This window comes from Punica granatum, chromosome 5 (assembly GCF_007655135.1).
Source record: "Punica granatum isolate Tunisia-2019 chromosome 5, ASM765513v2, whole genome shotgun sequence".
In the NCBI taxonomy this organism is placed as follows: domain Eukaryota; kingdom Viridiplantae; phylum Streptophyta; class Magnoliopsida; order Myrtales; family Lythraceae; genus Punica; species Punica granatum.
The window spans coordinates 13,445,843-13,517,931 of NC_045131.1; the positions used below are offsets into that span (position 1 = coordinate 13,445,843).

The following is a 72,089-nucleotide window of genomic DNA, read 5'->3' on the forward strand; positions in this document are numbered from 1 at the left end:
TTTCAGTTGTGCTTAGTTTGTGGGAGGGTTAACTAGGTTTTGTTTTGCTGGCTAGTTTAATCTTGTCCCAAGATGCGGTTGCCTGTTGGGGTAGTGGTACAGGGACAGTATTTGAAGATTGAATGTGCTAAACTTAGATGCGACACGAAAGTACCATGCAGCTGATTTAGCTGAATATGCTTTTTGGGAAACGATCTCAAGTTGAGGCATTTATCTATTTCGGTGCTGGTGAGTTAATGAGAGGATCTTGCTTTAGATTAATGTGTAAGACATTTGACAGATAAGTAAGGAGATTCATGAGTTAATTATTGTTATTAGATTTGTTTTCTCGAAACTTGAGCTGCATATGTAAATACTCAAGTCATTGAGGATTGTTTCGTCATATTTAGGAATCTGTTAGCATAACAATGGGTGGGATTCCTTATTTATGGCGTGCGTCTACTCTCCTATTGCTACTAGGAGTCTGGGAGGCCCTTAGAGAACCTATGCTCTAGACTTCTAGTAAAATCTGAAAACTGCGAGTGATGTGGTTAAGATATGCTTCATGTGTTGTTGATGCTAATATTGTTGACGGAGTAAGTGAAAAATTTCTGCCCAGTTGATCTATGTTCCGTCGAGTTTTATGATGTTTCTAGTGGTATGTCCAACCAATCCAGGCTTAGCTGCTAACTGGAATAATGTCAAGATGGGCAAAGGGGGAAGGGAATGAAGAATCCCGTGATGTTATGTTGTCATTTTTTGCTGCGAACTCTTCCTCTGGTTGTGAACATTAAAGTTTCGTTACAGCGAATTGCATTTAATAGAGTCTGATTTCTTGGCTGTCATATCTTGCAGACATCATCCAAGAGCTAATTAGCAGGGGACAGCAGCTTGATGCAGTGCATTTTACATATGAAGTGGGACTTGTGGACAAGTTCCCCCCTGTGCCCCTGCTGAAAGCTTTTCTGAAGGACGCAAAGAAGGCAGCAGCTTCTATCTTGGAGGATCCAAATAATGCTGGCAGAGCTGCGGTAATGTTTTTCCCTTCAATTGTATGCCTTGCATTCAGTCTTTTGGTTCTATTATTATGTATAATACACACGGGGGGTTGCTCTGTTTTTCGCTGTTCTCTAATTTCAGCCTTATGCTTAGAAACAATTTCCAGATATTATCCTGAAAATAAGTCCAGGAGAGAATTTCTTGGGAAACCACTCTACTGCATGTCTGTTATCCTTGTTTTCCAGCAGAACTCGTTACAATATTCTATGTGCAAAGTTATTTGAGTTTAAGGGGAAGAGATGTTACTCGGAACTCAGAAGCAGGTTAACATGCTGACTGTTGATCATTATGATTTCTGCTGAAATAGACCCTTGCTGCACGCAAAGAGCAGTCGGCTCTCAAAGCTGTGATCAAGTGCATTGAGGAGTACAAGCTTGAGGCCCAGTTCCCTCCTGAGAACCTGAAGAAACGTCTCGAGCAGCTCGAGAAGGTCAAGACTGAGAAGAAGAGGCAGCCCATTTCTGTCCCAGCGAACAAGAGAACGCGGGCAAACAATGGTGGGCCTATGCCGCCGGCTAAAGCAGGTCGTATCACGAATGCATATGTGTCATCTTTCCCCGCCCCTCCTGCCTTCGTCAGGTCACCTTCCCACGGTCAGTACCACGCTGGAGTTTCCCCCTATCATTCCCCGCCTACCAGCATTTATGGAAGTGTGAGCCCACCACCACCAAGCCCATATGTTTACTCACCGGAAGGAGCTCCTCCTGGACTCGCCGGATCCTACCCTGCCCCTCCTCCGATGAGCTATCCTCCTCCTCCCTATGCCGGATACGGGGGCCCAGCTTATCAGCCGGCTTACTACCGATAGAAGAAGTTGACAAACCTGGGACAAGAAGATGGTAACCACTGATTATCATAATCATGACTCCGTAATCTTTCCGCTTGTTTTAATTAATTCTCACTTCTCGCTTTGTCTGTAATCACTAACCGTCTTAATGGTAGCGATGATGTGTGTTAAGTTTCGGCTCTTGCATGGCTTCCGCAAGAAACTTGTATTTTCCAGATGTTCATGATCCATGTGTAGTAGTAGTATGTGGAAAGGAGAAAAAAGAAAAAGAAAAAAAAAAGATAGGATAATTATAATGCTCGGTCCGCGTTTTAAGTTCCATAACAGACTTGAAGAAATCCTTGAAGGGACTGTTTAGCGCTAAAGCCTCTTCTCTTACTGTGCTACTCATGCCTTTGATTGCTTTTCATTTGTCGCCCTATTCTTTGAATCGATCAGTTAACCTTAACCCGCGTTCTGTTGGAATGTGTGAGTCCTGGCAGACAGCTCTGATAGTAGTATGGGAAACTGTTCGGCCTGTAGTAGACGGAGGTGTTCGTGCTGTTCTCGTTAGGATCTTCGTTCGGTGATTTGATTATGACCTCTTTTTAGTTTCTTGATAGCTTGATAATTTCCATTATCTCGTGTGTGCCCCTTGTGGTTTTCTGACGACTCCTTCACGATGTGGAAGAGACAGCAAAGATGATTGATCTTAGCTGGGGATCAGGTAAGATCTCCAGCGTGTTGTAGCCCTGGCGCCCAGGTGTCTAAATTAATTAGTTCTTGGTATATCTGTTCCGTGCAGTTGGCCTCGGATGCCGACCTCGGTGGTTGAGTTGGTTGCTGAAGTTGTTTATAAGCATATTCATTTGGAATGATTAACTGCGAGGCACAGCAAAGTTAGGTTGACTTGATATTAGGTTGTTTGGCTGTCTGCGTCTGGTAGTAGGTAGTTAAACGTTTGGATATATGAATGAATTTCTATAGCACAATTGCTTGCCGTCGCTGGCATAAAATGATCAAGTGATCGCGGCTGGTGGTGGTTACCTGACAGAGGTATCAATGGTTTCGTCATTAGCTATAGTATAACCCTGGAAGATGCTCGAGGAAGAAAGCTGGTTATTAAGAACATTAAATGAGCAAGGTACTCACTCGTTGACAAGCACAGGTCAATCTCCGGTACTGTCCATCTTTAGTCAGGCCTAAGCGATGGATTATGGTGGGAGAGCTGGGCTACGGAAGACCGATGGACAGGTATTCTTGACGGATTGGAAACACAAAGGGAAACGAGTTGGTGCTTCATCATATCATTTCATCCCTTCGGGTAATGTCGGAGTTGGGAAGTTGGACGAGACAAAGCTGGTGGCTTCCCAGATTTTGGCCTGCCATTCCAGGTTCTAGGCTGCAACGGTTCTTATGCGTATAACACGACGTCAATTCTGTCATTAATTGTATGGTAACAGTTGATGTGTACATAACGGTGCCACATGACGCAAGGTGATTGGCCAAGTGGAATGCATGATTTAATTGATAAAAATTACTTAGAAAATTTTTAAAAAATAAATAATAATCGAAGAAGGTAAGAGAGGGGAGTGGGCTCGTGGTGGTGGTCAACATTGAGCTTGCATCGCCGGCAAGGGGATGCAAAGTCGGCCCCCCCCCCCCCCCCCCCCCCCCCCTCCTCCTGGGTTCAACGGTAAGAGGTCCTGGTGGCAGCCATCACGTTATTAATTGGGGTGGCGTCAACTGTAGAGGATGTTGCCGACCCTAATTGAGAGTGTACCATCAGGGCTCCAACTGCGGTCACCCCCTCCTCTTAGATTTGTAGTTCAATTTTTTTTTTCTTTTTAAAATTTAGAGTGGCAGGGGCCTCATCAACGGCCACCACTGATCCTGTGGGGTCGTCGGCGACCACTGATGCCACTGCTAACTTTGATGGGAGGATTGGTGACAACTGGCCTGCTTCCCCTCTTCCTCCTCCGATATAATTTTATTCTCTTTTTTTAATTTTAATTTTTTTAATTTTCAAGATATTTGTTTATTTATAAAATCATACGCAGTCCACTTGGCCAATCATCATGTACCACATGTAACCGTGAAGGTCACTGTCAGCCGTCAAAATTGTCGTTAGATACATTAGTTTGTACTTTTTTTTTTGCAATTTCTGAAAAGTCCTATTAAAATTAAAAAATTAGTGAAATGTTGTGGTTTTTTAGGTCATCAACCAAAATATAAGAGAAATTCTAGCATGGGACATTATCCATGGTGGGACACATACTTTTTTCATCCTTTAAGTATTAAAACTTACATTTTAATCTATAGTTTTTTTTAATCTCATTACAATATCATGGGGTCACATTCCAAAACAATCAAATATGTTAGATTGATAATATCTCACAACTAGAGGTTGACATGTGTCACAATTAATACCCGCTCATTAATCGCTCCTACTCGTACCACAACAAAGCCGACCAGACTCTATTGAAACAAACAGGTTTTTCAAAAAAATCAGTTTAATATAAGGCGGTTCATATTAAATCGGTATGATTCGTACACTCGGTTTAAAAATTTAGTTATTCTTCTAAACCACCATCGTCGGCCATGACTTCCATCATTGTCAAAGAAAAGAAAGATGGACTTAGGTTTTCATTGGATAATTACAATCGAATGAAACAATACATAATCAAGTGAATCAAACGAATGAATTTGGTCACCTTATGATTAAATTTCATGAACGGTTTATTTCCCGCCATGCTCCTACATGCTAACGATGACCATTTGTCATTTGTCTTGTCGTGCAATTGGGTGAAAATCGGAATTGGACGAACACAACATAGCGGGACAAGAATTTATTAAATGGAAACAAAGATTGTGAAAAGGAAACGAGATTGTTGCAATAAGGGTTGACATAATTTAAAGATGATGAATGCTGTCGTCAATGGCGGCTTCCAGTGTACGAACAACTGCCCTTTTTTTTTAGTTGTCCACAAAAGAAATCCAAAGAAAATATCTTCCCTATTTTAACTTCCTCAAAATATGGAATGTTAGTTTTTATGGGATCACTATTACTAAAATTATGAAATTAAAAAGGTAAAATAAATGAAGGAAGAAAAAGTAAAAAAAATCTAAAAAGCACGATTCTTGTAACCAACATTTTAGAATTACTCGATGTTATCTCTTTAGTTAAATTTGCCTCAGAGGATTATAGAATTGGCTAAGAGCAATATATAAATATACGAATTTATTAGTTTTGCGTTAGGGTCTTCTTCTATGAAGCTTTTGTTTTCTCTCCTAAAGAAATTTATAATCCGAATTGCTATTTATAATACAAATGAGCTTTGACAGACATTACAATTGGCTTGAGCCAATAAAAATAAAATAATAAAAGATAGTTATATTTCAAATATTTATTTTTATCATATAGTCGTCATCATTGTTGCATTCATCAACATCTAAGACTATAAATAGTAATAGAATATGAAAGCTGCCATTGGCAAGTCATTCAATCAACCAAAATCAGTATTGCTCGAAGTCTTTAACAATTACTCACTATTATCCCTTTAGTTAGACTTGTTTAAGCGAATTATGAAATTGGTCTAGGCCAATATATAAATATATGAACTTACTAGTTTTTTATCATGGTCCTTTTCACCAGTGCTTTTGTTTTTTTCTCGAAAAGATATTTATATTCCTAAGACTATTTATAACACATATGAGATTTGGCAGAGATTATAATTAGCTTGAGCCAATATAAACAAAAAATGTAAAAGTCAGTTTTATTCCGAATATTATTTCTATAAATGGTTGTCATTTTTATTGCATTCATCAACAATTGAGACTATAAACAAAAATAGAATATGAATGTCAGCCTTGGCAAGACATTCAATTAAATAATTAGCTTGAAAAAAATAATACAAAACAATTTTAGAAAGAAAAATTAACTCAATTAACTAATAAAATATCCTTGGAAAGTATAAAGTCACCAAAAAAATGTGGCAAAATATCCCTTAATATCAGGGAATAAAATAAGGAGATTATTGTTGCCAAAAAGAAACACTGATCGGAGAACGGGAAAAAAAAAGAAAAAAATGGGCCGGCCTTAGGTGAACTCTCCGAGAATGCTACGGGAAGTCTTGAGCCATGGCGTGGTTTGACGAAGTAAAGCAAAACATGTCGATAGGATTGGCCATTGTAATCCAAACCAGCTTCCCGCAACAATGGTGAGACATCTAGTAGGGGGCTCTTTTCGCACTAAATGTATCGCGAAATTGATGAGGGAGTTGAAATTTCAATTCCGGTGAACAAAATTTTCAATTAAATACAAAGAAATGAGAATCCGATTGTTTGTGGTAGAATTTGATAATCGAAAAGGCAAAAAACTTTGTATTAATTGTTAGATGATGGTCGAACATGGTGACCAGAATTGAAAATGATATAATAAAAGGATGAAAAACTTGAAAAAAATATGGTTAAGAAAACGATAGAATGAATCAATGGAAAACTGAACAAACCGAATTAATACATAAACCAATTTGGTTTTAGTACAATTAATTAGGGTCAGGTTACGCCCATACCCGATTACATGTTGCCCCGCGTGTGGACATGTGTGACGATTTGATTGGGCCACATGCCGGATGAGTGAGGGACTAGTGCAAACTATTGTGGGCAAAAATCGCTAAATGAATAGTTGAAAGACTATAATTTGAGGGGCAAAATATGTAAATTATGAATGGTCAAAATTTTATGTTGGAATATCTAATGAATAGGATTAATGTATCACCAAAAGATATTATTTAGTGTCCCGCTCCAAAAGCACTCCAAAAATAAAACACATATACACACATAGGTAATTGACAGACATTACAATTGGCTTGAGCCAATAAAAATAAAATAATAAAAGATAGTTATATTTCAAATATTTATTTTTATCATATAGTCGTCATCATTGTTGCATTCATCAACATCTAAGACTATAAATAGTAATAGAATATGAAAGCTGCCATTGGCAAGTCATTCAATCAACCAAAATCAGTATTGCTCGAAGTCTTTAACAATTACTCACTATTATCCCTTTAGTTAGACTTGTTTAAGCGAATTATAAAATTGGTCTAGGCCAATATATAAATATATGAACTTACTAGTTTTTTTATCATGGTCCTCTTCACCAGTGCTTTTGTTTTTCTCTCAAAAAGATATTTATATTCCTAAGATTGTTTATAGCACATATGAGATTTGGCAGAGATTATAATTAGCTTGAACCAGTATAAACAAAAAATGTAAAAGTCAGTTTTATTCCAAATATTATTTCTATAAATGGTAGTCATTTTTATTGCATTCATCAACAATTGAGACTATAAACAAAAATAGAATATGAATGTCAGCCTTGGCAAGACATTCAATTAAATAATTAGCTTGAACTAATAATACAAAACAATTTTAGAAAGAAAAATTAACTCAATTAACTAACAAAATATCCTTGGAAAGTATAAAGTCACCAAAAAAATGTGGCAAAATATCCCTTAATATCAGGGAATAAAATAAGGAGATTATTGTTGCCAAAAAGAAACACTGATCGGAGAACGGGAAAAAAATAAAAAAAGAAAAATATGGACCTTAGGCGAACTCTCCGAGAATGCTACGAGAAGTCTTGAGCCATGGCGTGGTTTGACGAAGTAAAGCAAAACATGTCGATAGGATTGGCCATTGTAATCTAAACCAGCTTCCCGCAACAATGGTGAGACATCTAGTAGGGGGCTCTTTTCGAACTAAATGTATCGCGAAATTGATGAGGGAGTTGAAATTTCAATTCCGGTGAACAAAATTTTCAATTAAATACAAAGAAATGAGAACCCGATTGTTTGCGGTAGAATTTGATGATCGAAAAGGAAAAAAAAATTGTATTAATTGTTAGATGATGGTCGAACATGGTGACCAGAATTGAAAATGATACAATAAAAGGATGAAAAACTTGAAAAAAATATGGTTAAGAAAACGATAGAATGAATCAATGGAAAATTGAACAAACCGAATTAATAAATAATACCAATTTGGTTTTAGTACAATTAATTAGGGTCAGGTTACGCCCATACCCGATTACATGTTGCCCCGAGTGTGGACACGTGTGACGATTTGATTGGGCCACGTGCCGGATGAGTGAGGGACTAGTGCAAATTATTGTGGGCAAAAATCGCTAAATGAATAGTTGAAAGACTATAATTTGAGGGGCAAAATATGTAAATTATGAATGGTCAAAATTTTATGTTGGAATATCTAATGAATAGGATTAATGTCTCACCAAAAGATATTATTTAGTGTCCCGCTCTAAAAGCACTCCAAAAATAAAACACATATACACACATAGGTAATTGATAAAATGTTAACGTGCAATATTCGATATTAATTAATGTTTTATAATAAAACGAGAAGGATCCTTACTTTTCTTGTTTCTTTGAAATGCTATACATTAAATGTTATAGAATTACGCAATCTCCCAATTTTAAACCACAGATAACCAATCATGGCGAAACAACAACAAAAAAAAAAAGGAAGCCAACCAATTAAAAATAAACTAACGAGGACCCCGGCCACCTTTTAACTAATTGTAAATAGCTAACACATATGACATGAATAAATACAAATAAAAAAATGTATGTATCGACTAGATATACCACTACAAATTGTAAGCGAGATTACAAATAAATGCTTACTCTATTTCTTATAAAAATACTATATATATATATATATATATGTAAAACTTACAGAGAGATCAAGTAATAGTAAAAGTGAAGGGAAAATTAAAGCAAAAGGAAGATATGTATAACATTAAATTTTTATAATCGATTTATAAAATATTTAGGGTATTGAAGCTCATCGTGGAGCCGAAACATGGAGTCAACCTCCTCCTAACGAAAATATGACTCCGTATGACTACAACATAGCACACTATGTATTCATCACCATTTTCTCTTTCTTTCTTTTCTTTTTAGTTTTCGGTAAAAGGAGTTTTTATGCTGCTTGTAATTCATTATCATCTATCTATATCTTATATTTATATTAATTGAAATATGCAAAAATCAGGAAATGCTTATAACTAAGGTGTTGTTTCTTTAAAACCCTCAACTAGTGATTAATCACATCTTTAACTGCACAGAGAATTTAATTTATAATGGGAATATCCGTATATTTGACATTTTAATTTCGATTAAATGAATTTTTACTATACTTGATTTGTATCTTCTTCGATGAATTTTAGATATATGTCCACATGCCCTACGCACAAATGATTATTCCGAAATCAGCATGTTTCTTATAATTTGGACTGGTTATATTACCATCGTCACTCACTATTACCTTAACTTTCTCAGTATAGAGCTCAGGGGCCACGTTTTTCCGTTGGTGGGCCCAATGAGGACCGTTTGAATTCACTATGCTTCGGCCTAATAGTGGATCCATTAGCTGAATCTGAGACGAGGGCTTCCCAAATTCCTGGGATGTGCACAGGGTCATCTCATTCACGATGTCCATGTCGGACACGTGGAGCAACTGCATGTTCCCCAACGAGAACATAAACACCGGTCCTATACATACATGCACATGCGAATAAAGAAAGTTAATAAAAAAAAGTTAACTAATTAGAATTTTAGAAGAATAAAAAAAGGACAGTTGAATTGACAATAGGGAGACGAGGGGGAGGGAGAAGGCGGAGGGAGAGAGAGAGGTGGGGGAATGAGCGGTTATATTATTGACGGTACAATCAAACCCTTAATTTTAGGGGGGGAAAAATCAATTTAATTCGATGGTGATTAAAAAATAAAACATGAATTATAAGGGTAAACATGAAAAGTAAAAGTTAGACGGAAGAATTATTCACTTTTTATAAGAGTATAATAGTATAAGATATAAAGCCAAAAATTCCTATTTTGGTATCATTTTTTTTTTGTTTTTCATGCATATTCTCTCTAGTTAATTACAACAACTATATTTTGAACAAATTAGTAATTTTAGCAAGTAACTCTTCACTTCACCCACTCATTTTTCTCTCCACCACCAACTCTGTCTCTATCTTTTTAACTTGTCCCCCTTCTTTTCTTTCCCCTAGATAAGGATATATTATTGAAATACCCAATTAATCAAGCCTGATGCGAAGGCTAGAACGATTTGCGCTGCATAGTGGGACCCATCACCACCTTATTTTATTTTTGATGAGTATTTTTTTTTAAATGGTGGACAATAGTAATGACAACATTATCATTTCCTATTATGCAATGTTTCAGCTCTCGTGTTCAATTGTGAATGGTTCAAATATAGAAACATGATTTGTAATTTTTTAATATAATTTTTCTTTATAGTTTATTGTGACATTCTCATGTAAAGTACTTAATTTAAATCTTTTGACAATTTTTTGATAAATAATAGATGACTTTTTATTTAATCATTTGTTTATTATCCGAGATCGTTATATATATTTGATTCAAATATAGAAACATGATTATGTAATGTTTTAATATAATGTGTTCTAATAGTATATTATAACATTCTCGTTTAAAATACATAATCTAAATTTCTTCACAATTTTTTTAAATGGTGGACATTAGTAATATTTGCTTTTAGTACATTGATAGCATTTATTACAGACATTTATTACTTAGTATAGTTTATTTTACTATATATATAATAAACGATATAGTTAATTATTAGCCATTAGATGAGAAGAAATGGGTGAATATGTAATTTCACTCACATTTTTAACCACCAACTTCTACAATTCTCTCTCTCCCTCCCTCTCTCATATCTTTTCTTAAACGTTTACTCTCTCTCTCTCTTCAACTTTTTGGTGTTAATCATAATATCTGAAAGCCTAATTAGGCCCCGACTAAGGCTCGGCTAGCCTACTAAGAGGTAAAACTCTTACAACATGAATTTCTACATTCACAATGATTTGAACCCGCGACCTTGCTTAAGCAAAACAACGTTGAACCGCTTGAACCAATCCATATTAATTCTCTCTCTCCGATTTCTCTATTTTTTAAATGAATATAGAAATAAACCTTCATAATATATAATTTGTGGTATTTATTGCATTTTCTCGTAAATTAATATCTTTAAAATATAACTCATAATACAAAAAATAATTTAAACAATATCGCACTTAACATGGTACACTTCTAAATCAAAATTACGTTCTATCCCACACCTAGCTCGGGTAAACACACTAGTTGTATATTTAGATAGATGTGTTAAATTGTTAGCTAATTTGTTGAATATGTCATCATTTGTCATGATAGATATATATTTTCCTATTTGCATATAAAAAAAAATCTTAATTATCATTTTGTGGTGGCATCAAACCTTTTTTGAATATAAATATTAATGCATCATAGTGCTATTTAGGTAAAAATTAGGCCATTCTGCCTAACTTACTTTCGATCAATAAAAACACGATGAATGCAAATAGCCCACAATTTGACGTAGATAGGTTGCTTTGTTTAAATTGTATATGTACTATTAAATGAGTACTTGCAAACTAAAAAGAAATAAATAATAATAACATTTTATTTTAAAAAAGTTTCAGAGAATATTAATTTTTATATTTGTATCTTATCTCTAATTAATGAATCAATTTTTTCATGAATATTAAGGATATAAAAGGAAAAAGAACGCAATGACCTTGTGGTTAAAAGGAGTGACATCCTTGGGGAAATCTCAAGTTTAAATTTCCCTAGAAATCATGCAAGAAAATAATCGTTAATGAGCCACCTAGACGTATGGCCTATATAACTAGATTGACTTGCCTCATGGGCTCACATGGTTTTCACATTTACCATGAGAATTAATTGGGCGAAGTCAGTAACCTGTTATAAAAAGAAAAAAAAAGATATAAAAGGAAAGAGAATTAGTTGTGAATATTAAAGGGAATCTAAAATATGGCTAATGACATGACATTTGAAAATTGCATAGAAATGCACGACACAATGACTTTGTTGCTCGTTTAGCAAAAGTTGGGTTTTACTTTTGTAAATGTTCACAAAAACTAGGATGAATCCCATGACCAGAAAAAGTGCTAAGTATATTTTATGAGCTTCTCATAGAAAACTAGATGTTCTTGTATGTGTGGTATTTCCAATCTTGATATTAGGAATCTTGGTTTAAGCACTAGCCATCATTGATTTCATTGAGGTTTTGAGATATATACACTAATTGGATATTTAAATCGAAAGATACCTTCTTGTGTGCATGAGAATGTCATATCAATCAAAGTAATAATCTTGGTGGGGGAATGTTGTGAAATTACCATTGTAGATTGTGATTTGTGAGAGGACGGCGTAATTTAGAATTTGCACGGTAAAGTCAAAATGCTCGGAGTTGGAACTCCCAGGTTTTTGGGCATTGCAATGCGGAGCGTACTGCCCAAAGTTAGTATCATCGGAGTTGCAACTTTGGTTTCGGACGTTGCACACTGAGCGTACTGCCCATTTTTAGTATACTCGGAGTTGCAACTTCAGTTTTTGGACGTTGCAACACTCGACGGTTATTTTTTGGTAAAGTTGCGACAGTGTGTGGATTGACATAACTCATCCGAAAGAGCATGAATCCTCCATAAAAAACAAAGCCAAGACGAGTTAAGGAATTAACTAACAAAACATCAAATTCCTCTTCTCACTTTCTCTCTGTTTCTCTCCCTCGGTAATATCTTAGAGAAGTCTCAAGGACAGATTTCTATTCTTGTCGCACGAATCTCAGTGGTCGTGTTGTATTCTAGAAGTGATATTACAATTAAAGTCCTAGCGACAAACTCGTCGGAGTGGGGGCGATAATCACCTTAAGAAAAGTGATCTTAACGCATCTAATCACACGTTCCAATTCTACTCTCCGGCACTCTTTTATGACACTGAAGGCGGTAACCCTGAACCTGATTTGACGAGGTTGACAATATGAGAATCCGGGAACCATTCAACAAACGGGACAGGGCATCGAAGGAGTTCGAGGTGTATCCAACTTTGAATTCTATAGGAAGAAGTCTCAAAAGCACAGAGAAGACCTCAAGGAAGTCAGGGAGATGGTTGAAGCTCGCGTTCCAAACATCAGAAGCTTTACAATGTGAAGAAGAACTTGGCAGCAAAGAAGGCCGTCCTCTGTTTATGTTCAATGAATCCATCTATTTGGGTAGTCCGAAGGACGAGGAGAAGAAGAAGAAGAAAGAAGCTGCAATTCCATCCTTCGATGAGCTCACTGGCCCTTACCACGAGCAGCTCGGCTTGGACATTTTCATTTCAAAGGCTTCATGGTTACGAGCGAGATTGTGGTGGTGGCAAATTCAATCTCTGCGGACATGAAGCTCAATCTCACTTCGACAAGGAGTGCCGGGCTTGTGAGGCCATTAAGGAAGTACTGGCTCAGAGGGCTTTGGCCGATGATATTAGATTTTGAGGAGAGGGGACGAAAACAATCGTCGTAGTTGCTCATTACTAAATTGTGACAATTTCTGTGCGGAATTGTGTCATTCGTAATATGAATCTGCCCTACATGGCATTTTTCGGTTCATTACCATCGGCTTCGAGCTACGTTATTTCATTACCTTTCTCGTGCTCACTGCTCGTGCAGACAACAATTAGATAAAAGAAGCATATGTTGCAACAGATTTCGCTTAGGCAATCCAACGTTTCTGAACATGGCCTGGCACTATTGCATTTCCAGCACATTCCAAACAACAAAACCGAAAGAACGAAATAAAATCGACATTACGAATCGGCCCATCAGCACACAAGACTTCAATAACATCCTTTGCATATCCCGTATTAATCTCGAACCTCTCGAACCAAAAATTAATATGCTAGTTCTCTCAAAGTCTAAGCATCATCAGAACAAGGATATGATATGATATGAATCTACTACTTCGGTGACACGGCCCCGACTGACGTGACAAATTAGTCATTAGCAGTTGCGAGCTGCAAATAGAGGAGCTCCTCCTCGGGGATGGTCTTGATGACGCAGTCGGACCTCGGGTAGGCCACGCAAAGCAGAGCGTAGCCCCTCTCCACGACGTCGTCACTGAGCATGCCCTCGCTCTGATCCACCAACCCGCTAGCGAGCCGGGCCGGGCACGTCATGCACACCCCGAGCTTGCAGTCATGGGGCACGTCCAGCCCGCTATCAATGGCCTTCGACAGGATTGTCTCGTCGGGCTCCACCTCCAGCTCTGTGGTCCGTCCCTCATGCTCCACCACAACTTTATAGGCTCTCACTGCCACCGTGAGCGGCCGGAAGCGGCCAAGCTGGAGGTGGACCGAGGAGGAGGAGGGGGGCCTGGCGGCGGTCGGTTGGTGTTTGGTGAGAGTGAAGGGAGGGAAGTGGAGAGTGGCCATGGTGGATAGGTTGGAGTTGGCTAGGAGTGTGGACCGTGGGAGTTCTTTCGGACTGTCTTGGGAATTTGTGGTCTTCCTTTTTTCCCGACAAAGATAAGGTTTTAATTTTCTTATAGTGAATTTAACTTTTGGAGAAATTTGTAATGTAATTCTATTTCCTGCATATATCACAACACGAGCGAGCGAGGGAAGGGAATTGAGGTAGTGACACAAGACACTAACACGGAATTACGGAAGTCTCAAATTCGATTATATTCCGTCAAATTTTCATGTCCATTTATTATTTTAAATTATTTTTATGCTAACTATATACCTCTTTTATGATAAAAAAAAGAAAAATAAAATAGATACTAAGGTGGATTAGTTCAAGCGATTGACGTTTGTTCTGTTTAAATAAGATCTTGAGTTCGAGTCATTGTGAATGCAGAAAATTTACACTGTAAGAACTTTACTCTTTTATAGGTTGACTCGATTCGATTGGATTGTTGGGGGCCAAGTTTCATGTCCTTTTATTAGTTTAAATTATTTTTATGCTAATTATATACCTCCTTTATGATTAAAAAAATGAAAATAAAATAAATATCAACGTAAATTAGTTCAAGTGATTGACGTTTATTTCGCTTAAGTGAAGTCGGATTCGAGTCTTTATAAATGCAGAAAATTAATGTTGGGAGAGCTTTACTCATTTGTAAGCTGACTTGGCTTGACTGAATTGTTGGGGTCCAATTGAATTTCTAGATACGAGGGTTCACGCCTAAAAATATGAGCACCAAGTTCGCAAAGTCTTTGTACAAAATAGTTTAAGGGCGTATTTGGTTTCAAAAAGATTTTCAACTCTACTAAACTCAACTCCACTTATCTTCACAACATAATCATTACTTTTTCCATTTTTTTAAATTTTTTTAACCATTCAATTTAATTTTTAATATTAAATTATCTCAACTATTCATTACTTTTTTCACAATTTAACAACACAATCATTACTTAATCATTACTTTCTCTTAACTATTCATTATTTTTTCATACTTTTTCTCATAATTCAACACTACAATCATTACAAACCAATTAAAACAAAAATCCAACTCAACTCTAAAATCAAACATATTCTTATTTTTTTAAGATATTTTCCATAATATTCTTCCTACAATAATCTTATACTTTCTATCATTGGTTTTCAAGGTCCCTGAAACTTTATTACTTTTTACTTTATTTTAAGTCCTTTTCTGAGTTTTTTATTTTCCAATTCCGTTTGTGAAATTGATAAAATGTAAAATTGAAAAAGCAAAAAAGACGGAAAATTTTATAATGCAATCATCAAAAGTGGTTGCACCATGTAACCAAATAGTTTACCAAAAATTTAAGTAAAATTTTTGTAGTTTACTACAAATTTAAGTAAAATTCTTTAGAAGTCGTGCACTTTGCATGGAAATATGAGTTTTTTTTTCGATAATAAAGGAGACACATAGATTTAGTACAAGTAAATGAAATAAAGCTAAATAAAAGGATACGTAAGTCCAACTGATAAGGATCAAACCCATGATCTTTTGTTTTGGATAGCGTTTTATGCCACTGCGTCAAAATCCCTTACTCAAAATATGTGTAATTTACTTACCTTAACAGTAACTTACTAAAACCTTAAGTAATTTTGCTCTCAATTAATTTACTTAAAGTATATATAATTTACTCAAAATATACGTAATTTATTTAATACTGAGATATTTTATAACAAATTAGATTAATTTACTTTATTGTATGGTGTCTACCATTTTGAAGTGATTGCACCATAAACCTTCCAAAAAAAAACATGATATAACATAAAGAGGAAGGGGTGATAGGGTGATGGGGCCCTAGGGGTGGACATGGTTGGCTTCCATTCGAAAAATTGTGTTAAAATTAGAAAAAAAAATATAATGATAAGAGGAATTTTATTCCGTTCAAATTATAAATTTTAACAGTAATCACTTTATGAGGAAAAAATAACCAAGTTTAAATTATATGGTTGATTCCTATCATTGCCATCTAGAGCGATAGGGTCGATGTTGGGGTGGGACCCCCAGGGGCTTAAGAAAAAGAAATCAAAATATCTAACTGAATCGCTAAGCCGATTTTTAAATTTTTTTGGCCACGTTGAGCCGAATTGGACCAAACAAAAAAGAACTTAACCTTTCAAATATTCAACGTAGTTTTTTTTTTCCGATATTACAAAGAGGCCTAAGCCTGAGAGCAGTGCAAAATGAGAAGAACTAACAAGGACAAATGCGGGGTATGGAGACCGAACCGAGGCAGGCCTAGGCCCCCACCACCCTCTCTCTTTGTAAATAATCCATTTTACAAATTTCAGAAGGAGACTTAAAATAAAATAGTGAAAAGTTTTGGGACTTCAAAAACAAATGAAATATAACATAGGTGTAGTATGAGAAATAGTTTGTGACGAAGATAATTATGTGAAAATAGTATAAAAACTAAGACTATTTTGGGACAAAAACTCAAGTCTACAAGTGGTATTAGCTCATGAAATCCTGAACCCTTCAGGACATGTTGGATTAACGCAGGGTCCATGACCCAAGCCTGTGAGCGGTTCATGAGCGGTCCAGTTTGTAGACTGAAGAACTTTCCGAATGTACCTTATCGACGAGAGCCGTTGGGTCGTCGCCATCGAAGTCAAGGGGTGAGATCTCCGATTCTATGATTTTGATGGATCCCCTCAGTAATGAGCCGAAAAAAGCCAAAGTTGCTTGCATTCTCTACTATCGTGTCTCGGAGTTTTGATTTGCATTTTATTTTTAAATCTTCCTTTTCCTTTCCTTTACCAAGTAGCTCTTAATATCACATTTTGTAGACTGTATATCGACTGGACACAAAATCGACCGACCATTCGAAATGTTGTAAGCTTTGATAAACAGTCACCATATCGTGACAATAAGATATTTTGAAAATTGACGGAACTTCAATACGTATGTGATCTTTTTTTAAAAAGAAACTATTCAATTTTGAATAATCGCTGGAGATATCAAAATGCACAGTCAGTTGGCGGCACCTTAGGAATTAAAATTTTGGTGGAACTCTGAATCCCATAGAAAGTGGTGATGCAATTTTGCTCCGTTTAGATTCAAAGCGAGATTTTAAAATCTTATTTTAACTTAATTTTATTCAAATAAAACAAAATAACTCATACAAAATCAAAGGATGAGTCTCATACATAATCATTTATACCACTCCTTTTTAAAATTAAAATCTAATTTTAAAATGTTACTTATAAACCAAGCGCAGTAATATATGGGAGCTGCAGCAATTTCAGTAAAATATGCTAAATTACATTTTTAACGCACAAGTTTCAGCCCTTTACAGGGGAAAGTGAGGGTAAAGTGGGAAATTTATGGGATCACATGAAAGGGAGAGAGGCTGAGGGAACAACACCAGTGGAGAGCTAAGACCATGTTTGGTAGTGGGGAATGAACAATATAAAGGATTGAAATTCATTTTTTTAGTATTTAAATATGTTTTACGAAGTTAGCTATATTTGTAAACTAATTTATTATGATTTGTAAATATATAATAGAAAAAATAACATCTTCAACTATGCCCGGCCTTATATGTTTTTTCTTTTGTTTAACTTATAATTCAAGATATGAGCCTCTAGTTATTTATCACCTTAGAAAATATTATAATATTAAATATGAACATGGATTTAGAAAGAAAAATAAAAGGTTGAACTCTAAACAAATTATTTCTCCATTAAAAATAAAAGAAAAGAATTTTTTAGATGACCTTTATTCAAACGGTTTAACATGCGCGTCAATTTGCACTAAAGCAAATAAAGATAACACGTATTCTTAATATTGTGAAGGTGATCAAATTTATCATACTCACTCATTTAAGAATTTTGTTGTACACTCTTAACTTATTAAAAAGTACATTTTATGGGCTTGCATTTAAACATGCAGTTTTGAAAGGATCTATCATGGGGAAATATCTCCCAATAAGTTATCAATTAGCATCTTCACAAATTAATATGGAATAAGTTTTGAACTTTGTGTAATCGCATACTATTTTTTTTTTCGGTATGAACCATGATATCTAAAAAGTTCAATAGAGTCTCGACTAATTCAATCGAGCTGGATCAACCCACTAAGGGATAAAACTCATCGAGCGTGGATTTTCTATATTCATAAGGACTCGAACCCGAAACTTTATTTAAGCAGAATAAGTATCAAACCGTTTAAACCAACTCACATAGGTAACCACATATTATTTTGAAAATAATGTGATGAACATAACGAATTTACGATTTTGAAGAAAACGAAAGGCAAAATCTAAACTTAGAGATCATAACTAATTCTCTTTAATCCTAACGTACACCCCAAAATTTTCAAATATGTTATCTTTGTTGGAAGCAATTGTTGGGGCAAAATATTGTAAAAATGGATAAATAAATAAAATAAATGGATAATCCAATGAGTAAACACGGGAAAAGGGGGAAAGAAGTAAAAGAAAACGCGAGCGCGCGAGTACAAAGTAAATTCCAGACGCGCGCGTGTACTAATCTCTCCTCTCTCAAAAATTCCGCCAAACAGGTCGTTCCCTCCCTCCTTCCTTCCTCTTCCGGTGCTGACGTTGAGGAGACGATTCCCTCTTCCTCTCCATAGCCAAAACTCCTATCTCTCCCTCTCTCTCCCTCTCTCTCTCTCTCTCTCTCTGTGCAGCAGAAGGTGACAGCTGTGCTCTCAGTAGCATGGCGGCAACAATTTCGCCTCACCGTCTCGTTTGGTTCTCGAAGGCATGGAGATATTCTCTTGACGGTGCCGCATACTGACGAGCACTCCATCCCCGCTTTTCCTGTCTTCCAGACACTGCCGGTGCCGTCGACGAAACGCCGAGGTCCGAAGCTCAATCTGCTCCTCCATTTTGCAGGTTTCTTGTGCTTCTGATTCTTCCGTCCTGTTGTTTTCCTAAATTTTGGTGTTGTGTTGTGGTGGCTTTGCGGCTTCGTCCTATAGCTCTGGTTTTGATTACGAGGGAGTATAGGAAGGATCCGATTCTTTTCGGTTAGGAAATGTAGGTGACGGTGAATATGTGATTGCATGGACGTCCGGCGGAACAATCTTGTTTTCTGAAGCATTAATGCCTCTCGGTTTCATATTTCGCTGTGTTTGGCTGTTGCCATTTTGGAGATGTTCTGCTTAAATGGAGCGTCAATGGTGGCTTGATACAGTACGACTGCAGAAGCTTTTTGGTCATGGTTCGGTCTAGAGCAAGAAAACAATCGCCTTGTGGGTGCTTTTCGGGCATTGAGCCTTGACTTGGTGTTCTGTATCTGTACAGGGGAACCTGTTACAATCTGATGATGGTTTCTGAAAAAATTTATGATGGCACTTACGTATTCATGTCTTTGCTGTTAACTGCTGGTGATAATCTCAAAGCATCGAGGTTATGGGACACGGGGAAATGGTACTCTTTTTTCCGTCTTTAATCCCGTTATCTGTTTTGCTCCGGTTAATTCTCCTGATTTTGCTTGTTCTTTGTTTATAGGATGGGAGTGCATCTGGTGAAGGTGACATTGATTGGAATACCGAAGATGAGCTCGAAGTTGAAAACTATCCTGTGTCTTCCTGCGCTGGAGAGTTAATTTGTAAAGGGGTTTGTTGTTGCTTACCTATTTCAGCATGGATTTATGTTTTAAGTTTGGAGCCTCATGATAGAATTTGGAGGGCATTTATGAACCTACCTCATTTTTTTTCCCATTCGTTAGGCAAGACGTTCTTCCAACACAAAATCATTTGATCATTTCGTTGGGATGGGATTCTCTGAAAAGTTGGCTGCAAAGGCTATAAAAAAAATGGTAAGCCCTTGATGTAGCTGTTTCTTGTAAATTTATCATTTTTGTTAGCAATTTTAATCGCTCATAAGTGCTTATACAGGAGAAGGAAATTCTGATCTGATACTGGAATCCCTTCTAACATACACGGTGAGTTAAAAGATCTTTATATCAATAGACCCTGCTGGAATATCTAAGATCTGTCTTGTGTAATGTGTGGTAGTGCCTTTTCTTTTGTTTTGGCTAATCAATTCCTCATCTACTCCAGGCTCTTGAAGACACTCCTGAAGAGCAACAGACTGAGACTGTCGTTCCTAATATCAGTTCTTCGGACTATGAGGATAACTTTTTAGATGACTTCTCTGATATTGACAGTGACTTTGATAACGAGGTTAGTTTCTTGTTTTGATTCAGTACTCTTGACTGAGATAGACTGTTTTTTCTGTGAAATTCCAAATGTGAACCAAGATTTTGTCGCTAGAATCCCACCAAATCCAAATCAATGTTGTGTACATATTCACTTTAAGTGAGTGAATTTTCTCCCAAGGAAAATCCTGAATTAAATTCCAATTTCAATTTTATCTATCTATGTGAAGCTCTTGGGAAGGGAAGATGGATTCCAATTTCAATTTTATTATAGCTTTCTGTCACTTTTTCTGCATTATGATGAATCTGTCTTGCAGGAAATTGTTAATCCCATGCCCGAGGAGGACAAGAAAATGATGTTATTGGCGGAGATGGGTTACACGCTAGATGAAGCTTCAGTTGCCTTGGAAAGATGTGGTATGTACTCTCCTTAATGTTGTTTTTCATGCTTATCTCCTAAAATTAATAAAAGTATATCTGTCTAGGTAGTTCTAATGCCTTGGAGAATCTTGAAGATTGATTTTGCTTATTGCCAAGTCCATACCATCTTGATATAGCATTCACTGTAACTAGTGTGTTTTCACAATTAAAAAAAAAAAAGCGCTGATATTGCACAAACCCACCATAGACTGAGTTAGATAGCAGTTCTTCTAAGCGCATCTAAGGAGTTCAGTTTGGTCTGTCAATGTGTACATTCCATTGAATGCAGGAGTAAGACACTATATATTGTTTGTGCTGTCTGTACTACGAATCAGATAGTTTGCTTCGGGGATTTCAATTGATGAGTTGCTTCTTTTAAAGCTATTTCTGTATGAGCAGGAGAATACGACATTCTCCTGTGCTGCTACTTTTCAAAGATTTGTTTTTTAACCAATTTAATTGATGCACTAAAGACTGAACACAGCATATTGTCTACTTTTTCTTCATATTGCAATGCATATTTCTTTCAAAACTAGAATATTTTCATTGAAATTAATTGAGCTTGCTTGAAAATGTGACTATCTGGAGATTTGACCTTGCTTTTCCTTCTCCTTCAGTACCTTTGAATCTGATAAATCTCATAAATTTAACCTGCCATTTTAATTTGCATTACTGTCAAAGGATTCAGAAAGGGTATCTAGTCATTGGTTGTAGGGGAGCTTTAGACTAATCTAGGGGTCTTTGTGAAATATGAGCAATATTAGGTGACTACTAGGTAATAGATTATTACAGATTCCCTTGGATTTAGTCGTAAAAGAAGCTTATTTATACAGGTGCAGCTGCCTCAGTGGCAGATTTGTCAGATTTCATCTGTGCTGCCCAAATGTCAAAGGCAGCTGATGCACTTTTACCTGTGGAGAAGGTAAATTCATTTCATTTTTTACTTTTATTTTCACGATGACGACAGTAAAATTTTTTGGAAATTCCTCACGGCTTCTCATCCCTGTCTTATATTTGCAATTGTTCCCACTTTTTTTTTTTTCAGCCACGAGCCAAGCTCTTAGTAGAGGATTTTGGGAAGAGAAAGAAGAGGAAAACTGCTGGCTATGACTCATGGAGGCAGAGGATGAAGGACAAGAAACCTCTGAGCGAAGATGAGACAATTCACCATCACCTCCCAAATCTGATGGTGGGCTATGGGGTACCTACCGAAACATGCTGACAAAATCCGCAGAAATATTCCAGAAGCAGCCATTGGACCTCCATATTTTTATTATGAGAACGCGGCCTGTGCCTCAAAAGGAGTGTGGGATACCATTTCATGGTTCTTATATGATGTAGAACCGGAGTTTGTGGATTCCATGAACTTTTGTGCTGCTGCTAGGAAGAGGGGTTACGTTCACAATCTTCCCATTAACGATCGCTACCCCCTTCTCCCGCTTCAACCACTCACCATCAGTGAAGCCTTGCTGCTAACAAGGAAATGGTGGCCTTCATGGGACACCAGAACCAAGTTGAGTTGTTTGCAGACAGTCATTGCAAGTGCAAAGCTGACTGAGAGGATTCGGAAGGCTCTTAAAGATGAAGGCAAGCCTCCCTTGCATGTCCAGATGTATGTTCTCAAACAATGCATGCAATGGAACTTGGTCTGGGTTGGGAAGAACAAGCTTGCTCCCCTGGAACCTGATGAGGTGGAGATGCTCCTCGGTTTCCCCAAAAACCACACCAGGGGTGATGGGATCAGCAGAACGGATAGATACAAATTGCTGGGAAACTCGTTCCAGGTGTGTCTTCTTTCTTTGTATTGATTTTTTGCCTCGTTCATGTTGTATTCATATTAGATCAATCTGAAGTTGTCACTTGCTCGACTCCTGCTTGATAAACTTAAAGATTAAATGCACAAACGTTTGTTAAACTTTTGTTTAGAAGAAGAAAGAAAGGAGGATTTAGGTAGGAAGAAAGTTAGGGTGTAAGATACGGATAGAGTTTTGGACACTGATTTTGAGTAGAAAACCGTTTCACTTAAGTCAACTGAGAAGGGTTGGTCTATTTTGATGAAGTGATTTGTGGGTTGCTTGGGTTTGAGGAGGTGACATGGTTTACTTGTGTGGGACTTGCTGTACTCTTATATTTCCCCTTGTGTCTATCCATTCAAAGTTCATACTCGTTCTTATGGCCTCTTTATTTTTGTCAAAATGGTCATCCGTGTTTGATCTGTTTTTTTTCTTGGGGAAATCCCTTTCAGGTGGATACTGTGGCCTACCACCTATCCGTTCTCAAAGAGCTCTTTCCGGATAGAGTAACCTCCTGTCCCTTTTCTCTGGAATTGGAGGTGCTGTGGTTGCACTGCACAAGCTAGGAATCCCCCTTAAGAATGTTGTCTCGGTCGAGATTTCTGAGGTCAATCGAAGCATAGTGAGGAGCTGGTGGGAGCAGACGAATCAAAAGGGGAACCTCATTGACTTAGCAGACATTCAGCAGCTGACAGGTGACAGGCTAGAGCAGCTCATAAATGCAGTCAGGGGATTCGATCTTCTTCTCGGTGGGAGCCCCTGCAACAACCTCGCTGGCAGCAACCGTCACCACAGGGACGGGCTTGAGGGTAAGGAGTCCTCCCTCTTTTATGACTAATTCAGAATTCTTTATCTGGTCAAGCGTATAATGTTAAAAAAAGGCCGTTGAACTCGAAAGGCTGACCCATCGGACTCCTGTGATTCTCTCTATTTCGATGACTGACAATTTTCAATTGTGAACATGACTCGGTGTAGGTTCCTTATGAGGGGGGTGTCTTAAAATGTACATACATGGTATCAATTCCCCTCCAATCCTATGATTCTGGTATATTTCTCCTCTCTAAATATTCTTCGTGATAGCTGCTTAAATTTCCTGCCTTTAATATATATGGTTAAACATGGAGAAATAATTACGAAATATGAAATCGAAAAGGTTGATAACTAATAGCATTTAAACTGTAACTTCTGATGAAATTCTGATAGTAATTTATTCTGAAAGAACGAAAATCGAAAAAAATGGCGAGGAGCAGACACAGAGTGGGCAGAACAAAACATAGAATGAGGTTCTAAATTTATCAGGAAACATATAATTTGATTATAGTTTTGTCAGTCCGCTTATGAAAGGGTTAGATAGTTATTTGCGGCTTGAAATAGCTTCCCACGTTATAATATTCATGAATTGTAACATAAGATATACGGTTATCTTTGCCTATGACGATAATGGACCGATAAATATTGAACTCTTACAAAGATAGATTTGATAGATAGAAAAGTGTAATGTTAATTAAAACTTAATGGGAATTTTGATTTGTTGTGGAAAAATGAGATCAGTAAAATTACTATTATATTATATATATGGGCTAGTTCTATTTTTTTTTTAATTACAGAAGAGACTTATGGGTCTATATAAATAAATAAAAAGAAAAACTAAATAAAAGGATATAAATAATTTCAGGACAAGAATAGGCTGTATTTGCATCCTCACCTTTAATTATCTACCACACTCCCTCTATAGGACGGCAATAATTTACTACGATAGATTCCTTAAACCACTCTTTAATTTCTGATATCTTCCTTTCTCAATCATTACTGAAATTCTCATTTTAAAAAATTTTCTCACTTTACTCTTTTGTTTTTTGGATACTCTCTATGTATCGGCTTACCCAAAATATTACTCAGAACAAATTTTCATATAATGAATGATAAAAAAACCATATATTTATATCTACTAAAGTAATTTCTATACTCGATTTTTTTAAAAAAAAAAAACCGAAGGAAGAAAATATGTAGCTCTTATTAAACATGTCTCTTTCCTTGGTCAATTATTCCAAGGGAAATGACTTTCAACGATATAGGATCATTTAAATTTTCTCCTTTCCAAATAAGTTGTTAGAAGACTATATATTAGATGCTATTTTATTTTTATCAATTAATTTGGTTGTTTTCTTCAAGGGATTGATATATAATACTAATTTTTCATATAATATCGCTAATTTAATGTGCATGTATTATTAGAAATTAAAATTCATGAATATTATTTGAATTGATATTTTCACAAATTAAAAGATTATCTAATTAAATTTTAAAAAATGAAAAGCATGGGTTTATGACTGTCTGAAAACTTAAAATGTAAAATTTTAAGTGCTAAAGAAAATAAGTACATGCACTTAAGTTGTTGATTTGTATTACCACAAAGCTTTTCTGGTTCCAACATTGGCCTCTATATTATCTTATATGTTTCTTTTAGCACTGAATGAAAATTGAAAAAAAGAAGCACAGGTTGAGTCAAACCTTGAGTGAGTGGGAGGAAGGGCGGCGACCTCGTTTGAGTAGTGGTGGCCGGTTGCAATAGGTACTTTACGCGACCTCGTCTAACTAATGGACAAACAGCCTTATTAGAAGCAAATAAGAAAGTCTTTTTGTGGAAAACGAATAGTTATTACGGTATCTGATTATGGGAAAAGGGGAGATGTTCGTTTTTTTTTCGGTGGGATATCGGGGCACATGCCCAAGAAAAAGAAGAGATGTTCATAATCGTTATTTCCAATTCTTTGGATCAATTATACAAGGGGTCAGAAAAATGCTTTTAACATAAGGAGTACCACCAAGCTAGCAGATTTTAACGGTCATACATGCAGTTCCATGGTCTAAAAAATCAGGCACTACAAGATCAGCAGTAACTGCAGCAGAAAGACACTCGAAAACTGTCAATTTAGCTAATCAATATAGACGATCAGGAAAAAAAAAAGATCGGCGGAAGGAATCACCTGAAAGAAATGAAAAAAAAAAGGAGATTTTTTATTTAGAATTTTTGGTTATTAATCTTTTCTCTCTTCGAATAATTCGAAATATAAAATTTTCAATTTCCCGGTTCCTTTCAAGAATAAGATCTAAGAAGACGATCTTTAAAATCATAGCTGATGCGAAGCAAATCGCATAAGACTTGATGGAGCGTTGGGATCGTCAGAAGACCAAGACAAGACAACAGCAATGATGCAGCAACACCATCAACCGGTGCAATAGCAACAAAGTGGTTAGCGTGCTTGGTGCCTTTGCACCGAATCTTCAGTGCTATATAGCACCGAGGTCAGCCCCAAAACCGCAGCGACGGTGCTTAGGCGTGGAATTTCCGCTCCGTGGCACCGCTTATGCTTTCTCTTGAAGCCGAGTCTAAAATTTCCTTTTATTTTCAAGATTTCTTTGTTACCTTCTTCCTAAATGGTCTAATATTGTGTTTCCTATATTTGTTGGTTTCCTTATTATTGTTGGAGGCTATAAACATTAAGTTTGCTCTTGGGGAATTCATTATGAAGAACTTCATCAATGGAGTTGCTATTGAGCAAAGAATTATCGATGCATAATTCTTGTTTAACGTTTTATCTCGCTGCGTCAGTAGCTGTAGTCCAAAGTTGTAAGAAGACCGGACTTGCTATAGACATGGGGCTAAGGATATGCGATTAGAAGTAGTGGCATCATTATAAAGTTATATGTCGCTGGTGACGCTCATAAATGTGTCCCCTAAAACTTTAAGACCAAGAAGGTGCGAACTAAGGTGGCGTCATTTTTATTATGTCGGAGGTGATGGTATTCTTTATCGTCACTGTAACCAGGTTCTGTGGATGACGATATATTGTCACGTCTCAAATGGTAAGATCCATGGAGACCCCATTAAATAAGCATCTCCATAACCTTTTGCGCTGGATCTATGCAAACGTATGGTCACCACGTCTTCATGTTAGGGTAGGTATAGATCTTTTTATTTTATTTTTTTTTCCTTCTAAAGATCATATTTGGGTTCCGCCTGCGCCACTGCCCATGCAGCTGACCTGCTCGAGGTCGGAGAAATCGAGAGCGTGGGGCAGGCTGCCCTAGTGGTTTGCTTTCTGGTGGCTTGTCGAGGAACGGGCCAGGCTGGCGGAGGGCGGGAGGGGAAGGGGAAGGAGGACTGCGAGCTTAGTAGGGTCCCGCTGGGGCAGGGGTAGGGTGAGATCTGGGTACGGCCGTGGACAGTCGCCCTTAGAGGCTTCGAAGGTGCCGGGTGGCAGCTGGCTCGATCTCGTGGCTCAATTTCTAGAAGAATTGGATCAAAATCGTTCCATTCCCTGTATGTACTGTCGTGTAAATATTCTTATGCTGCTGAATCTGTGCCAGTGTCTTACTTATTGTGCGTTTTGATATCATTAGGGTAGCTACAACCATAAATATGCAACCGAATAACGTGAACGAAATTGATAAACAAAAGGTATTGCCATAATACTTTTGACTAGCTATAGATTATAGATTTGAGATTTGGATAAGTGATAGTTCTCAACTGTACTTTATCCAGCCGGGAAGCAAATGTTGGACACTTTTACACAATTAATCCTAACTAGATGATTGGCCCGTGCATAGCAACATTACTATTATAACAAACGATATTACATAAAAGTTACTGGTAGGTTTCCTTCCCCGGCAACGGCGCCAAACTTTATTTGACGGTTTTTAAACCCCACAAGTGCATGGACCATGACAAGTAGTATCGTTCCCACCAAGACTTGATCTAAAACTCTATTGGTGATCGAAATTCACAATATAATTGAAGTCAAGCAAATCAAAGATTGATTGATTAAAATAAAATAAAATAAAACAAATCAAGATCAATTTATGATCAATTGGTGAGACGGCTTAAAATTACAATTTCCCCCAACACATAGCTAACTCGAGCTACTCCCTCTATCCGTAATTCGTTTAAAATTCTATCTACTAACCTAGGTGCTTAACTATCCTTAAAATTCTTCCGAATCACTCAATAAAAGACTTACATTAACCGATCCCCTATATTTCTATCAATCGTGGACTTGAATCTATCCACGAAACGATCTATCAAAGCCGATCTTAGGCTAGTCTACCCCTAATTAATATCTAGAATTCACCTCCTGACTTCATCTAGACTATTGAGATCAATACAATTAGCGATAAGGCAATTGCGAGTATTAAGCACGGAAATAAACTAAATAGATTAGAATCATAAACTCGTAAGATCAAAAGAAAATAAACGAATTAACAACATGTGGGTTCAATTGCAATCCTAGCATATGAAATTAGCCCACAAGGAAAGAAGAAAACATGCAAGAATTCAACATAGACACTGAAATTAAAGAGAAATTCACAAGAGTCTAAGATAATATCACACAATCGTGCCACAAGAATCCTAGAATCCAAATACTTCTTCCCCTTGAATGCGCCTCTGTTCCTTGTGTCGTCCACACTTTCTTGGTCTGACGTTCAACTTTTATATCTTTAGCCTAAGGAAAATCTCCAGCCAATTAATTTCCTTCTTCAAATCTTGCAATATCTCCAAGAAAATTCAAGTATATCATCCATGATTTTCCTTCCCAAAGCAAAATTTTCTCCTCATTCTTTTTCCCCTTTTCAACCTTAAGATAAGGAAATTATCCCCTTATGCAGCATATCTTGGTGATGATGTCAACAAACATCTCCCAAGATTTTCCTTCGACTTCAATTTTCGAGTATAATTGGCTAGTCTCTTGTCTCTGGTGAAGTTGCAGAATCATCTTCTGTGCTCTGACATTATCTGATTCGTCATTGTTGCCTTTATGTCCGTGGTGTTGCGACATCCTTCACAATGCTATGGCATCAATTGATCCAAACCGAGCCATGATCTACGGAAAGAAAACAAATAAATATCAAAATCTAACTAAAAACAACTAAAATGTTATAAAATCCTGGAATATAACTAAAACATGAAAAATCAACCTCAAAAGGACTAAAATTTAAATTAAATTCGACCAACTAAATATAATTTATGGCAAAAAGACATGCTAAATAACTCTAAATCCTAGAGTTATCACCCGTGCGTAGCAACATTACTGTTATAACAAACAACATTATTAAAAAGTTATATCTTTGTCCGAAATGTGAGTGAATAAAAATATTAGATCGTCTTACTGTTAAAGTGTGACCTCGTTGTTAATATAATATCGATAATATCATCCGTCACGTGAAACAGCAGAAAATCATAACCAATATTGACTCGACTAATATTTTACTTGAAGTCTCGAATAGGAAGAATATGAAAATGAATGTAACAAGCTTTTATACATTTTCACAATGCTTTTTCATATTCTAATAAATGGAAAATAATGCAAAAGGTTTATTAAACTAATAGTAGGTTAAAGAAATAGACTGTTGAAATTCTGTGATGAAGAGACATCATAACTTTTCACATTTATTGTATTTTCATTGGTTATCAATCCAATAGTCACTCAACTAGAATGTAGGCATCGTGAAGCCTTCATATGCATTCACTAGACTATATAATTGTATATAGACAGATGTTTACATAATGTTATAACTTATACTTCGGCAACTTTGAAGTGCAAAGGGATCTACATAAAGTCATAGAGCCGTGCTATTTCCTGCTAATTTGGCCTGCCCAAAAAGACACAATGGCATGGGTGTAATTATCGGAAAAAAGTAGGGACAATCATCCCACAGAGAGATTTGCATCTGCTGAATTCGCAGGAAATTGACTTTCCCAAAGTTATATATGGGACTTCCCAAGTACTTAGAGCATATGTAATTAATGGATTCCAATCATACTGCGAAGCCTCGGGGCGGTCATGGCAAGAAGGCCGATAGCGATGGCAGCCCCGAGGACGGCTCCAGAGAGGTGGCCGAATGGCAGGAAATACATGAGCGTCGGGAGGGTGGCTGATGAGTTGCCACGAACATCATTGTCGCGATACGTGCCCATGCATGCATTCGTCGATCTTCTATATGTTTCTCCAAATGATACGTACATAAAGAGCTGACTATAAAAAAAGGCGCAAGGACATAAACAGAAATAAAAAAGAAAATATTCCATTAATTAACCTTCTAAATTACATAAGAATCTTCCTTTAAAAGAAAAGGAAAATTACAAAATAAAGGGAGCATAGAAAAGAGATACACCATCTTACGCCACCATGATAACTCGATAGAATCGAGTTATTACATTTTGGGCTGAAAATCGATGTTAGGTCATTGAATTAGTTGAGTTTTAGGAGTTTTTAGGTCGTTTTTAGTTTATTTTTGTTTTTTAGGTTATCTAGGATTGTTATCTCTCTTCTAAGTAATTATTCGAATATTCCTATGAATTTCGTGCTATTGAATCGAGTTCTATTTCAGGATAGATGTTTACGGATTTTGGAATGCTCGAGAGTTCGATATCAAAGCATGGATGTTGTCAATGGAGCATGGGGATCACTTAGACAGGATGTGGCCCATTAATCAAGAGCTATAGCATGTATCTCGACTTGGTGCCCGAGTTACTTCTAGAAGCTTCCAAACATGCGAACGAAAGGAAAATCGGAATATAGTGGTGGAATATTTTGGAGAATCAAATTTAGAGGAAAAGATTATATTCGAAATTTCTTTATACTTGATTTTAGGAATTTAAAATATGAAACAATATTTATTTCCTAAGTTAAAGATGCATTTCGGATTTGGGGAACAAAGGCCTCTTGATGCTATATATATATATACTCTGTGGGCGTGAAGAGGAATGCACCATAGGGAAGAAGAAGTTGACTTGGATACCTATGTTTATATATGCAGGAGGAAATCCTAATTATCTATGTATGAGATAACCATGTAATATCAAGTCTAAGAATTATATGCACTAATACGGTCCAAATAATATTCATTGACAATAGTAAAGTACTACGTAAATATTCTCTGCGCGTCACAATTCGATATCAGATATCGAATAGTATGAGACTCACTACTCCAACTTCATTAATATTTCTATACTAATCATGGATACAGACAAAGATGACCGTTCATCGGGAATGATAGTGTCCAGTTAAGATTCCTACGACCGCGAACGGTTTAAAGAAACTTGTACTAGAATATTCTGTTACTCATATTCTCAACTATTTGAGAATTAAACATCTGTCAAATATCTTATGAACTTATTGCATTAAACATAAATGATTTGTGAATAATAGAATAAATATCATTACTTTAAATATGAATTATTCAATTATATATATTGACTCTAAGGCATATAACTAACAAATTATATATTAAGTAGCAGTAATAGGAGTCATTCCAGTATGAGGTATGACGAACCCCAAGGCATCTTTAAACAGAGAAAGTCTTTAAACAGAGAAAGTCATCCTAAAACCTTACATACTCTATTTATTTAAATAGGAGAAATGCTATATCATGCGAATTAATCCTCCGAATACATGCGAAAGTAGAGACAGTGACAAATTTGTAAATTACATTACAGTATGAGGTATGACGAACCCCAAGGCATCTTTAAATAGGGAGAGTCATCCTAAAACTTTATATCCTCTATTTATTTAAATAGGAGAAATGCTATATCATGCGAATTAATCTACTGAATACATGCGAAAGTAGAGACAGCGACAAATTTGTAAATTGCACAAAGTCCAAGGGTGAACAATTAATGCTCTAATCGGAGGGCGTAAATGTTGGCCGAAAAAGCATTTTCCATTTAAATAGATAAATAGAAACGTAGTTTGTAGTTTTATGGCTTTACAATAATATGTGCAATAAACACTATCATGTGACATTCTTCTACTTTGCCACGTAATTTCAATAAAGTGGAAATTATGTATCAATAGTAATTAGTTGTAGCACCTGTCTGATTGTATTAAACCGGGTATAGTGCGGGCACAACGTTTGATACATATCAATGCATGCGCTCGGTATTGTAGGATACAAAAGTCAAGACATAGTGTTTGTTAAATTAATTTCAATATGTTACAATTAACGTGTTATTTCATCTTACTATGTCACTTAATCTACGCAGCATATTTACCTTATTCTTCTTTTGCCTATTTGATCATTTCATAACTTTGCATAATTTAGAGTCTAGTGGGTAGATTGCAAGTGAATATATAGAATAAATTTTCACTTTAATTTAATAAGAAAATTTATATATGATACCTCATACTCACATTGGAACTATTGCCCAAAAAAAGGATCAGTAATACACCAAAGACAAATTAAATTTTTGATAACTTAAAAGAACATGCTTGGATTGAAACACGTGGAGAACACATATGGAAAGGAGAGAAAAATCAAAGCAATAATGCACGTAGAAATTGAAAAAAGATGAAAACGAAATAAATGAAGACATGATAGAAGTTTACTGTAAATTTTAGAAATAAAAAGAATTTGCGAGAGTTGGAAAAAAGGAAAATCGGCGGACTTATGTCAAGTTCTATTTTAATGGAACCAATTTTCAATCAGATGATGGAGACCCATGAGAAATTAGATTTGTCAAATTACCATAAATTCAACATGGAGAAAGGAAAAGCCTGTTCTCACCTTATAATCAAGATGTTTTAAGTTGATTATTATTATGAGCCTTATGTTTGATAACAACTTAATTAAAACGTGTTTAAAAGTTAATTACAAATTAGTTATTTAAGAAAATGAACGGGAGGAGGGGAAAGATGAGAATTGAGAAATAAATAGTTCGATTTACTTAATCATTAAGTAAAAAATCATTTAAAAAATTTGACTTAATGGAATAAATCATTTTTCATTTATTAGCATTTATTGGTACCCTTTATGTAGAAGAGGGCCGGAGAGTAGAATCTGAATACATGGTCAGATTCGTGAAAATTACTATCCTTCAAGTGATTATTGCCCCCACTATGAATGATTTGTCACGGGAACTTTGATAGCAATATTACCTCTATGATACAACATGACCATTGAGATCCTTGTGTGACAAGAACAAAGATCTTTTCTATAGACTTCTCGAAGATTTTACCGGGGGAGAACAGAGGAAATGAAGGAAGAGAATGAGTTTGATGTTGTGTAATAATATATGTTCACCCCTCTTAGGTTTATTTAAAATAAGAGCAATTCGTAACATTTCGAGCGGTCATGCTCTTGCAGCCAATGCTCATAACTTTTCAAAAAATAATTGTCGTGCTGCAACACTGGACTTTGGTGCTGCAGCGCGACTGAACTGGTATGGTCAGTACACTTCATGCTGCAATGCCAAAATCCAGTGTTGTAGCACTAAAATTCTATTGTTGTGGCATCAAGTCATATTTTAACTGCACCATATACTTTGATTATAATTCTTTCGTGCAAATTCCGATTCGAATCCCGTTCGAAGTGTTGAACTCCTGACTCGAATCACTTTTCATTGAGAATTAACTTCGCATTTTTTCTCCAAGTCACTCCATACGTCTTTCCTTTCACAAATCACAATCTACCTTGATAATTTTATAATACCCTTTACTTTACCCCTTACAAAACATCTTCTCCTACTTATCATTCCTCCTATCTTCCTATTCATTTCATTAGGAATGCTAGTTAAATACTTAATTTTTAAACATTTAATTTATCAAACATAATTATCTCCCTTGTTAGTTAGATTTATTATTATTATTATACTCAGGTGCCTTTTAAGGTAAAAAGAGAAGGAAAATTCAATGACGACCGCTCGAAGTTCCACGTAATTATATGTACGTTTGGATAATACATGGGTTTTTTTTTTTATTTACAAAAGAGATTTATGAACTAGTATATTAAAATAAAAATCGTAAATATCTAATAAAAGAACACATATAGTCTCAATGATATCAAATTTAAAATCTCTTAATTACCAAACGAGATGTGTTTTATTGCGCTAAACCCTATTTTGATTGGGCTTATTATCTTTCTTGCGTGCACGATTATTCTTTCTTTTTTGACCTTTCTCGACCTAAAGAATAGTCCATTGACCTGGTAAACGGTGGCAGTATTGATTAATTTCACTATTATATTATCACATATTATAATATTATCGATGTTGGCTTGTATAAATACAAGTGCATGATCAACCCAGTGAAGCATTTCTCTACCGACGAACTCTCAAATATATAGAATTGCAAAAGAAAGAAGTCCTGAATCTGCCAAAGTTGTCAAAAATGGGGATGCCAGACAGAGATGATCAGAAGAGCCCAGTCCAACCCCCTCCTGTGACCGGAACTCAGACAGCTGCAACTGCGCCAATGTACACTGAGAGGCCACCAGCGCCCACTTTCCAGCCGCAACTGCAGCCGGAAAGTAACGGCCAGTGGTCAGTCGGCCTTTGGGACTGTTTCTCCGACTTTGAACGCTGTACGTTATTGTTACAGAGTTATATACTAGTCGTTATCGACGGTTTTACGTCTCAATTCCAGTCATCTTATGCCTTGTTGGTTTTCCTGGCCTTCCACTTCCATCCACAAGGTCAGGAGAACTACAGCAGATGTCCTATAGTTTTGCCATTTCTTAAAATAAGGTCATATAAATTTCATTTTAACTAAATCAGTCCTAAAATGTCCAGCCAGTACTAAATTTTTTGTGATTGAGTGTTAATAGGTGTGTGATTGACGTAGAACATGGCAATCTTTAAATTCTGATGTGTATAACTAACAGGAATTGTTTCGAGCAGTTCGACAATTGTTTTTCTTAAACAAAGTCTCGGATTCGAGTCTTGTGAATCGAGAAAATCTTTGATTGGAAGAACTTTATCCCTTAGTAGGCTAACTCGGCTTGAACTGAATTAGTCGAAGTCTATTGAATTTTCGAATACCAGAATACACATCGAAAAAAATTATGATGTGTATATGCACATATTAGAACTAATAATTTATCCAAAATAATCTTTATAAGATTTGATTTGAGAAAAGGGCAAACTTATAGGCGTTATTCTGCCCTAAAAGATTTATAAATGTGATGGTGTATATGTAAAACCGAAAATTGGAAAAATTCACAACAGATGTAGCAACAAAATCAAATTAGACGTCCTTGTCAAATGTTAATGTGCCTTTTTTTTTTATCATAAAGGATGCTCAAGATTTAGTAGAATGAAAAAAAAATCATAAATAATTAATAAAGAGGTACAAGTAGTCCCACTAAGTATCGAACCTGAGACTTTTAAGTTAATAGGCGAGGGCATGCACCACAACTCTACGCCTTTTTATTTTAGTGTACTTCATTATATATAAAAAAAACTTAATAAGTCTTACCTCATGCTGAAATTTCTAATATGTGTGTTCTCTCGAACAGGTTGCATTTCTTGCTGGTGTCCATGCATCACCTTTGGCCAAATCTCTGAGATCATAGATAAAGGATCGTCATGTAAGTGGTGTATATATAGTCTATACACACATGTATTCGATGGAGATCATGATCTCCGTTGGCAACTATCTATATGACTATATATGTGATTAATTTTCCATCATTTGCAGCATGCGGAGTAAATGGCGGGCTCTACTGCCTTATCGGTGCTCTAACAGGTTGTGCTTGCATATATTCATGTTTCTACCGTACAAAGATGAGGGGGCAATACAAGTTGCAGGGAAGTCCAGTTAAAGATTGCTTCATGCATTGCTGCTGCGAGCCCTGCGCTCTCACCCAGGAGTACCGTGAGCTCCAAGACCGTGGATTCGACGTCTCCATTGGTATTAAACAGCTATAATCAAAACTACTATGATAGTAGACCTGAAAAATTTTATAACTTTTCTTTGAGTAGCGTGTATATATGCCCTGAACTTTATTTGTGTCATTGGTCGACTCTTTTAAGTGTAGCTTGTGCTGAACATTATTCTCAAAGTAGGTTATCATATATATGATCTACATATGGACTGTTAAAATCGACAAAAGGAATCACACAGAAATTGTCCAACCTAAAGCGCGTTGGTGTTGATCTTCTATGCCATGATTTGTTATGTAATTGTTCCTAAATGTGAAGGTTTCATTTTCAAAATTCATTTAATGACTACGCTATATATGTAATAGGGTGGCAAGGGAACGTGGAAAGGCAGAGCCGCGGGGTCTCCATGCCTCCTCTGGGGCCGCCGGTAATGGAAGGTGGCATGAAGCGTTGAACTAACACGGGGAGGTGAAGCTGGCCAGAGTCAGTTTCTCTCAGAATTCTGCGTTCTGTTATGTACTGTCAATCGATTCATCAGAAAAATAATAATAATAATAATGTAATGCTTATCGGCAATATGTATATCCCGAGAGTCTCAATAAGTGGTTGATGACTTCCACATGACTTCTGATATGTAAAATCCCTTAACCAAGTCAAGTCAGCCCCCCGTCTATTTCTTATGGAAAAAGTAACGGTGGAATAGATTTGGAACGGAATATAAGGATTGGGTATTTTTAAGCTAATTTTTGAAGGATTGAATAAAATTGAGACAACCCTCAAAATTTGAGATGTACAGTGTTATTTTCCTTTCATTTTTATTAGGATACAAGGGATAAATGCATGGGCCTAAAAGTTAAATAAAAAACATAGAAGTTCACTGACAAGAAACTCAAAACATCTTTGTTACATGAATTTGTTATTTTTACGTTTTAAACCATTTATTATGGTTTGCACTTAACCAATAGCATATTTTCAATCATATCCAACATTTCTGGGGTCACTTGTATCAATAAATGGAAAATATCGAATGGTATCCATTCCATCATCCTTTTAGATTCAGATCAACATTTGTATTTCCATAAAATATTTTTCTACAATTTTTATTTTGAAAAATTAGAAGAGATTTTTTTTTATGAAACAAAAGGAAGAAATTTCGTATTAGAAATACCACATATGTACGCAATATTTTTTCCCAAAAGTTGGGTTGCGAGTAGGGAACATTTTTCCTCTCCCAAGTGTCTTACTTTTGTTTTAATTTCTTTCTTTTGTCTAGTATTTTTAAATTCGAGTCAGCAAGGTAAAGGTGTAACCCGATTGACCTATCAGGTCAAATAATCCAATCGTTATGGTTAGAAGAAAATTTATGGAAGCAAATATCTAACATAAGTTTTTCTCATATGTTTCTCTCCATCACTAAATAATTTTACTTCATGCGGCCCAAATAAGATATTAGATAATTCGGTTGACCATTTGTACTGAATAATCCGATCATATAGTCAGACTACTTTTTTCCCAAAAAAGGAAAGTCCCTCGACCTTCATTTAGAAAATTCATCAAAAGAAATTCCATATGAGAAGTACTAAATATACACAATAGGATATATGCAATAATTCTTTTTTCAAATTTTAGATTGCAAATGCAGAACTATTTATTTCTCCTAGATATCTTCCCTTTTTGTTTTAATTTATTTATTTATCCAATATTTTAAACCCGACCCAGTAGTGTAATCCGATTAATCTGTCAAGTCAAAAGATTTTATCATTATGATATTATCAGTTATTTCTAAAATATTATTTTTACCTAACATTACAAAACTATTCAAATTACAAAAAATATTCTTTTTCCCTCTATCGATACGTGAAGATCCATAAACATTCCGAATCTATTATTTAAAGATATTATAACATATATAAATAAGTGGTATAAAAGTAATAATATATTATGTTAGGAACCAGAAAATTGGCCCGACCTGTTTGGCCCAACTAATCATTATGGGTCCACATTAATACTCTACGTTGGGTAATTAAATCATATTAAGTATATTTCCTTATTTATATCTCCTAATATATCTTATATTATCTCTAGAATATCCTCATGATATATAGATAGATTCTCTGTACAGATTACGATATCTCGATACAAATATCTCGGGACTCCTATAAATACTGGTCATGTACTCCTAAACCCTAAGTTCAATTTCTTTTACTTTTCGAGTACACTCTTATTTAAGCATCGAAAAAGGGAAATCAGAATTCCCTCCCATTCTTCCCCCTTTTGCATGTCGCTCGAGAACACTCGAGGCTCATGACTTGCACGTGATCAAGGTCCGAAAACTGAGATCCTAACATTAGCGTTGTCTATGGGAAACGATACGAAAAGTCATCACAATGACTGTTTTCCACTACTGAGAAGAAACAATGGTTCTAACCAGGAGTGCAACAAACTCTTAAGCTGGGAATGATGGGTCTCAGGGGGTTCTAAATCCTCCACGACGGGCTGCATCTAACAATTCGGCGCAGTCGGCTCATGAAGATCCGCCACCGCCACAACCCGACCCCAACATGGTTCTACTGGATCAATTCGATCAATTTTTATTAAAGAAAGTTCTCCGAGGCCACTCGACCAACCACCATGAGGTACGTGTCATTGAACTTAACGAAAAAGTTGACGACGTACTAATATTAATATCAAATCGATAGTTAATGAATTTCTGTGTAAAGAAAAAAAGGTCGCGATAAAATTATTAAAGCGTGAAGATTTTGATTTTTTTTTTGTTATTAATTCTTTCAGAAAATCATTTTGGATCCAATATGCCATTAAATAGTTTCGTTTATTATTTATAATGTGGATTTGACTATAAAAATTTGATCCAAGGGTTACACAAATCAGAGAAATGGCCTTGGCACCACGGCACCTCTGTGGGGGCATGCGAAGGTCCCGACAGAAAGATCGACCATTTTGTGATTTCCAATTCCAACAAATGACTTCCAAAAAAGAAAGCGAAGCTCACGGGAAATATCAGAAGGAATATCATCACCAACGAATGGCCACAATCCGATTGGGTCAGATTCAGTGTTTAACTTCGCCACAAATTCAGACTCGATTCGTCCCAAAAATTTCCTGATTGGTTCCTGAGAAAGACCGAAATGTCACCATAGCCCGACTGTCGTTCACGTCCGCAACCTTTTGCTTAGACGTCGGAATAGGGTTGAAAGAAAATGGAAAAAAAAAAAGAAGACAAATATTGAGGGTGGAAAAAAATGCAATTTTGATTAATTAATTCCAATAATGGCATCCCTATTTAAACCCCTTTTGCAGGTTCATCAATCGGGGTTTGTCTTAAATCGGCGTAAGCATCGAATTCACCTGGGAGTCATTGTCAAGGTATGTCATTTCCCTAGTCCTCGCCATCAACGAATTGATTTGGTGTTCCCCATTTTCATCTCATGTGGCGGCCAAAAAGGGTTCTCTTCTTGTTGGCAATTAGGGATTGTTTGTGTTATTTATTGCCCTTTGAGTTTCGGTTAATCTAAGATTAGAACGGGACAATAACTGTCCCTATAAATCAACGTAGCCCGGAGCTGCACTAGGTAGAGAAAGGAACACCGTTGGTTTGGTTTCTTCGTCCATTACTGGATTGGGTCGATTCTGTCAGTTGTTCATCCTGTTTGTCTTGTGTTGCTTTGGGAGCTTGACGGATTCAATTATATCTGCTCCACTCAGTGGTTGAACTTTTGCTCTGTTGCCAGCAATTTGGGAAGAGATGGCTGTTGAGAAGTCTGGGATTGCCAAGGATGTCACCGAAGTGAGTACTCTCAGTCGTCTTACTATCGGCAGATTTGATTTCACTGCGTTTCATGGGCAATTTAATTGTGGGTATATTGGAAGATGGGAAGTTCAATGGTTTCTTGCTTTCTGTATCTCCATTGATTGTGATTTTTGTGGGTGTGACAGTTGATTGGGAATACACCATTGGTATACCTCAATAATGTAGTGGATGGCTGTGTCGCTCGTATTGCTGCCAAGCTCGAAATGATGGAGCCCTGCTCTAGTGTTAAAGACAGGTACTTTTTTCTGTTCTTTTTTTTTTTGGTTGAAAAAGGCAGGTACTTCTTTAGCGTTGTACTTTGGGGCATTTAATTCGTTTCATGTTTGGGATCTGGCTCTGTCAAATTTCGTCTTTAGCTTCATAGGTATGGGCTGCTGTCTTTGAAAGTTAGTTCAATGATTCATATATTGAAATTTACGCAGGATTGGATATAGTATGATTGCTGATGCTGAAGCAAAGGGCCTTATAACACCAGGGCAGGTTGGTTCTTATCTTATAGTTCTTATTTTATTGATCTCCCAAAATACGAGCTGCGCTCCAGAAGTTGGTTCTTGGTAGATGTTTGCTCAAAATGCTAGATTCCTTGCTCATGAAGGACTATTCATGAGAAGCTTGTTAGTAATACTTGAGAATTTAAAGCTCTATTAAAAATTTTGTTTTAAGCTTATTTTTCGTTTGGCTTTGTATCTTGATTTTCACATTACACAACACTAGTGCTAGTCTCGTTGCAGAAATGGTTCAATTTTGTATTTGGGTTGACAATGAAAGAAATTTTTCATTGTTCTGTATTTTACTTGTTATTACCAGTGAGTTCTTCCCCTGAAAGACTGACCTTGACTCTATTTTCCTTTTACCCAGAGCGTGCTAATTGAGCCGACAAGTGGAAATACTGGTATCGGGCTGGCTTTCATGGCAGCAGCAAAACGTTACAAGCTCATTATCACGATGCCTGCCTCCATGAGTTTGGAGAGAAGAATCATCCTCCGAGCTTTTGGTGCTGAGCTGGTCTTAACAGATCCTGCTAAAGGTATGAAGGGGGCTGTTCAGAAGGCAGAGGAGATATTGGCCAAGACTCCCAACGCTTACATACTCCAACAGTTTGAAAACCCTGCTAACCCAAAGGTACAACTATCATGATTTTCCCTTTCTTTTTAACATGGAAACTATGGCAAAAATTTCTGGATTACATACAGTTTGCAAGACCTGCAGAATTATATCTTGTGAAGTTCAATCCATGAAAATCTGTTATATCTCTTTGCTTTTGAAAACCAAGCAAATGGACAAGTGGCAGAGTTTTATACAACAAACGGACACTTGTTATGCAGCAGCTCAGTTCTTTTTGTTTTTATTATAGATACACTACGAAACAACTGGACCTGAGGTATGGCAAGGCTCTGGTGGCAAAATCGATGCCTTTGTCTCTGGGATAGGTACAGGTGGGACTATTACTGGTGCTGGAAAGTACCTTAAAGAGCAAAACCCAAACATAAAGGTGAGCTGGATTTCTCAGTTTCTCCATTCTTTTATGAGATACTTAATTAGCTTAAGCGTGAGGATAATTTTTTGGAGTGAATGTAATTTTATTCTTGTTATATGCATTTGGCCATTATTTCCCATTTCTGATCTTATTGATATTAATTTCATCTCTCTTATTTGCAGCTTATTGGTGTGGAACCAGTTGAAAGTCCCGTCCTAGCTGGGGGAAAGCCTGGTGAGCTACATTATTAAACTCTTAACATATATTACACCTTCTGGGGTGCGTTTAATCCACACATAACCTTGCCCAAGACATTTCTAAGGGATGCAGGAAGTTTGCACCTATATTTTTGTTAAGAGCCAGGCGAAAAGAAGAAAAACTGTAGAGAAGGGGTTAGGTGAAGAGATTTAGTGGAGAAGTAGAGATGCTTCGGTTTCAATCAAAAAAGATTTATCTGTTTTTTTCTCCAAAAAAAAAAAGGATTTATCCATTTTGTATAATAGAATGATGTCATCAATATTATCCACTTTGGGGTTAGGTCCACACAAGATCCAAGGAATAGGTGCTGGTTTCATTCCAGGTGTTTTGGAACTCAACCTCATTGATGAAGTCATTCAAGTAAGCATTATTCTTCTGATTTAGAATTAGTACTTCTTCTCCAAGTATATTTTGCGTGAAAAGACTGGCGTCACCATTAGGTATCACTAGAAAATGTCAAATGATGATTTTGAAGCTCTATAATTCATGCTAGGTGGAGTCATTAAGGTTTTGCTCGTTTTCCTCTCTCCCTAGCCATGAGTTAGTTTACTAGTTAGGAACTGTTTGAGGTCTGACCATGCTACTTCATTTTCTTTTTCTCTAGTTAGATATGGGGCTGAAGTCTGAACCATGCTCCTTTATGTTGCTGTGTATAGTTTCTCACAAATAGACAAATATGCGGTTGACCTTCGCAATTGTCTAAGCTTAAGAATGTATCCCGGGGTACCATATGATTAAATATCATAAACTCACAGTGGAATGAACTTGCATGCTATTTGAAGATCCCTCACACCAATCAACACATGGTCTTGATCTTGCTCATCCAAAAATTAACGAGTTGAAAAATTAAATGCACTCGATAGTTTATAGCTGGGGAGATAGAGTCTTATGGACCTGCCTAATTTGCAATCCCATTCAATCCTGGTGAATTGTGCTTTATTTCTCACTTTTGGTCATCACATAGCTTGCCCACCTCTCAAATCTGACATGCATGGTATTCCACAGATATCAAGTGATGAAGCGATTGAGACAGCAAAGCTTCTTGCACTGAAAGAAGGTTTACTTGTAAGTTATTCAAACATTCCAATCTCAAATGATTCTGTGGACTCTGCCTTTTCTTCTGTACATCATTCGGCGATACAGAAAATATGCTTGCTGTTCAACACAGTACACTGATCATGCGAGAAAACAGCTCTTTGCTTTTGGTGCCTCGAAGATGTTCACGTTATGGATTCTTATGATTGTCCTTTAAGAGAAACTTTCTACTTCAATGGAGCATGGTCCTCTTCTCATTCACATACCAGGATGATACTGAAGGGACTTCTTATTTGATCCTGCATCCTGTAAATATTGATACATCATATAACCTATGCTTTTAATAGGCTTCTGATGAATTACTTGTTCTTTCCTTTCAGCCTTTCTCTAACATGAACAATCTGATGCAGGTCGGAATATCATCTGGTGCAGCAACCGCAGCGGCAATTGAATACGCAAAGAGGCCTGAGAATGCTGGAAAATTGATAGTGGTAAGCCCTTCTTTTTTCCTGCTGTGGTTCTTTTTTGAGTTCTCTCTCTCTCTCTCTCTCTCTCTCTCTCTCTCTCTCTCTCTCTCTCTGTGAGCCTTGGCGGTAATATCATTTGGGACCAATTTAATTTCCTAGTTTATGAGCCAATAGGACATATAATTTGGATAGTAACAATGTGCTGTTCTTTTGACTTTGCATTCAGTGTGCTTGATAGAATCCAATTTTTGCAGGCGGTGTTTCCTAGCTTCGGCGAAAGGTACCTATCCTCAGCCCTATTTGAGTCGGTGAGAAAGGAGGCAGAGAGCATGATTTTCGAGCCCTGAGGCTGGTTTCTTTACTAGTTCTGGACCTGTTCAGGGGTTTTGCCGTTCTGTATGCATATGATTTTCTCTCAATAAAGTTATTGTGACTTTTCGGAGCTTGAAGCGTAACTAAAATACCTCGGTTACGTTTTTAGTGAGAGTAATTTTGGTTACTTCTTATGACCTATCTTTGCCAGTTGCATTCTTTCTGTTCATCTGAGTTCGTGCGCAATTTATTGACGAGTTCTCGTATAGATATATATACATGCAGGATGTTTCCATTATGTACATTCTTTTTGTGCTGAATTTAAACAATCAAGGAGTCACTGTTGTTTACATGGTATTAACGTAGTTGCACCCTTTGAAAATGTTGGAACTCTTATCATTCGACAAGAAACTTATTTATTTTCGAACATATACATACCTACTAAAAAATTATGAGAACTGGTTTCAAATTTTGCCAAATTCTGAGGGTAATTTATACACATTTTTTGTTCAACGGAAATTCATGTATGTTACACATGATATGAACTTTGCAAATGCATATGACAACTGTCACGGGCTCAGAGTTTGGAGTCAGATGTCTAGGGATCCGAATATGGATGGGTCGTCTGGAAATAGAGTTCACTTAACTATACTTCATTTTAATTATGTATATATATATATTTTTAATTGGAATTGTAATAATAAGGTGGATGGAGAAAAATAAAAAGTAATGATTGTATTGTTGAGTTATGAGAAAAAGTAACGAATAGTTGATAGAAAGTAATGATTGTATTGTTGAATTGTGAAAAAAATTAATGACTAATTAAAAGAATTTAATATTAAAATTTTAAATAATAGTAATTAAAATAAAAAAATCCTGAGGCTTCCTAGGTCCATTCCTCTCCAAGCTTGAGACATTCTCCACCCCCCCCCGGGGCTGTCCACCTTGACATTGCTTTCACCCTACACCATACCTCAACAACTCAACTCTGTAACTAGGTAAACTTCCTTCGAACGAGGATGGGGATACACGGACTGCTTTATTGTGATTGCCTTTGGTGGGTGTTGTTCGATGTGTTTTTTAGCAGTCTGTCAATCAATTTGATCATCACCACGACAAGCTTCCCTGCTGATGAAGACCAGCGATTCTCGACGCTCAAGTTTGGAGCTTCCCCCCCCCCCCCCCCCCCCCCCCCCCCCCCCCCCCACACACACCCAAGGAAAGCACTCTCCCACCCGAGTCGAAGCATCCTCACGCTTACCGCTGTGCTCCTTGTTTACTCTTGTCTCCATGGATTCCTCCCATCAAAGCTAGCTTTGACAATTCTTGTCACGGGCTAAGAGTTCGTGCCCTGCGCAACCGCCTAGGGACCTCAATATCGAGGCTCCCCATGTCTAGACCTCCCCAAGGTTGAGAACTAACATAAATATTCCAATGATAAGGACAACAACACTCGGAATACGTAAATAAAATATACATGATGAAGGCAATCATTTATATATATATATGAAAGCAAGATAAAAGGTGGGCTCGGCTAGATGGCTTTAGAATGCTCCGTTTCTAAATGTAATTTTCTCGATTTTTTAAGTTTTTAAAATTTTAAATTATCTTTGATTATAAAATTAGTAGCAAAATCTTCTAAAGCAGTATTCCATTTAAGAAATCGAAAAATCCATAAAATCTTTTGGATATTATGGTGATATACAATTGAAGGCAATATAAATTTTCTAAATGAACTTTCTAGGTTTTTTAATTTTTTTTTAAAATTTTCGGAACTTTTTAATAAAAAATATATTTTAAAAGATATCTCATTATAAAATCTGATTTCTTAATTTTTTAAATTTTCATAATTTATATATTATATAATAATCTAAAATTTTTAATATGAAGTTAATATTTCATCCTAGACAGCTTTAGAACGCTTCGCTTCAATGAAATTTTCTTGGTTTTTTGAGTTTTTAAAATTTTAAATTAAATTACACTCAATTGTAAAATTAATAACAAAATCTTTTGAAATAATATTTCATTTAATAAAATAAAAAATGCCATAAAATATTTTGAATAATACAGTGATCTCCGTTGAATGCAATATGAATTTTTAAATGGAACTTTCTAGGCTTTTTCTAAAAGTTTTAAATTTTCGGAATTAATTTTAATAAAAAATATTTTTTTAAAGCTATCTCATCATAAAATTTAATTTCTTGATTTCTTTAATGTTTATAATCTATATAACATAATGTATTTGACATAAATGAGAAGATTTTATTATATGTATAGGTATTTCTTAATAATCTCGAATTTCTTTTAAAATAAATATTAATATTTCATAAATAAATATTAATATCAAAATAAGTATATATATTAGTATATATTCATACATAATATAAAATATGTTAATATATGGTTATGTTGACAACCTTTAGCATATATAGTATGAAAAATAAATATATGAATTATATGTTTCTGATATCTTTTTTAAAAATAGATTAGATATATAAATTATATTTTCTTTTCGAAAAACTAATCAGATTTATTCACAAAAGAAAAAAAATAGATTATATTTTATCTATATTCTGTATGATAATTATAAATATGAATTATCACACACATAAATAGGAGTCTATTAAGCTCTCAAGGTATACGTCTATAATTAAATGCGAGCTCTCAAAAACTATGTCTCTCTAGATATAAGTGAGTTGATTAAATTTATTCTTTGATTTTTTCTCTCATTTTTATCGAAATTGTTCATTCTTTTATTTTTCTCTAATTTTTTTGCATTTTTCATATTATTTTTTAAGATTGATGATGTTAGTTTCATCTTCCGAAAGGTATTTCTACCTATATATACAAGCTCTCAAAAAGTAAGTTCTTCTACCATTAAACTCGAATATTGTTTGTTTAATTTTGTTTTACTTTTGATTCTCCGAGCAATTTTTCTTTTTAATTTTTTATTACAATTTTTTTTAAATTGGTGAAACTATTCTCTACAACACACGGACTTTACGACTAATATATAGATATAGTAGGACCCTATTGGTGCACTTGAAAAAGGATCAAAATGTCAGTCCGTGACACATCGCCCTAAGAAAATGCCATTTCGCAAGCATCCCAAGACCTGGAAATGCATATGCAACCATAGGAACGAATTAAACTTTAAATTGTGATTAAATATCTAAATTGTAAACAATCAGTCTTATTGAACCAGTTCGATAAAATGAATTTAAATCGCAAACAGTCACCCTTCACGATAAAAATTTCCCGTAAAGACTGAGGATCAATCCATAAAATCCCTGGAGTCGCAAATTTTTCTAGAGCAGTCTTTTCAAAGAAAAAAAAACCACAATGTGAATTTGAAAGATAATAATTCAGGAAAAAAAAATAGAAATTATAGTTTCTTTTGTTTTTCAAAAATGGTTTTTACTTAATTAACCTTTTCTTTTCTTTTTTTTTTTTGGGGCAACAAAGGACATTTTCCTTTGTCTCCTAATCTTACTCTCTTCTGCTGTATGTGCGTGCCCTAACCCCTCTGAAACGGGCACTTCTCCAGTACGCAGCTCACCATCACCCCCGCCCTTGCTCTCATCTCAGATCGCTGTGCTGACAGGCTCTCAACGCCGACTGCTGTGCGCACCGTCCATCAGTCTCCCTCTGTCTCTCGTCCTCACCTCACCTCACCTCACCGACCACCGCGGGCCTTGAAGCTTCACGGTCAGGTTAGACACTTTCTCACAACTGTTGCTGTTGTGATTTGGGTCATTCGATTAACCCTACAGCATCCACTTCCTCAGGTATACAGAAATGGAAAAACGATTAATTTGTTCAACTGTCAGTAGAAATGAGATCAATTTTCCAATTTTGTTCATAGGAAACCAGAAGGGTCTGTGCTCGTGAGTTGATTTCGGGCCAATAATGATAGATGCACTGAGATTTGTGTCGTTAATTTCATTTTTCTGTTGAATTTTTTGATGTGATGCGTAGATAATATGGTATAACGGATTGTAGAGAATGTAAAATTGATAGTTTTGGCCGTCGCAAGAGCGAGTATATCCGTTTGTTGCTTCTCTGTTGCAAGGGTAGGTGTGAGTGGTTCAGGGTTGGTCTGACCCCCGCCTCACAGGGCTGCCGAGGGGTTGGGCTGTTAGCGTCTTTGGCCAGATCCGTGGCAGGGCAGGTCCAGATATTCAGATACTCGGTCACTGCTCATGGCCATCCCTATCTAAGGAGGACCAGAAGTCTAAAATGATTAAGAACTCAGAATGAAAAGGAATATTATGAAATTTGAAATTTCTAACGACTTCTATACTTTGTCGAATAGATTTGTACGTGAATTACAATGGTAGGTATATAGGAAAAACTATCAATTCACTTTGTCCGTGTTATAAGAATTTCTAAATTATTGAGCAAACAATTTAAGGTAAACAATGTGATTTGTAAGCACATAAATATTACCTTTGCAAGCATGGGATTTCTTCTAGTGGAATCTCATCTATTTCTACATGTTATTGGAAGAATACATCTCACTTAATATTCAGCTTCTGATATAGACAAACATTTGACAGGCTTAGGTTGAGTATTGGAAGTTGTATGTGTACATAATTCGCTTGTTTAGAGAGGGCACAATTAAATGTAGGGGCAGCTCTCAGAAAAATTTGTGATACCAGGTCTTATCTTTGTCTGTTCTGTTTCGCCTTTTCAAACATTATCGAATTATAAAACAAAACATATCATGCAACTTTTCATTTTTTTTCCCGGTGTTCTTACTTTCTCTATCTGCATTTTTTTTGTTTTTGGTTGGTTCCAGAGAATCATGGCCAGCACGTCTGAGAGTGACAGCAGGGAACCAGTAAATGAACAAGCGGTCGCGACTATTTATGCTTCCCTAAAGTCTGAACTTAACCAGATACACTCAAAAATAACCGAACTAGAGATGGAGGCAAGTGAGCATTCGCTGGTCATAAATGCCATTCAGCCCTTAGATCCTTCTAGACGGTGTTACCGAATGATCGGAGGTGTACTGGTCGAGAGAACTGTCAGGGAAGTCCTGCCTGCTGTGCAGAGGAATAAAGAGGGGATTGAGGAGGTGATCACAAGGCTTAACGAGGCCTTGGAGAAGAAGAAAAAGGAGCTGGCTAATTTCGAGGCGAAATACAAAATAAGGATAAGGAAGCCCGATGGTGCGGCCAAGGATGAAAATGCACGAAAGGAAGGATCTTCTTCTCAAGGAGTCCTCGTGGGTCCTGCCAGCTGAAACAAATGACAGGTCCATGCACTTGTTCACTCGGTGGGACATTATGTTGGAAATGATAGTTGCAGTCCTCTTTTCATTTGCTGGATTTACGAGTGCTGCAATTTAAACATATATTAATGTTGCGAAAGTATTGGCATTTTGAGTTTGAAATCATTGTAGTTGGAGCTGTTGTAGCCAGATTTTAAAAGCCAAACATGAACACTTTCAGATCTCTTTTATGCAGGTGTGGATAATGATTGTTATTCTCCGGCTCTTGAATCAGTAGACGCACAATGTTCCATTATATTCTGTAGTTGCCAGTCGGTTTTCGAATCTCTTGATCCGTGGATTTGGATTCTACGTGCTTTGCCTGATTCAGTATCATATAGCCCCCTGCCTTGAGGCAGTATGAGTAAAACCGAATAGCCCTAATCTTGTGCTCTCCTCTCAACAGTAACCCTTTTTTTCTGATTGAGGAAATGGAAGGAAAAAGGTTTTGAGCATTAGTAGTAATGCATACCTCATAGCCATATGGGGGAGAAAGCATGGAACTGAATCTCTTCCATCATTCTCTTTTGTTCTATAGATCCAATTAACTGTTGGTATAGCAAAAGCTTGGAACTGTTGAATACATCAAACCGCTGGATTCATGTATTTTATGGCCATCGCATCGATCAGGTGCATATGAATCTGCCTTTTGGACTTTCGAGTTCTGAGCACGTATAGCAATGCATTGTACCTTTCTAGAGATACAATAAGCGCGTCCTCGAGTAGGATTTTTGGTACTTGTATATCTTTGACTGAGGAAAATTGTCGAGAAAAAGTGGCTTCACGGGGATTTGAACTTGGGTCAGGTAGATACTACCCCTTGAGTTTACATTATTGCATTTTTATGTTCTACACTTATGGAAAGTAAACTTGTGCATCGTATTAATCATCAACAGTACCTCCTCGTTTTGGCCATGTTGCTCCTAGCCGGATGAAATCGCCAGACACAAGATTTCTACGAAGTATTGCATGCTGTTCCTGCCCAATGCTCGACCAGAAGCTAGACTAGTACTGCTTCCTTACTGTTGGGAAAAATCTACAGGCCTACTTCGGACTCGGGTCTATCCGCAACTTAAAAGCTTAAGCTAATAGGTTGTTAGACTATTATCTCTTATAAACCTATGAATTTCCTCTCAACTTTTCCATGTGAGATTACTTCCAACACCTGCCATCACCATTTTCCATATAGAGGACTTCGTCGTAATCCTCATGATACGATGGTAAATAACATACTGGACACAACTAACTTCGAGTCGGGCTTCCACTTCCGGACTCGGATACCAATTGTTAGGACATTCACTAGCCATAAGTTCCACACTCGGGCCTGTTGTCATGTGGGCTTTCCCAGGATCATTATCTTGGGTTATGATACTACTTGTTGGGAAAAATCCAAGGCTTACTTCGGACTTGAGTTTATCTGCAACTTAAAAGCTTAAGTCAATAGGTTGTAATAGAGAAGATTAGCACGAATATTTGTCATTATTGCTTACCATGTATAGTTCATGTATGTTAGTCATATATAGATTGTTTACATACTTAGATCTCTGTAAACCGCTATTTATTCTAATGAATTTCACCCCACACGGTATGTGAGAATTCAACCATTCTGTGTCGACTCTTTATGGTATCAAAGCTGTCAATTGGGTAACTCCCAACTAATCGGCTTGCTTCCGCTTATCCTTCTAACTCTCCTATCTTCTTCTCGACAGTAATGGCTGTCACTTCTTCCCCTTCAATCCTCACAGCTCTTCCTTCATTTTTTCCAACTATACCTGTTAAGCTTAATGGCAGGAATTATCTTTATTGGAAATGAGTAATGACTCCTCTGCTTACCACATACGGATTACTCGACTATGTTGAAGGCAAAGTCACAGTACCGAGCAACACTACAACTGGAGCAGATGGAACAGTTACACTCAACTCAGATTTTCTCAATTGGCGGTCTAGGGATAATTTTGCTCTTACCTGCATCATGCTAGCAGTCACGGAGGAAATTGGTGTAACCCTCCTTTCCGCTAAGACCTCTCACGAAGCCTGGACATCTCTCGCCACTGCCTTTCTCACACAGACTGCCGCACAAGAGGATCTCCTCGATCAATAGTGGCGCGACCTGAAAAAGGGAGACCAATCAATGTCGAAATTTATTGGAGCAGTCAAAGAACATGCTCTACGCTATTCACAGATAGGGAAGCCCAAATCTGTTGTCGAGATTAATCGGTAGATTTATACCGGTCTTGGTCCCAATTGGGAACCAATTGTGCTTGCCCAGTCAGAAAGGATGATCACCATGAGCACTGAAGAGCTACAATCCCTTCTGGTCGGCCATGAGGAACGACGGCTCTATGCGGCGGTCCAGAATGTGGCTCCGGTCACAGCTTCTTCGGCTCCGCTCTCTGGGATACTCGGTGCCCCTTCAGTCGAAGTTCATTATGTTGATGGTCGGCACAACCAAAACGGCCACAACAAGGGTAAAAATAAGGGAGGAAAAGGAAACGGGAAAGGAAGCGGCTCGGGTGCTTTTGGGGGTTCGTCTGATCATGGAGTTGGGCGGAAAATCCCTAATCAGGGATCGGGTGGAGAAGAAAGGCAAAACGGGTCGGGTTATGTTAGTTTGGGTCAGACCCACCCGCGTATTGATTCGCGCATTGGCCCGATCAATCATGGGCCTTATTTCGGTCGGCCCAATCCGATCAACTCCTCCGCCCGCGGGTCTTTTTCTTTTGGGCCTACCCAGCAGCTCGGCCCAATGCAACCTTTTCGGCCTGGTTCATCAGTTCTCTGTCAGATCTGTAACCGAGCTGGTCACACCGCTCCGTTCTGTCAGTTCTCTACGACACTTTCTGACCTAGACTGGTATATAGACCCGGGAGCCACACATCATGTGACTTCGGATTTTTCTAATCTCAGTATTCGTGATGATAATCAGAGTACTGATCATCTTTTTGTGGGTGATGGTAAATCTCTTCCAGTTTTAGCTTCTAGTTCTTCTACCATCAAACTTTCTTCACGACCTTTACATCTGAATCACATACTTTATGCTCCTAATATTTCCAAAAATCTTATTTCCATATCCAAATTTGCCAGAGATAATACCTTTTTTTTTAGCTTCACCCAGATTGTTTTATTGTGAAGGATCGTCATACTCATCAGGAGTTTATGCGTGGCCCAGTTAAGGATGGACTTTACTGTTTCCACTCGAGAGGCAGGCGCATTGACCGTCCTCAAGCTCAAGCTCATCTCTCTATGTCCGGGTCAAGTGTTCTATGGCATCAACGCCTTGATCACTCGTCTTTTCCCATTATTAGTCGTGCTTTAAGTACTTCATACTCTCTGAATAATGATCATATCGGTCATATCTGTCCTGCTTGTCAAGAAGGAAAGATAATAAATAATTCTTTTCCACCTACTCTTCATAAAAGCACCTCTTTATTCGAACTTGTTCATACCGACATTTGGGGTCCTGCACCATCACTTCACATACCGGTCATCATTACTATATTCACTTTCTTGATGATTATAGTAAATATTCTTGGTTTTATGTTATTAAATCTCGATCTGATGTACTTAGTGTCTTTCGAGCATTTCGTCTTCAAATCGAGAATCTCTACAGGCATCGAATCAAGTATTTTCAATCAGATGGTGCAAAAAAGTTTCTCTCTACAGACTTTCAATCTGAACTGCAGAACAATGGTATTTTTCACCGTATCTCCTGTCCTCATGTTCCTCAACAAAATGATTCAGCTGAACGCAAACACCGTCATATTGTTGACATGGGTCTCACATTACTTTCTCATTCTTCTATTCCACCAAAATTTTGGGATTTTGCTTTCGAAACAGCAGTGTACCTTATTAATAGGTTACCTACAAAATCCCCTGATTTCAAATCTCCTTATGAGATACTTCATGGTCATCAACCCGATTACTCTTCCTTACGGGTGTTTGGATGTCTTTGCTATCCATACTTACGTCCTTACACACGTCATAAGCTAGAACCTCGATCTCAACCTTGTGTCTTCTTTGGATATCCTTATCATTATCAGGGTTATCGGTGTCTGAATCCCACTACTGGTCGCATTTTTCTGTCTACTCAAGTTGTTTTCGATGAGTATTCTTTCCCTTTCAGGACAGGTGCGCCTATCTCGGTGGATGCCGGTCGATCCTCTTCTAGCCCTGCATTTGCTACTGGCATGTCTAATCCCTCTTCTTCCAGTATAACTTCTACTTCTATTCCTATTCCATCATCTGTATTGATTCCATTTCATGAGTTTGGTGGATCTGCCACCTTATCTACCGAGTCACCCATTCTTGCTCCCGAGGCTCATGACCAGTCTACGAGTTCTAGAGTTTCGACTGAGGATGCTATGGGTACTGATGCTGCACCTGCTACTCAGAACACTCACAGGATGATGACGCGGTCTAAGGATGGTAATCTACCTCCTCCTCGATTTTCTATATCTCGCCACCCTTTGGCTTTCTCTGTTTCTGCTGCTTTGCAGGAATCTCAAACATTTGCTCAGGCTCGCAAACACTCCACTTGGCGAGCGGCGATGGAAGAAGAGTATTTGGCATATCTCCAGAATCACACTTGGGACCTTGTTCTACCATTACCTACGCAAAATGTTGTTGGCTGCAAATGGGTCTACCGCATCAAGCAGAATGGCTGATGGAACCATTGATCGCTATAAGGCTCGTCTGGTGGCAAAGGGCTTCAATAAGAGAGAAGGTGTTGATTATTTAGAGACATTCAGTCCAGTGATCAAGCCGATTACTATTCGGACTATTCTCTCTCTCGTTGTTTCCTCTCAATGGCCGATTCGACAACTAGATGTGAAGAATGCATTTCTTCATGGGTATCTCAGTGAGGAGGTTTATATGACTCAACCCCCTGGCTTTATTGATACTTCTCGCCCTGACTATGTCTGTCGTCTTCGCCGATCTCTCTATGGGCTCAAGCAGGCCCCCCGAGCCTGGTTCCAGTGTCTCAATACTTATCTTCAGCGACTTGGCTTTTCAGATTCTAAGGCTGACCCCTTGCTATTCATTCTGCGAGGATCTGATTATCTTGTTTATCTCCTGGTCTATGTTGATGATATTATCTTGACCGAGACACCAGGTGCGCCTTTTTGATCAATTATTACTGCCTTACAACAGGAATTTGCCATGAAGGACCTTGGTCCTCTCCATTTCTTTCTTGGGATGGAGGCTCGCACTGATAGTACTGGACTCTATCTGACACAGTCCAAGTACACTCATGACATTCTAGCTCGAACTTCTATGTTGGAGTGTAAGCTTATCAACTCTCCGGTCACATCAGGCTCCCGGCTTTCGCTTCATGATGGAGATCTTTTTGATGATCCTTCTCTCTATAGGAGTGTGGTGGGTAGTCTGCAATATCTCTCGATGACCAGACCTGACATCGCCTATGCGGTCAATCAGGTATGTCAATTCATGCACCGTCCCACTACCATTCACTGGTTGGCTGTAAAACGCATCCTGAGATACCTCAAGGGTATAATTACCTATGGACTTCATATTCGTCAAAGTTCTACATCATCTATTCATGGCTTCTCTGATGCTGATTGGGCCGGTAATCTTGATGATCGTCGCTCTGTCAGTGGATTTGTTGTTTTTCTTGGCTCAAACCCCGTCTTTTGGAGCTTTAAAAAGCAGAAGACAGTTGCTCGATCGAGTACCGAGTCCGAATACAAGAGCCTCGCAAATGCCACTGCTGAGATCTTATGGCTGCAGTCTCTTCTTTTGGAACTCGGGGTTTCGCAGCATCACCCTCCAACACTTTGGTGTGATAATATATCTGCGATATATCTTACGGCGAATCCTATTTTTCATGCTCGAACCAAGCACATTGAGATTGACTATCACTTTGTGCGAGAGCGTTTCATGCGCAAGCAATTATCAATTCGCTTCATTAACTCGGATGATCAACTAGCTGATGGTTTCACAAAAGGATTACCTTCTTCACGCTTTGCTGACATCCGCTCCAAGCTTCACGTGGAAAACTCCCCGTTCGGCTTGCGGGAGAGTAATAGAGAAGATTTGCACGAATATTTGTCATTATTGCTTACCATGTATAGTTCATGTATTTTAGTCATATATAGATTGTTTACATACTTAGATCTCTGTAAACTGCTATTTATTCTAATGAATTTCACCTCACACGGTATGTGAGGATTCAGCCATTCTGTGTCGACTCTTTAGGTTGCTAGATTATTGTTTCTTATAAACCTATTAATTTCCTCTCAACTTTTTCATGTGAGATTACCTCCAACACCCACCCTCACCATTCTCCATATAGACGAGAAACCGTCCCAACAATTACAATGCATATAATCGAGGAAAGATGTGTTGCTTCTATGTCCACTTACCTACGTATACTAGGGCTTGCAAGGGCTCAACCTTTACGGGACATAACATAATATCAATTGGATATATAATCAAATCTCCTCACCCCATAAAGTTGAAACAAAAGACAAAGGGGCAAAAAAAATAAAAGAAAAAAACAAAGGGATGGCTAGCAATCAACTCAAGACAAGATTTCTAAGACTTTTTATCAAAGGGTGCATTGTTGTCTTATTTTGCATGATCTCGAGATGCAAATTATTTTTCCATTAGATTAAAAATATTCTGTCCAACCCTCATTCAGCAATCCATAATTTTATTGGTAATTGCTTCTTCTTCTTTTTTTAAATCTTTTTCTCGGGAGTGCGGAAGACAATAGTCTGCAAAGAATAAATGTCCCGCATGCTCTATTGTCTTTGTATCTATACGTTTGACAACTTGGGATTGTGTGCTCCAGGCCCAACGTACATATAGAAGAAAAGGATGTTCATCATCGGGACAAAAAGCCGTCGCATTCCCCTATAAAAAACACATGAAGAGAGTCGACACAATCGAAATCAGCACGTGTACATTTGATGACCGTTGAATCGTGGCGAGCAAACTCAGCTTTGGTTAGATGCAGCTCGTTGAAAAACATAGACGAGGTTGATTATCGTAATAAGGTTGGTAACTAATTTAGGAGCTTGTCTAGAGGATTGCCGACAGCGTGCGTTTGCTTTCAAAGAGTAAATCAATTTGAAGAACGTCTACCCTTTGCCAAGAATCCAAAGCCCCTGACGTAATTCCATCAGGATTTAAGCTTCAAATTGAATTACTTTGATTTATCGAGATGATAATGATGTGGTGGTGATGATATGATGATGATACAGTTGAAGAAGAAGAAGATGATGATCAATGAGAGATTCTTCTATTATAAGCAAAAGGAAAGGAAATTGACTCTTCGATTAGGACGCATCGATCCTTCGTCAATTGGCAGGCACCAAATTTTTGGGTGAAGCCATCGATCAGTACCTGCTAGCTTTGCATCTCAAGATCGATGCCGCCTTCTATAGTTCGCTGTTAAATTCAGAGAATAGAACTCCGCCCCTTAATATCCACAAATTATTTTGACCCATGCGTACATATGCTATGATATATCAAGACCGTCGCCCATGAGTCCGCTGCCACTACACATTACGCGCATGACTGAGCTTAATTCAGAGGTAGGCTGAAGCCCCCGATGAGGTCATTCGATCGAGCCCCTTGGATCTCCTGTCGTATATATATGTTCCTAGTTAAAATCACATAATGTGTTTCTTTGTGCAAATAAAATTGTTATCATGGGTAACGAATTATTGATTATATATGTGAAACCAAATAATAATTTTTTTTTCAGTGACTTAATTAGCCCAAAAGAAAATGCGTCAGGTTTGAGTGCGCTCAATGAATGGAATTTTGGGGACATAGACACCTGTCGTGGAAGCTGACATGTTGCATATGTAGTCCTACGAACAAATTAAAATACAATTTTCTTTTCAACCATAAAAGAAAATCTAATCTAAACTAATTTCTCTAATCTATCAATATTAGAGAAAAGCAATTTTACATATCTATCAATATACACTTTCTCATAAAATTAAAAGGTGATCAGATGTGATAATCATTATTGAGATTTCTCATGACTTTTTATTTCTCTTTTCTATTATTTTATCATACCTGCAATATTTTTATTATAACCGAAAATTCAGTAGTCAATGTCAATGTCAAATAAGATCATGTGAGTATATATCTATAGCTATATATATTTAGTTGGAATTTGCTCCGAAAATTCAGTAGTCAATGTCGATGTCAAATAAGATCGTGTGAGTATGTATCTATAGCTATATATATTTACTTGGAATTTGCTAAGACGTAATATGCTGGACCCACGTCTAGATTATATGTCTTCTTTCTCGAATGCGTGCATGATAGAAAATATCTCAGGAATATGATCGAGATGAGCTTGAAAATTGGTCCTGTTTTATGCAATGCCCAAATGTTCTTCCAGCTCAAGAACATCTTCTGGATTTTTGAAATCTTTACAACATGGGAATTGTGTAAATTTTCGCAAGTGAAAATTCATTCAAAAAATTTAGTTTTAAGGAGAAATATTTTCTTTAAAGAAAAAGAGAAAATATTTATAGAAAAGAATAATCTTTCTCGAAATAAAATTGGAATAAAAAATTGCAATAAAATGATATGAACGAAAAATTAATCGGATTCAATATAACGATATTTGCTCTTAACAAGAAATTGAGAGATTTTGAATTCAATTTTCTTTTAACGTAACTTGCTTTCTCATAATTTTTCGTTTTCATTTCTTTACTAATTTCGTGTACCTCACTTACTAATTGGTTTTACCTAATAAATTAATAATTAATTTTATGTGGCAGCAAAAGTCAGAAGGAAATCTCGATAAAGAAACCAACAAAATCTCTACAGTTTGCGACAACTTGATATATTTGATTAAAGACTCGCAGATCTTGTCATTAATTAATTAATTAATTAATTTGTCTAATTGCCTGCATATATATTTTATGGATGGGGCCATACACGATATAATATTTTGGACACATGCTAGAGGACAAACTGACTGTTGATAACTTTATATGTTACCTAAGCCAACTTATTTTTGTCACCAAAGGCATGGCGGCCTAATGGAAAGCCCTCGTGTCGGTTCCGTAGATGTTACGAATCCAACTCCCCCCCGTATCTTTACTTATTTTTGTAAAACAAGAGTTCTACTTGTATTTTTTGCTATGAATTCTAATATTTAAAAAATCAATTGAGTTTCGACTAATCCAATCAAGTCGGGTTGGTCCATTGAAGAATAAAACTCTTCCAGTATGAATTTTTTACATTCATAATGACTCGAAGCTAAGACTTTACTTAAGTGGAACAAACGTCGAATCGCTTGAACCAATCGATGTTTGTTGAGTTTGTATTTTACATCATCTGCATGAATGAATGAATTAATTAATTAAAGACCTCTAAGCACATTGATTGCATGTATGCTTTATGAAAATATTATCCAAAGCCAACTCGCTCAGTCTACCCAAAAAAAGCCAACTCAACCATTTCCGGGATCTTGAATTGTCAGTGATACGATGGTGCACACTATGTGTGTGTATATATATGTGTATATATATATATATTAGCATGAAAATATTCTAACAAAAGTAATATATTATAATATATTGCTTGATACTATTCCAAATACCAGATTGTGCGCACATTATAAGAAAAAATCTACTGACGAAAAAAAGCGCCTAATCATGCATAGAAGCTCAATATATTGTTTAGGCATACACATTCATGAGTGCTAGAGTTATATATATATATATCCAATCTTCCACAATTATCGAGTTAGTTCGATCGAGACAAAGCATGCATTTAATCCTATATTCACTGTTAGAAGTCGGCAAATAAAAAGAACGACCACTTCTTTTTTTATTATCGAAGGAGTTATTAAATTTTTCTTGGATTTATACGGACCTGGACCCATATTTATTTAAAAGTTCGAGCTGATAAGTGGTGGTATATAAATCTCATATAAACCATGATTGTTCTTTTATTTTTTCAATGTGGGATTATAATTTCGAATACCCGTCCTCATGTGCAATATGTGGTCTATTTCTGCCTACACGTTGTCATGAGCCATTAAACATCCGCCGTCAACAATTGACATCGAGCCGGGCTTTATTCTCCACGCTTGAGAGAAGGGGGACGCTAACACGAGGGGCGCTCTTGGCTGCACTAGAATATATTGGGCCTGGCGTGATGTGGGTACGTACACGGCGTGGACGCGCATATACGTAACCTGATTTTGATACCATATTAAATTTCTATTAGACTTATACGGACGTAGTCCCATATCCACTTAAAAGCTCGAGCTGATAAGTGGTGGTATACAAGTCTCATATAAACTCATGGTTGCTCTTTCATTTTTTGAATGTGAGATTATAATTCCCAACAGTATTCTAGATAAATTCTAATTTTATTTTTGGGGGCCTGCACACAAATTTGAGTGTTACTAGTTGAATTTATGATTATAATCATTATATTACATCTATCATGAGGGTCTCACGATCCTTTACTTCTTACAAGACACTATACTAGCATATGCGGGGATTATTACTCGTGACTAAAATTAGTATGTTTTATTAAATAAATTGAATTAAAAAATACCAACATATTCATATTTTTTTAATTGTGAATATATAATACCGATATTGAACTGAAAAATTTTTAAATTTAAAAACCCTTTTTCCATTTTCAAGAAATTAAACGACAACTTATATGTTAAATATTCTATTAGAATCCATATATATAAGTAAAATTGTATTCTATTGTAATAATTGATCTCACATTAATAGAAAAATTATTTAAATAATATATTAAAAAATTAAGAGAATTGATTTAATCAAACCAAGCCAAATTATGAAAGTCCAATATCTTCTCGGCTTATTAGAAAATGTCCAATTCAAAAGTTAAGTGACAATTAAGTATACTAACAATTAACTATTTAATTAGATATTAACCTACTTTCTATTATTATAAAGGTAAAATTATTGTAATATATTATAAGGGTGAAATTATGGTAACATAAAAAATGAAAAATAAATAAATATTGTCATCAAATTTCGTATTTAAAAAATACGTTACTAGTTTTGTGTGAATATCTATAATAATATGTATATTATCCAATTATTAGATAAATATATAATGCATTGAAACCATTAGTTGAAAAATATTGGTAGAACCATTGAAAATTAGTCTAATTTTATTAAATGATTATAGAATGAAGCTTCAAATTGACTTCGAGTGTATTTTATTATAATGGTAAAATTTTAATATGTGAACTTATTGTAATATAAAAAAACAAAAAATATATATTTGAAATAAGAATGCCATCAAATTTTTTATTTAAAAAGTAAGTAAAATTTTTTGTTTGAATGTCTATAAAAATATGCATATTACACATTGATCGATTAGATAAATATATAATGCATTGAGACCATAATTTTAAAAATATTTATTGAACCATTCAAAATTAGTCTAATTTTATTAATTGATTATCGAATGAAATTTCAAATTAACTTTCAACATATTTTATTGTGTTAAAGAGCAAATATATGTTTCAAAAATTAGAATAGTTGTTATAAGAAAGGATATATATATATCTATGTTAAAAATGAACATATATGTAAAACCCAAATGATATAGACACTACAAAAAAATTTGATGACATATAGAACTTCTAAAATTATCATGATCCTATAAAAGAACAAATTTATAACATAATGCTATTAATTGATAAAAAATAAAAAATAAAATATAAAGACAAGGATGCTATAAACAATATTTTAAAAATACAAATGTATATTCTATTTACAAAAAATAATATATGTGATAAATTTATAGTAACGTTAATTTAAAAATGTGATGTATATTAATTGAATGGAAATTATTATTATTATAATAAGTATTATTAAAAACTATTGAAGATTATTATTTATATTAAAATTAAAAGTTGAAAATTATTATTATTTTGTATAAGATAATTCAATCTTAAAAATACAAATAATTATGACAAAAATGATACAGAGATATATGAACATGAATCCGTGCAACGCATGAGACAAAAAAATAGTCAAAACTTATTATTAGATAACAAATATTTATAGTTAGTTAATGTTAAAAAATTTCATGAAAATAATAAATATTATTAGATAATGCATATTTGTGATTAATTAATATTAAGTTCAAGTATATGTAAATATTTCAACTTCTAATATACTAATTTGTCGACATTTGAACATGAAAATTTTACTTCTTTTTGGGTTAATTACTTAGACAATTGAAATATTTCACATTTTATCAATTATAGCATGAACTTTTTTTCTCAACTTAAAAATACACAAACAATCAATTTGCTATCAATGTTAGCACGCATCAACTTTTCCATTTCACACTTTATCAATTCTAGGACGATCTTTTTTTTCTCAATTTAAAAATACATGAACTATCAATTGATATCAATGTTGATGCGCATTAACTTTTTTGTTAATTTAAACGAAAATTGCTGCTTGCTAGACACTACCCCGCGGTCAAGGTCGCTAGTGACCCTACGGGGGGTGGGTGTGGTGGCCTTTGGTGGGGCTTCACCACCCAAATTTGCAAAAAAAAAAAAGGGGGTAAGTTTGAGAAGAAAGGAAGAGGGGGATCGGCAGTGAGAGCCTCATCGGCGGTCACCATCCTCCAATCAAGGACATCGACGACCTCTATCGTCATAAGTGACCCCGATTGGGGGTAATGGCCGCTGTTGAGACCCTACCAATCGAAAAAGTTGACACCATAGTAACATTGGTGTTAAATTGATAGTTTATTCATTTTTAAATCAAGAAAAAAAATTTGTGTTAGAATTGATAAAATGTGGTAAGTTTAGAATTTTTTTAGGTAATTAACGCTTTCTTTTTTTTTTTCTATTTATGTAATTAAAATTTTAATACTATTGATCTAAATTATTTTTGAGAAAATAACTAAATTTTCGTTTTATTTCAAAAAAACTTATTTTTCTATTTCCACAATTATCTTTGTAGTACATGTGGGAGATTTTAATGAATCCTTTAGTTATTATATATTATACATAGATTTTTCATGCATTAATTAAGTATTATATGATAATTAATTTAAATTACTAGGTCGAATACCCGCGCTTTGCGGCAGGGATATTTATTCTTTATTATTAATTTTTATTGTTTATTAAACATAATTTCATTCAATTTAGAATCATATATATATTATCAAATATGGAACCCTAAATTTATAAAAACACCACATTTAGGAGGTATTTTTAAATTTATTAGATGATATCATTAAGTGAATAATATCAAAATTTTAAATATTTCTAGAATTGGGAAATCCATTTAGGTTAGGCATTCTTTATTATTGGTTATGAATTATAATAAAGGCTATTAAGAAGAAAATGCAAGGAAGGAGAAGGGGAAAAAAAAAAAAGGCCAGCCAAGGAAGGGAAGGAAAGAAGGAAACCAATGGGAGAAAATGCCACCAAAAAAGTTGTAACCGAAGGGAATCGGACCATGGATCCAAGGATCCAATTGATGTTGCTTCTTGTTTTAATCACCAAGCTCAATTATTTATATATTTAATAGGTATGTGAGAAATAGGAGAAAAAAGAAAGCGCTGCCAAGAAGATCTGACCCGGGGAATTGGGAGAAGAAGGAGCCGTACCATACCAATGCATCCAATCGTACTTTCTTGTCATTATAATGCAATTTAATTTTATTTGACAAAATTTAAGAGAAAGGAGCTAACAAAAAAAGAAATGTGCATGTAGTACGGAAGAATCTCATACTCGCTCTGTAGGCCTGACAGACCCTTTTTATTATTTAAGAAATATAAAATTTATTGAGTTTCCCTATAATTAAATGATATCATAACTTAATCAATGTTAAATTAAGAATGTGAAAAGTAAAATAAGAAACTTGTGATTTGATCTTTTGGCATAAACGGCGATTTAAGTAAATTGTCCTAAATATTATATGTTATATATAGTTTCTTTTGTAATTTATTCTCTCAATTTTATAACAATTGACTAAAAGCCAAGGAGTCCATGTAGTCATTTATTAATGCTCATATTTTAATGTTGGATTTGGTGAAAAAATTATTGAAAAGCAATATAAATAAAGAATAGGAAAATTTGCAATTTGAAGCATTTTCTTTTAAAATCAAACATTAATTACTATTTGGAAAATCGCAGATCTTAAAACTTGCATTTGAAGCATTTTTTTTTGTTTTCTTTTGGGTGAATGAAGCATTTTGTTTTTGGTTACCAATTCACTTACTAAATCAAACATTAATTACTATGTGGTTCATATCACAGATCTCGTCCATAGTATATGCTCGAGGGCCATTGGCTGGCAGGTTATATGGTGACAATTCGTTACTCTGATAATGTCTTGCATAGTATTTTAAAATTTATCATTGAATAAAAATACCGCACAAAGTACTCTGTATTTGAATAGAAGCAGCACTTCTTTTTTTTCTCTTTTTTGATGACAAGTAGCTCATTTTTTAAAAGGAAGTACCACGTTAATTATTGTCACTATATAAAAACCCTACAATGACATAAACTTTTCTTTCATGGAAAGAAACCATATATGTACATTCAATCACGGGGGCATAACTATGATTAACTATATGAAAATAATATAGGCATACATAAAGGAAGATATATCACATTATAATTAAATGAAAATCAGATAGAATTCTATTATATCTTTTAGATGGATATGTTCTACTTATTCTCTCAATATATATCACTGTACAGTATATAATATATATTTTTGGATGCGTAATACATATAATATCACTATATACTATATACTAGCCTACTACTTGTACATTGCACGGATTTGTTTCATTTTTTTAATATTGTATTGTATTTACCCATTTCTCATGCTAAAACAGAATATTAATTTTTTATGTTGTTAATTTAATCAATATTATAACATGATCATCAAAGTTGTGTATAAAATATGACTATAAATCTAAAAAAATTGAAAGTTCTGAATAGAGTTTTATTTGCATATTTTAATTTTTATATTATGTTAACTTGATAAAGTTTTAAAGATTTCATAATTCTAATAGTTCATTAATACTTACTTGGTTAAAATGATATTACACTTTTTCAATTAATATGTCATTATTTTTAAATTACATTATTTAATAATTTTTAAAATGGTTTTTACTTTTTTTATTTTTTCCGATTGTATTAATTGAAGCACATGCATTGCTCATGCAAGTCAATTTTTACTATTTGCATATAGATATATATAGAATATAGTATTTATAATAATAATTCTCATAATATTTGTTTTATTATTAACAGCTTGTTAGTTAGTAAGAGAATAGATTTCTATCTTATGTATTCCTCGGGTTTATTTCAGAAATTACTTAGTTACTTTATCACTTATAATAATTAATTTGAAATACTTCACTAATACAATTTCATTAAAATGAATCAATAGAGGTCACCAATTAAAAGGATAATTGTAAGATACTCAAATTTTTAAAATTTATACTGTCATGCATTTTTATGAGTAGCAATATTTTCTAAGAAATTTAAAATATATAATGACATTAAAAGATTAAATTTTTGCCAAATGTTTGGTCATCGAAAGTCATTTGTTTTGAACTTTGAGGTTTAATTTTTGACTTCGAATTTTGCAATTCAAACGTAATTCATTCTAATTTTGTAGCATTTCCAGTACCTCTAAAAACTATTTTGTGGATAATTTTTCATTTTATTTTTTAAATTCTAGTTTAATTTGGTGTCATCTTTTAATATTTTGATCACAAATGTCATGATTTCAATGAAGCAATTATTGCATATTTCTTCTTTTCTTTTTAAGTACTTTTATTTATTATCATTTTTCATGGTTGATTTTTATTTAAAATTTTTATGTTACAACTGTAATGTAGTTCATTTATTAAAAATCTAATTGCCACATGTATTTGATTTTAGGAATTGATTCTCATTATTTTTTTGTTAAAGTTAGTTCATTCTTTTCTTTTAATTATTAAGGGATTAGCTACTTGTAATGACACATATAATTGCATTTTTTGTGCGTATAAAATATTTGTATTCAGAATAGGTTTGTTATTTATGTATTTTTAATTCCTAATTGAAAATTATATTTTTCTATTTACAATTGCATTAAGTCAAGAGCATTTATTGCTACTAAGTGAATTTTTTTTTCCTATTTTCAATTGCATTAACTCAAGAGCATTTATTTCTCATTAAGTGAATTTTACTTATAATATACTAGTCTTTTTTAGCGCACGGGTTCTTTTTTTCGTACATCTCTATGTATGTTCTTATTATAATTGCTACATTTTAAAATATCAATCTTATTATTAAAAATATTTTCGATTAGCAATTGTAATTTTTAAATAGAAATCTTCGATGTTTTTGTTAAAAATTAATGTAAGTTAATTATTTTAATAATGTGGTCAAATAGTTTTTTATAATAATAATAGTTAAGTTAATTGTTAAGAAAGATTTGTCACTTACGTTAATTAAGCTTAGTATAAAAAATCCTCTTTCTAAGAGAGTGTTTTCTCATCGTTAGTGGTAAGTTTTATTTCATAATATAGACAGAGATAATACATATCCTTTTGTTTAATTATTTTTACTTTTTTTTGCCCACATTTAGTTTTGCACCAAAAACAAAAGGAGCTCAAGAGTCGAGGGATGATATAGATGCCCCAATCATGGAGCTTTTGATTTTGAATATATTATTATATTTATACATATATATATATATATATATATATATACACACACACATTTTCCAATTAAGGTTGCAATGTCCCACCTCTGAATAATCCAACAATCTCTGCTCCCTATAATTGTACTGTCCCCATGTCACAACTCAGCTCCTCATGGGTTTGCGCACATGACTCCCCAACATCTTTCGTGCTTTAATTAATTAACTTGATAAATAATAATAATTATAATTCAGAAGAAAAACCGGAAAAATCCTCAAGGGGAAAAAGAAAAAAGAGACAGAAACCTGGACCACACCAAAAATGGAGTTTTAACCCAAACTAAAATTCTTTTTGAAACTATTTCGTTCTTCAAAATCTATTTTCCAAAATAGATTTATAATATTCTTTTGATTATTCTTCTAGTCCTACAACTTTCGATTTGTTTCATCTAAATTCCTTTTTAAAAAAAATCTGTTTTATTATTATGACCCTTCTTTAAATAAATTTTTTGGTAATTATTTCTCAAATAAATTATTTTTAATAGATTTCTCTCATCAATTTAAATTTAAATTTTTATATAAGAAATTGCTGAAAATTTCTCTTGAAACTTTTAAAAGTTATATTAAGGCGAGTATGTGAGCTAGAAAATTTATTTAATTAATAGGAATATTGGAGAAATTCTAGTTATAAATTGTTTAAAATACTATTGAGAATTTTACGTAGAAAATCCAATATTTTAGAAATAATTTAGAACTATCAGAATAAAATAATAGGGAATAGTTTTAGTTAGTACATGCATGCCTTAGAACATATTTAATGTAAATTTGGTGTATTTTTCACTATGTACGACGATTATATGAAGATTATACATCTTAATTAAGATAATCTTGTACATTTTTATGACTCTAAGGGGAAGAATCTTAATTTTGGAGCATCTCTTCTAGGTTTACTATAATCATATTTCCTATTAACCGGTTTGCAATTGTCAATATATATTCCCGTAAATCCAGAGAAAAGAAATATATGTATTCCAATAATTCTTTTTATTCTACATAAAGACATTATGACTATCTAATTTCCTATACTTTTAATTTAACAAAGCTCTAATAAAACTCTAGCATGTATTTTGTAGTTTCATCCATAAATCTTATAGATTGATTTACGCAAAGTTTATTTTAAGATATGTTTAAAGCAACTTTGTAAATAATTCATTCATAATGATAACTAAATTAGGCTTTTGTAAATGGATTTAAAAGAAACGAATCAATAAGTTATAGGGACTAGGAAGATAATAAATTGGCATAAATCTATTTTAGAAAACAGTTTTTGAGAAAGTTTATTATGAGAATTATTTTTAAAAAGAAGTTTAGCAGGGGCAAAAGCTCCAAAAATGAGAAATTTGTGCAGACAGCACCATGTAGACAGTACTTTTCACCCTTTTTTCTATCGTACCATAAAGCCAAAAGGAAAAGAAAAGAGAATCCATTAATTTTTGGGGGAAGAAAATGCCATGATAATATATCAAATTATAAATAACTAGCATATTTACCCAAAAAAATTAATAGCTAGCATAGATATAATCAAAAGTTTGATTGCTAACTATCATTGCTACGGCCAAATCGATATTCTAATGGAATTCGATATTCTAACAGAATTTAATTTCATCTAATAAATTGAGAATATTTCAAAATTTTATCGAAAAAGACTTTCTTTTTTTTTTTATCTCCAATGCATTGCTTTTGTACGGAACACAGAACCCAAGGCATATTTCATCGAAACATTAAGGTTGCGTTTGGTACATTGACGGTGATTGATTAAATTGTTGGTAATTCACATCGCCACAAGATAGATTGCCACTATTTAAATTACCGATAATTCAACATTGTCATGTTTGGTATTTCAATCGACATTACCTGTAATCTTCTTTTATTATAATAATTACAAATAACATAAATAAACTTCCTGAAATACCACCACACTCCCCGGGCTTTTCTTCCTCCATGAAGCCCTTGCCAGTTGCCGCCACTGTTACTGCCACCGGCAGCCTCCACCATGCTTCCATCTTGCTGAGGTCAACTCAGCCTTAACCAATCTCCACCATGCCCAGACCTTTATTTTCTTTTCCTTTTTTTTAAAAAAAAGCAAAGAGCTCTGTGCTCGACTCAAGCAACATGGCATTTCTCGAAGCCTATGATTCTTCAAATTGAAGCAGAGAGCCTTCGTTTGAAGCCCCTGGTACTTCAAATCGAAGCGGAGGAGCATCGATCTTTCTTTCTTTGATTTGAAGCACAAAGGCTTCAATCAGAGCCCCTCTTATTCGATTCGAAGCCTCTCAGCTTGTAACCAAGAAAAAAAGGGTTAGGGTTCTTTTTCGAGAATGGCAGTGACACTGGCGGCAGCGCTGGTGGTCGGAAGTGGTGGCAAGGACTGTGGAAGTGGCTGGAGGGCGTCCTAGTGGTGGAGGAAGAAGATGGTATCAGAGGGATAATTTCGGACTTTCAAAAATTTAAGATTGCCATGAAGGTGGGAATCCACTGAGACACCTTTCATGGGGTAATCTAATTTACCAATTTGGTGGTAATGTAGATTACCACGGCAATCCAGATTACCAGTAATGTAGTCCTACCAAACATGGCAATGTTGTGAGCCTGGGCAATTTAAACAAACATTATCGGTAATCGAGATGGATTGCCAGCTACCAAACGCCTCCTAACATTCACGACAGATGACCCACGCTTTTGTTTATTAATCATGTTTATTTTCTTTTTGTTGGATATAAAACATCTTTCTCTTCCATAAATGACACAATCAGAAAGAGAGAGAGAGAGAGAGAGAGAGAGAGAGAGAGAGAGAGAGAGAGAGAGAGAGAGAGAGAGAGAGAGACAAACACCACCCAAGTTTTCCGAATCACTTCTCTGATTTTTCCTTTTAATTTTTCACATTACTCGAACACTCTAGACTGACTTGCTATGGCAAAAGAAAAAGTAAATTACAATATGATAATTAGATAATTTGATTAATTACACCAACTGCCTTAGCGGATTGGCTGGCCGTTGCCGCTGCCCTCCAGGCTTCCGAGGCCTATCAGCTAGAGCCAATGCCGTACGTGGTGGTGGATGCGACATCAAATGAATCACGATATCCGTGAATGCCCCGACGATGAACTTGTGTGTCTGCTTAGGGTTAAGCGCCAAATAACATAACAGCAACTCATGCAGATACTCCCAGTTATCATTCTTTAGATCCTTGATATCCCTAGCCTCGATCATCTCCTGCATCGATCTCCGAAAATCACTGTAAGGGTCGGATGAGTACTTCTGCACGGTGAGCCCTCCGGCGGTGGCTACTGGTGGTGGGGGCTCAGTTGGTGGGTGCGGCAGCGGGGAGTCAGGGGAGTCGATGATGGCGTTCGACTGGCCCGGGGAGGAGAAAAAGAAGCGCCGGGAGGCGTACACAGAGGCGAGGTCAGGCGGGGAGGCGGTGGCAACGTCGGCGAAGTCGGAGTCTTCGGAGGAGGACGAGAAGAAGGGGTCGTCTGCTGTGAAGGGAGTGAGGGAGGTGGAGCAGTTAGAGGTGGTGGTTGAGTTCTCGGAGGAGGTGATGTCGTAGAGGGAGTTGAAGTTCTTGATGAGGACTGAGGTTGGAGTGGCGGCAGAGGCATGGTCTTCCGGTGTAGGTGGATGTTGGCGGCGCTGGTGTTCGGAGATGGGTGGTTGCGGCGCCAGCGATGGCGGATAGGGGAGTGGTGGTGGGAGGCACTTGAGACTGGAGAAGCAAAGGTGGAAGTTCTTCCAAAGGATGTTGGACATTTTGGGGGTGTGCATGTGAAAGAGAGGGAGGGAGAGAGAAAGTAGGCTTATATTACACTTTGGTGGAAAGACTCTTTGGTAGTGTTGTATTGACAATTAATGGGGAGGGTAATGGGTATCTCAATTTTAATATATTAAATTTGTGCGTATTATCTTTGTTAACATACTTGATAATTGATGCAATGACTGTTTTACTCTATAAGGCTAGGGTGGAATTTCACCTCCTGCTATAATGAAGAAAAGGAGATGAAATATCAAAATGAGTTGGTTCAAACAATTTAACATTTACTCCTCATAAATAAAGATCACATCATTCGAATTTTATAAATAAAAAAATTTGTGATTAGGAGAACTTTAACTTTTGGTAACTGACTCGATTCGAACTGAATTTGTCCAGACGGAATGAGCTTCTGAAGATTAAGGTGGACGCTGAAAGAAAAAAGAAGAAAAGGGAGAAAACATACATGTATATCACGTCATGAGATTATTTCTTTTCAGTTACAATGTGATGAGAAATTTAAATGCAAGGATTTTTTATAGGCCATTATAATAATAGTAATGACAATGATAATGATAATGATAATTATTATCATCATTATCATCATTATAAAGTTTTAGATCTAATAAATAAAATAACTAAAAATTTAATGGGATAGTTTTTTCAGTTATTATTTATTATTGATGCATGCACCATTGATGATCACCATATAAAAGACTACGATAATATATATCAAAAGTATAATTCGATTTAAGACTATAAGGCTGTACATTCAATTCTTGTACATTGTTTTAAGCCTAGCTCCTTTTTCCCTCCAGATGACCCTAACATGAGAAAGGTTGATCAGCTTCCTTTAACTGAAAAAATTACAAAATCACGAGTAAAAGGTTACTATTTTGTTTCCACTAATTGGGTAAAATAAATCAAATGGCTTCCTGGTCTTTTTATTTAGAGAATGAACTAATGGTCTGAGAAAACGTGGCACCTCTCTCATTCAGCTCTTTCTGCTATTATTAGTCTCCTACGACCAACCCATAAATGCACTTGTAAAATTGTGATGGAGGTTGGAGTATCGTACCAGTGATAATCAGTTTCAACTTATCGGTTTTTTTATTACTCTCCTGTTTTCGTACAAAGACCACACGTATACATGGTATCTGATTGCCTTTCCTCGAAATGGCAGGAGTAACTCAACCCTTGGTCAGATTGTCTCTGTGCAAGTCTGGAGTGCAATTAGAAAGTCTCTTGAGAGGTAAACTGTTAGCACAGGACTCGTCTTGACATGGTGGCAACTGCCAAGTATTAAATAGCATACTGCTGGGAAGGTCCAATCTCCAAAATCATTTTAACAATATGTAATTTTAATACTAGTTGATTGATTGATTTAAGTAATTTGATATGTAATCCTTTTTAAATGGGCTCTTAAATTCAAGTCTGATCAATGAAAAAATTTCATGACGGGAGATTTTTATCGTTTAATGGACGACCAGGCTCGAACATCAATATTTAAACAATGAATTTCATCAATAATACTGTTTTTGTTTGTTTCAAGATCTGCCTGTGTTTAATTTCTTGCTACTCTCAATTTGTATGGTGTCGAACAGTTGAGTAATGGAAAAAGTTTCCCCGTCTTCATCATGCTAAATGTGCTTTCTTTAATATGTAAACAAGTGGCGGACGTTAGGATTTTCCGGTGTCTCAAGTCTCAGACTCTCTGGACTATATATGGCAAGGATTTTCCAGAGCAGATGGGGTGCAAGTTCTCAATTTCGTAACTTGGTCTAACGGGATCGGATTATTATGTTTTTTTTTTCCGTTTTTTGTTTTTTTTTTGTTTTTTTTCTGATTTTTCAGCTTATAGCTGATATCCAGAAGTCCAATATGTCATGATTAATCAAGCTCGTACTGAGTTAGATCAATAAATGGGTATGATAATATGAATTTTCACCATTTACAAAACTTAAATTGAAAATGTTTAAGGAAAATAAACATATGTTTGTTTATATTATAAAGTATATTCAATTAAAGGTCAAATATTTACAACTAACAGTGGTGATCCAGCCCGTTAAGGTCTCCTCAGGCTCAGAGCTTATTACCCCAAAAAAAAAAATCCCCTCAGGGCAATATCTCCCCTTTTATTTCATATTTACATTTTTTATTTATGTGAATTATTATTATTATTATTATTATTATTATTATTATTATTATTATTTTCAGATAGCAACTTTCAAATACTTATGATATTCTGACCGAATTTTGAATCTAATTTCACTCGATCTCTGATCAGTCACTATAAATAATCACAAGACGCAAACAATACCATCATACACCTCAGAAAATCTATGTTATTTTCACTAAAAGGATCGGCAAGGCAGGTTTCGGAAAACCTGCGCAATCTCGGTCACTAGTCGAACAAATGAGCTACCTACTAAGTGATGTTTTTGAACTCCTAGATCAATGCTTCACCTTTCCTTCGTGGTATGATATCCATCGCCTGCTAGATGTCTGTGCCGTCACAAGTCCACCACCTCCCGGAAAGCTGTTAAGTGCTGCTCTTCGAATGTAAACTGGCTCCACGTGTCGGAGTGCCTCTCCTTCCTCCACGTGGCAAGTTCGCAGAATCCTTATATATATATATATATATATAGGTTATGGCTATAAGACTTAAGAAAGCTCTTAGTAAAAATGGGATCTTAATTTAGTGAAAAAAAACATCGACTCAGAATTAAAATATTCTGAATTCAATTTTTATCACGGGATTTATGAGTCATTTTATTTATTGTCTCTCCTATCCTTATATTGGATTATAGGCTTCTCCTAAGATATATATATATATATATATATATATATATAAAAGCTCTCACTATATTTTGTCTGGTGGGCTTTTTCTTTAACCTGCTCTTGGTGTGTCCCACTGCCGCTATTGCGACACGTGGCAGGATTTCGTGACAGACAGGTATCTGGGCTGCCTAGTCCGAATGCAACCACGTTGAGGGCTTGGGGTCAACAGGTGAGTCCCCCTGCTCCTCCCACGTGGCGATATCACAAATATGGAACTTAGACCCCAATGGGTTCCTCGACAGTTATTACCAAAATTACACCAAAACCTACTGATTAAGACTTGGGTCGAGATTTCTGCTAACTGGTCCGGTTTATAGTACACATTTGAACGTGTTCAGCGAGTAAAGTTTCACTGTGGATGCACTGTCTGCATAGAGCCAGGACGAACCACAAATCTAGTATGCCCTTCTGCTAAGTTTGGAATTTGGAGTACATTTTCTGGTTCCTCAAAGTCTACAATGGGTCCGTTAAGTTACAAAATTTTTTTTAACTTTATTCCACTTAACTTCATTTATTTTCAATTCAACAACATATTTATTACCTTTTCATTTTTCTTTAATTTTTTAAACATTCAATTCAATTTTTAATAATAAATTTTCTTAACTATTCATTATTTTTTTCACAATTTAATAATATAATCATTACTTTCTCTTAACTATTCATTACTTTTTCACAATTCAACAATACAATTATTACTTTATCTCAACTATTCATTACTTTTTCATATTTTTTCTCATAATTTAACAACAGAATCATTACAAACTAATTAAAATTAAAACTCAATTCTACTCGATTATAAAATCAAACACAACCTAATTTCGTTATGCTTGCATATAATTAGATCAACTTTCTGTAGTACAACTCAAATCATCAAACGGTTTTATATATCAAACATTATT

The 72,089-nt window shown here is 35.6% G+C and overlaps 6 protein-coding genes and 1 pseudogene across 10 annotated transcripts in view; 5 read left to right on the top strand and 2 right to left on the bottom strand.

The window, feature by feature from the left end:
* Positions 1 to 2,190, top strand: part of LOC116207657 (FRIGIDA-like protein 4a) — a 3,621-nt gene extending 1,431 nt beyond the window's left edge. Inside the window, exons 2-3 of the mRNA XM_031540707.1 lie at positions 835 to 1,010; positions 1,346 to 2,190. Of these exons, the coding sequence (XP_031396567.1) occupies positions 835 to 1,010; positions 1,346 to 1,846 (677 nt within the window). The 3' untranslated portion in view covers positions 1,847 to 2,190. The remainder of the gene's footprint in view (positions 1 to 834; positions 1,011 to 1,345) is intronic.
* Positions 2,191 to 13,463: 11,273 nt separating this feature from the next.
* LOC116206802 (ferredoxin C 1, chloroplastic) lies at positions 13,464 to 14,255 on the bottom strand. The gene has a single exon (XM_031539606.1). The coding sequence runs from the start codon at positions 14,164 to 14,166 to the stop codon at positions 13,729 to 13,731; it is 438 nt and encodes a 145-aa protein (XP_031395466.1). The 5' UTR covers positions 14,167 to 14,255; the 3' UTR covers positions 13,464 to 13,728.
* Positions 14,256 to 18,898: 4,643 nt separating this feature from the next.
* Positions 18,899 to 26,134, top strand: LOC116208991 (annotated as a pseudogene).
* Positions 26,135 to 33,634: 7,500 nt separating this feature from the next.
* LOC116207027 (protein PLANT CADMIUM RESISTANCE 2-like) lies at positions 33,635 to 36,007 on the top strand. The gene is made up of 4 exons (XM_031539874.1): positions 33,635 to 33,918; positions 34,852 to 34,923; positions 35,034 to 35,246; positions 35,584 to 36,007. Exons 1-4 carry the CDS (start codon positions 33,726 to 33,728, stop codon positions 35,670 to 35,672), a joined length of 567 nt encoding a protein of 188 aa, XP_031395734.1. The 5' UTR covers positions 33,635 to 33,725; the 3' UTR covers positions 35,673 to 36,007.
* A 2,504-nt stretch (positions 36,008 to 38,511) lies between these two features.
* Positions 38,512 to 42,797, top strand: LOC116208571 (cysteine synthase-like). Of its 5 annotated transcripts, none has more exons than XM_031542084.1 (11): positions 38,512 to 38,602; positions 38,968 to 39,023; positions 39,173 to 39,282; positions 39,470 to 39,527; positions 39,906 to 40,169; positions 40,402 to 40,539; positions 40,707 to 40,758; positions 41,063 to 41,142; positions 41,788 to 41,847; positions 42,228 to 42,308; positions 42,539 to 42,797. In XM_031542084.1, exons 2-11 carry the CDS (start codon positions 38,982 to 38,984, stop codon positions 42,629 to 42,631), a joined length of 978 nt encoding a protein of 325 aa, XP_031397944.1. In that variant the 5' UTR covers positions 38,512 to 38,602; positions 38,968 to 38,981; the 3' UTR covers positions 42,632 to 42,797. The 5 variants fall into 5 exon arrangements, with proteins under 5 accessions (XP_031397944.1, XP_031397945.1, XP_031397948.1 ...); XM_031542085.1 differs by having other exon boundaries at positions 38,559 to 38,602; positions 38,942 to 39,023; XM_031542088.1 differs by lacking the exon at positions 38,512 to 38,602 and adding an exon at positions 38,664 to 38,682.
* A 3,245-nt stretch (positions 42,798 to 46,042) lies between these two features.
* On the top strand, positions 46,043 to 48,091 carry LOC116209422 (probable prefoldin subunit 2). Its single transcript, XM_031543053.1, has 2 exons — positions 46,043 to 46,309; positions 47,398 to 48,091. Exon 2 carries the CDS (start codon positions 47,404 to 47,406, stop codon positions 47,842 to 47,844), a length of 441 nt encoding a protein of 146 aa, XP_031398913.1. The 5' UTR covers positions 46,043 to 46,309; positions 47,398 to 47,403; the 3' UTR covers positions 47,845 to 48,091.
* Positions 48,092 to 67,421: 19,330 nt separating this feature from the next.
* On the bottom strand, positions 67,422 to 68,415 carry LOC116207122 (transcription repressor OFP12-like). Its single transcript, XM_031539983.1, has one exon. It carries the CDS (start codon positions 68,364 to 68,366, stop codon positions 67,563 to 67,565), a length of 804 nt encoding a protein of 267 aa, XP_031395843.1. The 5' UTR covers positions 68,367 to 68,415; the 3' UTR covers positions 67,422 to 67,562.
* Positions 68,416 to 72,089: the final 3,674 nt, after the last annotated feature.

What these genes read in the sequence shown, in the direction of transcription:
- LOC116208571 (XM_031542084.1), top strand. Translation starts at nt 38,982, where the DNA reads ATGGCTGTTGAGAAGTCTGGGATTGCCAAGGATGTCACCGAA. An exon ending in TCATTGATGAAGTCATTCAA is followed by an intron (nt 41,143 to 41,787) that starts GTAAGCATTATT and finishes GGTATTCCACAG; the next exon opens with ATATCAAGTGATGAAGCGAT. An exon ending in CACTGAAAGAAGGTTTACTT is followed by an intron (nt 41,848 to 42,227) that starts GTAAGTTATTCA and finishes AATCTGATGCAG; the next exon opens with GTCGGAATATCATCTGGTGC.
- LOC116207027 (XM_031539874.1), top strand. Translation starts at nt 33,726, where the DNA reads ATGGGGATGCCAGACAGAGATGATCAGAAGAGCCCAGTCCAACCCCCT. An exon ending in CATAGATAAAGGATCGTCAT is followed by an intron (nt 34,924 to 35,033) that starts GTAAGTGGTGTA and finishes CATCATTTGCAG; the next exon opens with CATGCGGAGTAAATGGCGGG. An exon ending in TGGATTCGACGTCTCCATTG is followed by an intron (nt 35,247 to 35,583) that starts GTATTAAACAGC and finishes TATATGTAATAG; the next exon opens with GGTGGCAAGGGAACGTGGAA.
- LOC116207122 (XM_031539983.1), bottom strand. Translation starts at nt 68,366, where the DNA reads ATGCACACCCCCAAAATGTCCAACATCCTTTGGAAGAACTTCCACCTT.
- LOC116209422 (XM_031543053.1), top strand. Translation starts at nt 47,404, where the DNA reads ATGGCCAGCACGTCTGAGAGTGACAGCAGGGAACCAGTAAATGAACAA.
- LOC116206802 (XM_031539606.1), bottom strand. Translation starts at nt 14,166, where the DNA reads ATGGCCACTCTCCACTTCCCTCCCTTCACTCTCACCAAACACCAACCG.